Genomic DNA, 71,272 nt, shown 5'->3' with positions numbered 1-71,272 from the left:
CATATTTTAGTCATAAATTGCCCAGGGGTTACATTCAATTAACAATTCTTCTCTCATTCCATGCCTTATTAAAGCTCTAACATCCCTTCTCTTCATGTAGTGAACTAGAACACAATTTCTTCTCCTCACCAAAAAGATTTACACATCAGCTTCCTTATCAAGTCATTCAATTTGTCTGTCTAAAGTAGAAATCTATTGATGATGGCCTAATTTTTATTATGTAGAAAATTTTTTATATTATAGTTATATAAAGGCAGTGTGCTTACAGAGAAAAATCAAGCCTTCCCATAAAAGATGGGAATTAGCTAATTTAATACAAACATGGCTCAAAGACTATAATGGAGTTCACTGTGAATATCACCCATAGAATCTGACAATGATCTTGGGAAAAGGAAACTAGTGTTTATGGAGCATCACTGTGTATCATTTAATTCTCACAACTACCTTGGGAGTTAGAGATTATCGTCCCTATTTTATAAATGACAAAATAGAAGCACATAGAAGCTGTGAGCCCTGTCCGAGGCTGCCGATCTCATAGATGGGGCAAACAAGCCTGAAAGCTGCATTATTGTGAGCCACTCCGCATGGCTCGGCCCTGTGCTCCCTGCTCCTCAGCACCCTGGGACTCCTGGGACGGGACACGGACCCCAGCAATGGGAACCCAGAAGAAACCACGCCATTCCCACAGCAAAGCTTTTAATGAGAAAAACTGCCCTGGATTTGTCCTCTACTCCTCGATCCTCAGGCCCTAATAACAGCAAGGAATTGAACCCATGCGCCACAATAATCCCGTTTTTCCACTTCTTAGTTCAGGGAATCGAGGACTAGAAAGGAGAGAAGAAAATAAAGGGAGAATACAAGAGGCCCAGGGACATGTGCAGAATGAAGGGTAACATTGGCGGAAGCAGAGTCTGTCCCGCTCCCTCACCCTCCACGCCTCTTAATACTGATCAGAATTAACTGTAAGTCATTCACTTCTTTAGACTAGATGTCCAGGAAAGGAAAGAACCGGGCCTGCAATTGATTTCACAGCATAGTCCTTAAGAGATGGGTTCCACAGTTTGACTCCTAGTCCCATCCTTTCTAGATCCCTGACATTAATCTCCCTGTGCCTTTGACTCCACCTGTGAAATGGGTGGAATAATATTACCTCCCTCACTGTGTGGTGGTAAGGATCAAACCGATAATTCAGATGTAGCTCTGGCATTGAGGGATATTCAGTGGGTAACAACAGTGATCATGAGGGGCGGAGGGCTGTAATGTTATAATATGATATATATAATACATATTAGTATTATAAATGCATGGTTATAGATAATCTATATGACTATATAGCCATAATCTATAATATAATCTATAGCCATATAAATTATATATAACCATGTATTATAATATATATGGTTATAATGCTATGGAAAAATCACCTGGGGTAACTCCAAGAGGTCTTTAGAGTGGCATCGACAGACCACTATACAGCTTGGCATGAAGCAATGAGACATTTGCTGCCCGGAGGAGAGGGTGAAAGGCATCCGGGCATTCCAAGCAGCACATTTAAAAAATTATAGGGTGGTGAAAGAGCCTATTTAAAGGAGAACAAGTATTTCTGTGTGGCTAAATCCATTACATTCTTAATTGTTTTAGAAAATTGTTAAGGGGGCATGTTACCTTGAGAATCACCTTCATGGAAGAGACTGTTGAAAACACAAAGTTGTAACAGTACTGAGAGACTTCACGTGCAAGAAAGACAGGAGAGGTGCCATGGTGGTGTTCAAAGTATTGTCCTCTGAATTTGATTTTCTTGTGCTTTCAATGTTAGCAGGCTCAAAGGAGACTTGGTTCCCCTGCTCCAGACCAGTCCTCCTGGGAAAACAGACACTGAAACAGATCTAGGGGAGGCAGAGATCTCTCGGGGTTGTAATGCCTGTGAAAGTTAAAGGGGGAGGAGGCAGGATTGGCTAGGGAGAGCCTGGGGCCACGATCAGTTCCGGCAAAGTCTCCATCAGTCCAGTGGGGGGCTGAGGAGCAAAGAGCGCCCATTAAAAGAGTCCCCATTGGGCAAAAATGACCAGGTCCTAGAGTTCGCTCTAGTGAGGCTTTGGCTGGGCATTGCTGAGGAAGAGTGTGGCCTCAGCCTGAAAGTGAAGATAGATGCTGAAGGCACTTCCTGGTGGGTGGTTCTCAGCTAACTGAAATGTGTGTAGCTAAGCCACACATTTTTTCTTTAAGGAAGACCTGCAAAGTGCATCTCCAAGGATATCATGGTCCCTCTGATGAAATGTCTCAGAAGAGAGCAGCCTGGATGAGAGACGGAAGAAGAGACACAGGTAAGCTCGCAGGAGGCCTGGGCTCTGATCGCCCTCCCGCTCTATGCTAGCTTACTATGACTGTCCTATAGCCCATCTGGGACTCAGTTTCCTCAGCTACGAAGGTGGCAGAGTTCTATTGAAGTCTAAAAAATATTCAAGTCTGGATAACAAGAACTCTTTTTGTTTTTACTGTATTATTTTTTTGGTAGCCAGAATTCTTATTCAGAAATCCCATGGAACTCTAGTTCCATGGCATTAAGAATATGGGCATGGGGCCAGATTGCCTGCACTGGAAACCTGCCTTTGACATTGACTAACTGTGTAATTTTGGATGAATTATAAGGTCTCTTCGGACCTTGGTTTCCACATCTTTAAAATGGGACTAATAATACTGCCCACCTAATAGGGTTGAAAATCCAAAGAGAAGACTTAGGATAGTGCCTGGCACGTAATGAAGACTCAGCAAATGCTAGTCTTAACTCCCATCCCCTACCTGTACATGTTCCCACATTCAAATACCCTTGACAGGCCCCAGAGTTCAGGGTGAGAATTTAAGCGCGGAACAGGTCCAGGTTCGGCTGGTGGCAGCTATGTCTAAGGCCACCCTTTAGCCCTGCTTTTTGTATATCCTAGTTTCTGAGAAAGGATGGAACACATTTTTCTTCCAGAATAGTTTGTGTTGCTTCTGGATTGCCTAGTAACAAAAGCCTCTCTTCATCTTTTTCCGATCTGGTTGTTTTCATCTTGGCAACTTTTTTAATTGAAAATTTTAAAATGTTGTTCATTGAGTTCTGGTGCCCTGACCATTGAAGTCACCGAATCTCAGACAAAAGGCTTCAGACGCCCATGAGCAACAGCATCTACTATAACCTGGTCAGCGTTACTCACTTTCTAGTCTTTTGTTGTTTGGATGCTCGACGACCAGGCTTCCTGGCTAGAGACCTAGTGAGACATCACCCTTAAGTCAGCCTCACAGCCGGAGCGGTGCGAGCCTCTGGCCAATTTCTTCTCAAAGCAGAGTTCCCACATTTCCAGGCTTTTGATTCAGGAAAGATGTGCTTCGGAAATCGATTCCCCTGGTACGAAATGTCAAGAGCAAGACTATTGTCAATCATAATCATCAAGACGAGAGCTTACAATGGAAGGGAGAGGAGCGACGTGTGTGCATGATGACAGGGAAGTCTCTCTGGCCCCAGCAGAACAGCGAGCTGTTGCCCGTGTAAGGTGCTGTCCTCGCTGTTGGCAAAGGGATGCAGAGATGGCATTAGCGCAGGGGGCAGACGTGCAGAGGGAAGCGGAACACGAATACCAAGCCGGGCTCTGATCACCCCAGTAGCCCCTGTGCTCTGAAAAGCCATCAGAAACGGGGGCATGTTCACCGTTATTGAGTCACCTGAAGCCTAGAGGTGTTGTCAACAAAATGTGCATGATTTGCTTCGGATTTCCATGAAGATGTTTCATCTTGTTGAAAAAGCAAGCACAGTTGCAGTCCTGTCACCTCAGGGAACCAGTGGGTTTCTTCTCTCTAGTCTGTCTTGCACTTGATATTAAAGAAATGTGGCTGTAGACATGAGACAGGAACTGAGCGTCCTGTTTATTTCCCTAGAGGCAACCAAGTAAAATGCAGAAAAACAAAAAACCCAGAACACCGTCGCCGAGGAAGAAATAGAAACCGCAGCTGCTGGACTCTGTTTTCTTACCACTAGTTTTTCAGCTTCCTGATTGTTATTTACCCCTAGTTTCCACCTGCATGCCAGTATGCTGCTCCCCTTCTTTCCCAGTAGTTCATCTCGCTGTAGAGCTCTGCGATAAGGGTGTCGCTCTAGCACTGCCTTGTCCTCCGAGGGGCTGCTGTCCAGGGCTGAGCACCCAAGGGGCAGGCCGTACTTATTAGTCATGTAAATTCAGGCTTCTCCCGAGACCGCGTTTTCTCCTCTGTGAAAGAAATGTAAATAGTCCTTTATCATATGGTGGTTGCAAGGAATCCATCATCTCGAATCAAAGTTGGCTCTTCCCATTATTGACTCCTCTGGTCTCACCCCATTCCTATATCCTGTTCTACTCACTATCCAGCAATTTAAGGGACGAGGAAGAGAAAACTGGCTAAGAGAAGCAGGAAGCTGCATGCCAGTAGCAGCTTTCAGCAGAGGGTACATGAGCAGTCGCTGACGTATAAGAAGGCCCTCTCTAGAACTTTTTTTTTTTAAAGATTTATTTATTTATTTATACAAGAACTGGGGTACGGGCCAGAGGTGTGGGGGCTGAGAGGATTCACCAGAGACAGAGTGGGGAACAGAACAGGCAGACTGACTGAAATACACTGCTGAGGGGAGCAGCGGGCGAGACAGGAGAGGTCTGCTGTGGCATGGGGGTAGCTCCCTGTCGGGGGATCAAACTGGTGCTGCAGTGGCTGCCCATAGCTTCGTGGTGCTGCAACTTAACCCCTTGCACCACCAGGGAGGCCCCCCTCTCTAGAACTTTTGTGTAAGGGTCTAGAACAACCAATCGAGCATATGTACTTCATCTAGGGAAGCAGGAAGGAGGCAGAGCCAGTTCTGCTCCCTCCGACCGACGCCCATGCTGGCACACCGAGTATTAAAGCAGATTTAAAGTTGATCTTACTATTTTGGCTTCTGTGGGACACAAACAGAATTGAAAATACACTAATAGGTCCACGGGGAAGACCAAGAAAGGAAGAGAGAGAGATAATGAAAAAAATCAGTCCATTTTCCCACTGCATCTAGGAACCATCTTCCTAGACTGACAGCCCAACAGCCAGGCTGAAGCCCACTCCACCCCAAATCCTGAGCACCCCATGCAACTTCCTCTTTGGACCTCCAGATGGATGTTGAGCAGAGGAAATGCATATTTGAATGGCCAGAAGACCAGAATGATTTACCCTTCTTGAAAGCTCCAAAATGCACCTTCTAGCCAAAGTTTCATAGCTATGTGCACTGTTACTTGGTTGGCATTATTAATCATGTTAATAATACATTTTTGACACTGTAAAAGCTTTTCCTAGTGGAGGATTTAAAACATATAACGTAGACAGATGCACAGCCTGACCCCTGCCTACCCTCTCCTGTCTTCAACAATTACCCACTCACGGCCAATCCTGTTTCATTTTTACTCTGGTCCACTTCTCCACTTTCCAGATAATTTTGAAGCAAATTCTGGCTATTACATCATCTCACTCTTACGTATTTCAGTAAGTTTCTCTGAGACAGAGATTGGCAAACTCTAACCAGTGGATCAATCTCCTGTTGTACAAATACAGCTTATTGGCACAGAGTCATGCCCATTCGTTTACCTATTGTCTATTGGCTGCTTTCTCGGATGGAGACCCGATGGCCCACAAAGCCTAAACTGTTCACTATTTGGTTCTTGAGGAAGAAGTTGGCTGACCCCTACTTGAAAAGATAAAGATTTTTTTTAAAGTTAATTTATTGAGGTAACGTTGGCCTATGCTATTTGTGCTTTAGGTGTATAGGCTCACACCTCTTCAAATGCATGTGACCACCCCACGCCTGCCATCAGAGCCCCCATAATCTTCCACCATAATCCACTAGGGCCCCCCCTCCATTTGCGCCCCCCATACACCCTCTACCTCTGGTAGCCTCCATTCTGCAGTCAGATTTCTAGAGTTTGTTTTGGTTTAGTTTTTTCCTTTCCTTTCTTTCTTTTTATTCCACATATGAGTGACATCATCCAGTATTTGTCTTTCTCCTTTTGACTCGTTTCACTTAGCATACTCTATATGTTTTTGAGAATGAGTAATTTCAACTTTGTTATAGCTGAATAGTATTCCACTGTGTATATATTCCATATCTTATTTTTGTCTTTTGTTTTAATTGTATTGTTTTTTATTGAGATACTATTGGTTTACAACACCGTGTATGATCGAGAGGTATAGGATCACGCCACTTCAGATACATGTTACAATGCCAAACCCACCACGAAGCCACCCATAACCCTCCATCAGATCCATATTATACCACATCTTCTTTATAAAAGATAAGGACTTTTATGACTATAACTACAATACCATTAACACACCTCAAATATTAGCAATACTTTACTACTCAGTAAGTAACTTGACATTGTTTAGGACTTTGTAGCTTTTTAAATACCTTCATATTTGCTATCTTATTTGAATCTCCCAATGACTGTGAGACAGAGATGGAAAACCTTAATGCTATTTAAATTCCTTTTCTGTATCAAGAAAAATGTAAGCAGAGAGTTTAAAAGCAATTTTATTAGCGACAGGGAGTTAATAAGCAATTTTAATGAGATTCTACCTCTGATATATTGTGGCAGGGCAAGGGAAAGTTGAAATCCGTGGTATATGAATGATAAATTCCCTCTCTGTTTCTCAGCTGTTCCATCCATTTCAAGAATATTTGACTTGAAGAACCTGGTATGGAATATGTATTTCAGACATGAATTGGAGTTAATTTAAGGTGAGCCTCCTTCAACCAGTAAAAATAACAGAGTTTTCATATTGAGCAGAGTTCCCATGGAACCACTCTGAGTCTGAAGTGCCATAGTGGCGTCTGGAGAAAAATCTACGGGTAATCCTGTTTCTTAACATCTTCCTTAGAGAAGAACATGTTGTATTATTTTACAGGCCAAAGAAGAAGAGTGTAATGTGAGGTGTGGAGATTCACTTTAGTTCCATGAGCACCCAGAGCTTGGGGGGCATCCCAGCTGTTTCTGTCTCGTAAAGCTGGCTGCAAACAGAATAAAAGCCACACTTTCTCATAAGAAACGCAGTGGCATTTTTATTGGTTTGCCGATGAGGTAATACTCCACCTTTGAGAAGAAAATCCAAGAGAGAATATAAAAGTGGTAGAGTCACAGAAAGTCCGCTCATACTTCAGGAACTACGAGAAAATTAGTTTCCATTTTCACATGACCCTAAACTCTCTATACAACTAAAGGTCTTCACACAACGAAGGAAAGGTTTATTTATGAACTAGTTTTTATATCTTTTTTTATTGAAGTAATGGTGGGTTACAGATGTGTGTTACTATACCATGGTCACCACCAAAGCACCCGTAAACCCTCCACCCCATCTACCAATAGACCATTAGACCCCTGCCATAATTGCTCCCCACACCCACCCTCCCCCTCTGGTAGCCTCAGTTCTGCAGTCAGAAATCTAGGGTTTGCTTTGATTTAGCTTTGTCTGTTCCTTTGCTTTCTTCCTTTATATTCCACATGAGTGACCATCATCCAGTGTTTATCTTTCTCTATCTGATTTATTTGCACTCAGCATCATCCCCTCAAGGTTCATCCATGTTCTTGCAAATGGCAATATTTTATCTTCTTTATAACTGAGCATGTATATATATACTACATCTTCTTTAGCCACTCATGTGTCACGGGGCACTTAGGTTGCTTCCATAACTTGGCTATGGTAAATAGTATAAAGTAGCTTTCTTTAAAGAAGTTGAAAATGTTTTCTAGATAGGCAATTAGCTTCTTGAGGGTAGGGACCATTGCTTGTTGATTTTTGTACTTGCAGGGTCTAGAACTGGGTCTGGCAAGGAGTGGCATTTAATATAAATGGTGTTGAGTGCCTATATAATGTCCACATGGTTCCTTATTTAGATGTGAGCACAATCATGTTTCTGGTAAATAAGAAGAATCTCTCCCCTATGATAATAACTTTACAGAGGAGAATCTTGGCGGACTCCACCCAAACTAGGTGATCAAGGTTAATAGTGCCACTGATCAATCATTCTAGACTTTCTCTGGGCATCTATAGATTTACTTCAGCAGTTTCAGTGGCACAAAATGAAACTTGACTCTTTCAGAAGACTGGCCCCATCTCTCCTTTAAGTTTTCAAGTTCCATGAAAAGGCACAAAATGTTACAACAAGAAGAGGGAACTTGAGGGCCTCCCCGGTGGCGCAGTGGTTGAGCGCTGGGTTGTGAAGCTGCCCGCAGCCTCTGCTGCGCTGGTTCGATCCCCGGCTGCTCCCCGGCCACCAGAGGAGGGTCCCACATGGCGCGCAGACCTCTCCTGCCGCCCGCTGCTCCCCTCAGCAGTGTACCTCGGTCCTTCTGCCTGCTCTGCTCCCTGCTCTGGCTCTGGTGAATTCTCTCACCCTCCCGCGCTTCTGACTGTACCCAGTGCATGTATAAATAAATGAAAAAAAAAAAAAAAAGAAGAAGAAGAAGGAACTTGAAACGATCCCAACATTACAGGCTCTGGATCTAGTCATCTGTCTCATCTGTTCCTGATCTAGCTCTAAAATTTGGCATCTCTGGTTCTTCTCAAGCAAGGGTTTCTGCAATCTCTTCAGCAGCTTCCCCAAGGCGCTGTCACAATTAGAATATTGAAATCATGCTCAGTACCCGCTGACTTTTACCCCATGACCTTGTCCTCAAAGCCCAACTTCCCGTGATTCTCGTGAGCCTTCCTCTCCATGTTTCAACTATTTGGCATTCAGCATCTTCTGTCTCGGCCAGTCCTCTTACTATTTACCTCTCTGCTTGAGCCGTCATTCCCATTGACTTCCTTACTCTCCCTCGTTCGTAGAGTGAATTCAGTTCGCCTAGATCCAGAGTTAACACCCCCTCCAGGATGGCCTCCCTCTTGCCCTCTCGTTATTTTCTGATTCATGAGCCAAAAAAACCCACCTTCTGGGGCTTCTCCACTACCTACATGCCCTACATTAGCAATGGGACTCTGGCCCCTGTTGTAGGATCAGCTTACCTGCAATATAATCTGGGACAATTCCCAGTCATCAACGTGGATATCAAAAGTGCCAACTCAGTAGTTCATCGTTCAACTCCAAGTGGGTCCGGTTGCTGGTTTCATTCTCTGCTTGAGATTCCACGCTCCTATTTGTCCCCAGCTGTTGGCCAGTTTCTTAACCTCTTCTGCCACATCTTCCTAATGCCCACAGGAGCACATCTCAGGCTTTCATGGGCACATGTATGCCTGGGGATCTTGTTAAAATGCAGGTCATGACTCAGGAGGTCTGGGGTGGTCCTGGGAGTCTGCATTTCTGACAGTATCTCAAGTGATGCCTGTGTTGCTGCCTCAAGGACCACACTTTGGTCAGCAAGAGCCCATAGCAACAATGTCGTAAATGCTCACCCTCTCCTCCTTGACAAACAGAGTGGAAACGACATCCCAGCCCTGACCTGAGAAAGGATGCTGAGTCACACTCCGATTCTGTTCGGAAACCGGAGACCCCGAGGACAGGGACTTTGTATTGTATTTGTTCCATGTCATTTTTATTAGTCAGAGACCATTCATGTGCACCAATAAATAAAAAGCTAAGCAAGTGTCTGAATATGTTTGGTGAGCTGCTGGAAGGTGACATATGAAAGAGTCATTATAGCCAATCAATTGAATGACATCAAAATTCTCTAATTAGATTTTGAAGACCTCCTTATTCCCAGAAAATATTAAGTCTTGAACCTCAATGTATCTTCCCCCCTTCAAGACCATTAAAACAGATTATCTAGCGCTGTGCAGCACACAATGCTAACACCAGCCATGAGACTGGAGTACGTATCAGTATCAGCTTCACTTATATGGGAAGAAACTGTCACGGCCCAGTTGGATTTAAGAAGTGAAGTTAACTCAACCCACAGGAGCATTCAAAGAAATGGAGGAAATCAACAGCCAGGAGTCTTCTTTATACATGCCCTCTAGACTAAATTTCTGAACAAGAAAACAAGGTGCATCACAATCTTGCCCAAACGTGTCTCTGGCTGCATTGCACACAGTTCTTTTCCCACCACCCACCTTTGAATATGGATGACCTCTCTGGACTTGTGGCTGTCCCCTGCTCAGTACCGTGCTGCTCTTCCTTCCCTGCCTCCTTCCTACGTACATACTATTTTCTCTGTTCAAATGATCCTACCAAACACTTAGCCGTTAAGAACAAATGTCATCTTTTCTGGAGGAAAGATAATTGCTTCATGCTGGGGAGAGAATAGGATCTAAATTGCTGGGCCTTTTTTTTTTTTTTTTAAGACAGAGATTATTTCTATTTAAACAATACTCAAGGAACTTTCAGAAGGTTCAGAGGCCCAAAGATAACCGGGTTTATTATATGCCAGGTACTGGCTGATGATACCAGTATGCTCAGGATGACTCTAGACAGTTGGATGCCTTGCTAACTCTTCTAATCTTATAGTTGTGATTTCCTCTACAGCTTGGCATAATTCATGAAAGATTATCTTTCCACTGATGACAACAAAACCAATGCCAAAAGTAATCGTTGTTGAGAGGAAGCCAGGTAAATGATCAGCAAAGAAAGCCACAGCAACTTTGAGAAGCAAAATTATTAATCCAGTATAGAACAAACAGAAATATTTACAGGATCCAAGTGAAAACCCTTCTTGTAAGATGTGGTATATACACACAGTGGAATACTACTCAGCAATCAAAAAAGATGAACTCATGTCATTTGCAGCAATGGATGGAGCTGTATGCAAAATAAGCCAGATGAGGAGCTTAAAACTTAAGATACTTTATAACTTGCCAAGGTAATAAATGAGGGAGCCAAGATTCAAGCACAGAGCCCAAGCAGGGGATTACCAAGTGATACTGCTAGCCACTAATCAACACCACTGGGCTCAATGAGTTATTGGTTCATTATGGTGGTCCTGATCCCCCCTGCGAAGCTCACCCCTCTCCAAGCATGTGACATCAACTCTACTGCTGGTGGAGATGACCACAGTCCTTTGTATTTATGGAAGGAACATGGCAGCCATCTTAGTGTTGTAAGCTGCCTCTGGAAATTTCCATGACAACACATGTGGAGGCTTTCTTGGTAAGCCCTGGCATGGTGATAAGTGTGAGCTGCTATATTCCTTATGAATCCTGACCCACCCACCTTCACAGCAATGCCTATTCGTAACTAGCTTCCTGTGATGTCCCTGGAAGAGCTGGCTCCACGTGACAATCTAAGCTCAATTCTAAAAGTACTTCCTCAATAAAACCTTCCCCCACATCCTGTCACCTCTATTATTTCCTTCTACTCCCCAATTCCTCGGCATTCTATCTGTTCCTCTTACAGTTCATTTCCCATCCAGACTTAAGAGGAGATTTGCCATAAAATAAGGCAAGCAACCATTGTGAATTGCAAATAGCTACACCAAAACACCAGTTCGCGTGATTTTTAGACCCCATGAGAAAAGACCCATTTTCTGACAACTGATCTTTGAAAGTTAAGATAATGGCTGGCTCCTGCTTTACTTTCTCCTTGGTGAAGGGAGCAACATGGCCTGGCGAATCTACAGGAAAGACCATGTGTGTATTCTGCTCCTGGTTTTCCCAGCTGTCAGTTACAGAAGCCTTGAGGCACGTGTGCTGTGCCTGCTTCTCCCCAGTAGCAGTCCTCTCCAAAGGGGCGGCGGGAGGGCTGGGCAGGACAGCTCCCAGAGGGACTCCCTGTACAGCTGAGCATTTCACGCAGAGAGAGCATCCCTCCCATTCATTTGATCGCAGCCTCGACTTGTCATTCTGATGGATCAGACAGGACGAGGAGACGGGATGTCCCATCTGGGTCCATGGGCATAATATGGGAAGATGGGCCGTGCGTTTGCAGGGTGCGGGCATCACTTGTTAAATACCTCCTGGGTGCTAGATCTTGAAGCCAAAGTCTGCTAAACTTCACAGACCTTAGGAACCGCAGCCACTGGTCGCTCTCCCGGGAGAGCAGGCAACTGGGCAGTGATCGAAGCGTCCAGCAGGGGGCTGGCATTCTCTGTCTATAAGTAGCCCCGGTTCCTTGTCAGAGCCTCAGCTCAGCGGAGCTGCAGTTTGCTGGTGAAGCTGGTGACGTGCAAAGCATCCTGCCTATAGGATTTGAGGCTTACTCAGTGCCGTTTTTTTCTGCCCACTTTAAACCTTCAGGTTCTAAATATCAGGAAAGACAGGAAATGCCGTGTGAAAATAGCAGGTCAAAAGTTCTCAGTTCTTAGTGCAAAAGCAGCCAGGGGCACTCAGGCCAGCATGGAGGCAGAAAGAATGGACAGAGAGCAAGTTTAATTCTAAGCCTTTGGGGGCTGAGCTGTTAACTTCTGGATTTGGAGCGGTGCCGGCCGGTGCCTGCAGGCCAGAAGAGCACAGCGTCGAAGCCGTGACGGGCTCACACGCCGCCGCGTCCGTGGGCTCAGGGCATTTTTGTGAAAGAGGATGAAAGCAAGACTGTGAGGAAAGAAGAACCCAGCCTCAGTTTTACCACCTTCGCCCACTTGGAAAGTCCAAAGTTAAGCCACAGCATCTAAAGGCACTTTTCCGGGGGGCCGGATGGAGAGCATGGCTCGGAATGCTTCTTTCCCCAACTTGAAGGAGAGCCGCTGGGTGTCCTACAACGACTCCAGTGCCGGCGGGGAGCCCCCCACGAGTGATGACTGGCTCCACCCGGGGGTCCTCTATGTCATCCCTGTGGTTTATGGGCTCATCATTCTCATCGGCCTCGTGGGCAACATCACCCTGATCAAGATCTTCTGCACCGTGAAGTCCATGCGAAACGTGCCCAACCTGTTCATCTCCAGCCTGGCGCTGGGAGACCTGCTCCTCCTGGTGACGTGTGCCCCGGTGGATGCCAGCAGGTACCTGGCCGACAGATGGCTGTTTGGCAGGATCGGGTGCAAACTGATCCCCTTTATCCAGCTTACCTCGGTGGGGGTGTCTGTCTTCACGCTCACAGCTCTCTCGGCAGACAGGTAAGTCCTGCGTAAAAGTTGCCTTCTCTCCGAGGGGGGGAATGCCCAGGTGCCACGCTGGGATGGGCAGAGCGGTTGGCACGAAGGGAAGTCTTATTCAAACTCAGCTTCCCCTTCAGGCATGGTTTTGCTCTGGGGATTACTTTCTGAGATTGACAAGTTGTTTTAAGAGGGGGGGGCAGTGAGGGGATGTCCAGCACAGAAGGAGGTGGTGAGAGAAAAATCATCTCTGGAAACCTGAGGTTGAGGTGCATCTTCTGGAGGCGATCAAGTTAACATGGCCTTTCTCTAACTTCTCCCTCCCTGTAAAATTAATGGACCGGTGAGGTCAATGAAACAATCACACCTGAGGGTTTAAACCCTGGGCAAAAGCTTCTTAGAAGCAATTCAAAATCTTCAGAGAGCGAAGTCCGGTTGTATTTCTTCTGCAAAATATCCTTCCAGAAATCACAAAGAGGAGAAAATAGGCAGCTTCTCCTTGAAATTCATTTTCCTCGGACAGTTTAACTTTTTTCACAGCTGGTTTTGTATTTGGCTGTCTGTCGCTGAGCAGTTTGTGTGTTGGTTTGCTAAGTATCTCAAGTGAAATCTAGCATTATTTGCTTTTTTCCCCCTAAGAAAGCTCCATTCAAGGTCGATTTCTAATTTTCATGTTTTTCTGATGTATTTCCACATACATTGCCTTTGGGGGGGGTCTCCTTTGGGGGGAGGGGCAAAGGATGGAGCCCGATAGCGTGTTTTATTCCGGGAAATGCACACATTTGTGAAATGCATTTCCTGTGTGACAATATCGCGGAGAAATTCACATCTAGTCACTCTTATACACATTTGTCAAGCAGCTGTCAAGTAACAACCACTTGCTTGAATCAGCCAGCCAGGAAATAGCTGCAGGTTGCTCACACAAACGGCCGAGCGTATCTTCTGGTCCTCTGAGCTCTAGAAATTGAACACAGTAATGAATAGGGTCTCAGGCACATCAGAGACTATATGATCAAATTAAGAAAAATGGGTACAATAAACCAGAGATGATAAATTCCTATTTTAAACCCAACTGGCTGTTATGCTGTTCATGCTACGTAAGGATCTGAGCGTGGACCCAGCAAGGCACAGAAGCAGCTCTGGAAAGTTGATACTCTGCAGAAAATGGCCCACATTTTAATACACCTGGTGCTGGATTCTCATTGTAGAGGAACAAACAGTCCCTAGGTGATCTGGCTTTGCCGAGCAATGGACAAATAAAGATAGTGTTATCAGGGTTTGTAGACATGTGTTTATACTTAGCTGCCTGAAGTTCACTGCTCAGCACACAGGGCACTTTCAAAAAGTGAAACAGAATAGCCCAGAAATGAGGCTCGCGCCTCGCCCTCACTGCGGGGGTCTCTCCATTCCCCACACTCACCTCCAGCGCCCTCACCCTGCACACACGCCCGCCAGGGCTTCGCCTCCGCGGTCTCGTGTGTGGACTCGGGGCTGGCAAACTTGGGAGCTGGCAGAGGGCTGTGGCTCGTTACCAGTGGCCAAGGGAGCCCAGATTGAGGGTAATTTTCTTGATGGGAAGATGAGACTGTTTTCCGGGTTGGTGCGTGCGGTGGTGCAGATGGTGTTTACTGTCTCCCGGGGGTGGGACGTGGACCAGACAGGAGAGCGAGGGTGCAGAATGGAAGGCTGCAGCTGCGGGAGCCTTCTCTGGAGTGTCAGACCGGGCCCTGGGAAGCCGGTTGGACCCCTCTGGCAGCTCCGGGGTGTCCTGTGTAAGTTGGGAGTTACTGCGGCTCTTTCCTGGGTTCAAAAATGAGGGTGAGCGTCCATGTAACTAACTCGTGTTTTGCTAAGGCTTAAACAAAAGCTGATGGATCACCTGAAGCACAGGTAGGGCATCTAAACAATTTCAACAGGAATAAGTATCGAGCTAGTTAAATAAGGTAAGATTATTTATTGATCTCATTTTTTAAAAGCTGTTGGATTCTCAGAACAACTTCCTGAGGTGGGCGGGGCCACTATTTATAAGACACATACACAGTATTTGTACTTCTCCCGGCTCAACGAGCTCTATCTGTGCGAGAGGGAACAAGGGCACACACACAGCTCGATATGTTTTCGCCCATGTCAGTAGAAGAGACCCGCCACGCGGATGGGGACACAGGACAGTTCCAGCACCCAGAAGGGTTTTTATTGCCGGTTTCAGTTAATACCCTCCCCGGGGGCAGGCAAACCGGGGTTTAAACTAGTCTGGGTTCAATCGCCATAGATTGTTCTTGCCTGCTTTAATCTGCTGTGAATGGAGCCATACGTCTTCCACTTGGCGTCATGTCCAGGACAGCCATTCTCGCCGGCGCACGTCGCCACAGCCTGTGCTTTTTAGTTTGTTTTATTTGTGTTTTATAGAAGAATTTAATCTCCATGGAAGAATGTTATTCACTTTGTTTGATGTTACACACCAATTACTGGAGCTTTCAAAGTACAAGCCCAGTCTTATATCAGGGTGTGTTCTTTTTCATGTGTTGGGTAGCATTTCACTGTATGAACCTACCTCAGTTTATCCACCCTAGTAATACTGGTGGACAGTGGTCATTTCCAGTTTGGGGTGATCGTAACCTGCTCTGGAGAGGCTTATTCATGCTTTTCTGCAACGCAGTTTCTTTCTCTTGGTGTATACCTGAGAGCAGAAATGCCGGATCATACGGGGCATTTGCCTGGTAAACACTGTCGGAGTTTTCCTGAGTGGTCGTCTACATTGGGTAGGTTGGTAGAAGGGTGAACCAGAAGACCCTCAAACTGGGTGGTCATCGTGATCATTGGGGAACTTTACAAATACCCAGATTCTTAGCCTCCATCCTAAGTCTACTGGATTAGGGTTTCTGAGGGTGGGCAGCAAAGGTCATGCTTCCCCGGCCCCCTGAAGCTGACCAGCAGAGCCCATACTCGGTCCCTCTTGTCCAAGGGAGACTTCAAGGCAATCCTAGAAACCAGAATTCTGGGTTTCAACAGCTGACAAATTGCAGATTTGCATTCAAGCCCCTTCACAGTGGGTGCCGGGTCCCCTTCCGTGTTTCTTCCCCTTGCGCACACACTGACGTCCTCACGTACACTTCTGGCTCCGCTTCCTTGCTCTGCTGTGTCCTGCCCACTCTCCGGAATGCTTTCTCCCTTCTAGGTGGGAGACTCTCCTCTCCCTCCCAGGGGATGTGTAGGCCGGAAGACGGCCATCAACAGCCCTGCACTGTAGACTCTTCTGCCATTACTACCCAGATGAGGGAGCCGGACCAAGTCACTTAACTCTCTGACCTTAGTTAAATCACCTTTAAAATGAGCAGTTGAGCCAGATTATTTCTAAGTTCCCTTCAAGTTTTGAACTCTTGGGATTTTTATCTGTCATCTTGCTTCCCATTCAGAATCTGACTCAAATTCCCCTATGTTGGAACATTCTAGCCCAGATTCTCTGACCCTTTTCTAAACATGAGGCTTGTATTATGTGAGGCATGAATTACCTTGTGACATCTTTAATCTTGCTGTTTTCAATATATATATAATATATATATATTTTAGACTCATGTATTCATTGCTTTAACTTTTTAAGTAGATTATTAAGAATGGTAAAGGAGGAAATTTCTTACATATTCTTATATCTTTCACAGTGCCTCACATGATTTCCTATACCAAATGGATGAGCAATAAATATTGGTTAATTAAAATTATGGTTAATTAATGTATACTATTCTCATTCTTATTGCCCTTCCTCCTTTTTCTCACCTGAAAGCTTACTGTTAAATGTATTATTCAGTCAACTGCTTCTTATCTTTTCCTTTCTATTAGGCTCTCATTACTTGGGTAAATGAGAGAAAAGCTATTTTTTTGTGAATCAGTAAATAGATTCAGGGAATAAATAGATGGGTGGATGGATGGATTGATGGAAGGATGGGTGGATGATAGGGCAGAGGGATCGTCACAAAGAGGACATAGGATGATGGATACATGTGTGCATGATTGCATGGAGGAGGTATACATGGATGCATGGGTGTGATGATGGAGGGATGGATGCATGGCGGACAGATGAATGGATAGATGAATGAATGGATGGATGGATGGATGGATGGGTGGATGGATGGATAGATATATTTTTTGCACACTTGTCCTTCCTACTAGAGGCCCATTTCTGTGCTTGGTGCCTCAGTATTATGTTTATGGAATTTAAGACCTGAATTGGACCCTCGACAGGAAAAGGGTAAGGAGAGTTTGTGTTTTCCTTTCTAGTTTAAAGTTGGATTTAATGTTGACAGCAAGTGTTCCAATTACATTGTTTATGCTTCAGTATTATTATTCAGTGTTATTTCTGCTAAAATGGAGCTGGCAGAATGAATCCTAAGGACAGACATATACAACAATTCACTGTAACACAATCCTTCTTTGATTCCATGAACAAGACTGTTCATAACTTTCCCACTCCCTTGCCATTATGAATGTATGAAAAAACAGGAAAATGTCACATTTATGCATATTTCTTGGAGTACAGATTCTCTGGATTCATTGCAAGAAATTTACAAGATAATGTCATTTCCAGCCTTTCCTAACACTACAGCTGCTTGGTCCGACATGGTAGGCCACTACCTTGTATAGTTATTTACATTTGTTTAAAAATTAAACTAAAAATTCACTTCCCTCATCACATCAGTCACCTGTCAAGTGCTTTGTAACCACATATGACTCCACTTGGACAGCACAGCTATAGAACATGTCCATTACTGCAGAAAATTCTACTGCTCAGTGCAGGAGAGCGTTTGCTGTGTGCCTTGGGGTCCAAATCTCCTTCCCAACACCCATGTTAGCAGCTCGCTCTCCTTGCAGGTCTCAGGAATTCCTCTGACAGGCAAATATCAAATTCCTCCCAACTACATAAGCTCCTCCTGTCTATACAGTTTCATCTGCTGGAAGGTCCCCAAAAATATAGAGGCAAGAACCAGTGCAGTCACCACTCACAGGCTTGGGGAATCTAAGCACCCATTGAGGTTCTGAGACCTTCTGAAGAATGATGTGGGACTCACTTTCCAGGTATGCATTGTGAACTTCTGCCTGATCCTTCCATCGCCAATCTGTCTCTCTAGCTTCCTGTCCCAGCACTTGGCAGAACGTAGCAGAAAAAACTCTGCTCTCCCTAAACTCTTCTCATTGTCTCCCACATGTGCCACTGGCTTCTCCCCTGTCTGACTTATTCCTCTTCCCCCCCTGGCCGGGCTCTATCCCAAATAGAGCCATCTGCCAAATCCTACCACTTCTTCAAGGCACAATTTAAGTCCCTTTCTTCTCTTTAAAAAAAATATTTATTTTTTATTTATTTAGACACAGAAGAACTGGGGTGTAGGCCAAAGCTGTGGGGTGGGGGGTGAGAGGATTCACCAGAGACAGAGTGGGGCACAGAACAGGTGGATTGACTGAAATACACTGCTGAGGGGAGCAGCGGGCAAGACAGGAGAGGTCTGCTGTGCCATGTGGGTCAGCTCCTTGGCTGGGGGTCGAACTCATGCCACAGTGGCTGGTGATAGCTTGATAGTGCTGTGACTTAACCCCTGCACCACCAGGGAAGCCCCAAGTCCCTTATCTTCTATGAAGCAGTCCATGATCTTTTGTTTTCACTGATTTTTTTCCCTTTCCCAAAATGTTTTTGCCTGTATTGTTAATCACTAAATTTCAAACCCATTCTAACTTGTATGACAGGTTATGTGTGTGTGTGTTTGTGTTTTCTACTTTCTTTATTATATGGGAATCCCTTGGGGTCTGTGCCTCTAGGACACCTTGGTCCTCCTCACATCTAGTAGGAGGAAGATAACTACCGATTGATATTTCAGCAGCAACAAAATGATCGAGTCCTGCAGCAACAAGTAGAAGTCACCTTAATAGTCAAGCCCTCGTTTGACACAGCAATTGAAAAAGGTGATGGAATTTGGCTTTCTCATAAGTTCGGAGTCAAGTCAGACTAGGACCCTGCTTGCCTCATTCCAAGTCCAAATTCCTTAAGAGAACTGGGAATGGGCCTCCCTGGTGGCGCAGGGGTTAAGATGAAACCTATGAAGAAATCCGCAGCCACTGCAGCACAAGTTCGATTCCCGGCCGGCCAGGGTGAAACCCACATGGTGGGACAGATCTCTCCTGTCTCGCCCGCTGCTCCCCTCAGCAGTGAGCTTCGGTCCGTCTGCCTGTTCTATTCCCCACACTGTCTCTGGTGAATCCTCTCACCCCATCTGTGCATCTCTGACCTGTACCCCAATTCTTGTATAAAAATAAATAAATGTTTAAAAAAAAAAAAGAGAACTGGGAATGTTTCTTCAAAAACCATCAAAACAGAGTCTGATTCCATTTTCCTTTTCTGGACAGTGGGAGCTGCTGGCCCCAAACCCACTGTTGGGAGAGCGGATCCCCTGAGAGACTGCAAGGTGGTCTCCTAAGGCCATTACCTCAGTGATTCCAAAGACTTACACTGTTCTAGAAGCCCAGCTTCACTGATTCCAGGGAGACTGGCACTTTCTCCCAAGAGAGGACTTAGCTTCATTTCTTGTAAAGCATCTTTTCCAGAATGTCCCTCTGTTGGAACAGTTTACAAGGCCCACCAGCCCACCATACTTCTCTAGATTCTGATTTTTCCGAAGCCCTTGCTGCCTCTCTGCAAGGAGACTTGACTGGTGTCTCCCCACAGGGAGGCTGTGCTGCAGCTGCTGCAGAGCTGGGAGGCTGGGAGGACAGGTGCGGTGGGAGTGGGCTTTCCCAGCAAGACTCTTTCAACTGGAGTGCCTTGGAGAGAAGGCAGCAAAGGACTTTGACCTTGCCTCTTGCACGTTATCTTTGAAAATGTTAGACTTTTATGTGATTAATTAAGTATCATATCTGGCAACTTAATATGCATGGAGATACAAAAAAAAAACAACAAAACACCCCAAACCCAAACTTGATCATGAAACAGAGCAGAGCCTGAAAGGACTCCCTGGTGAGGTTTTTTGAACTGTGCTTGTCAATAACATCCTTTGAAAATAGATTCAATTTGCATTTCTTCACTTGTAGACCCTCCTGGTGTGTGAGGTTTGCATAAATTCTCTCTTAATTAAAACACATGTTTTGTAGACTAAAAGAAAAAAAAAATTCTCCATCCCTCTTTTTCTACCTCCCAGCTATAGAACAAGGGTTTTGTTTATTACAGTTGTCTTTGAAACTCTGGTGGTTAGTGCCTGATATTTGCTGATTCTTAAGGGATTGCTGTTCATTTGACACTTTAAGCATCACGTTCGATAGGAGGTCCTCACTGCCACTCATTCTAAAGGAAACAGCCCCATTATTGCATCATAGACTTGTTTTCAGTTTGACTGAAATGTAATTCTCACACAGTAAATTTCTAGGTGCACATTTCTATGAATTCTGGGAAACTGTACCACCACCAGTAGAGAAAGCAGAGAACATTTCCATCACCCCACACATTTTTCTCCTGTTCCTTGGCAGTCTCTCGACTTCTCCCACCCCCAGATCCTGGCAACCACTGATCTTTTCCAGAATTTCCTCAGTGACGTCATATGGTGTGTGGTTGTTTGAGTTTGGCTACATTCAACTCATGCCATTGCCTGTATCAGCAGTCTGTTCCTTTTTATTGCTGAGTATTATTCCCTGGCAGGGGTAAGCTACGGTGTTTTCATCCATTCTTCAGTTCATGGGCTTTAGTGTTGCTTTCAGTTTGGCGTGATTATGAATACAGCTCTTAAAAACAGTCACACACAGTTTTTGTATGGGGCACATATCTTCATTTCTCTTGGGTAAGTGTCATCCAGCATTATTTTCTTGAGAATTATTTTGTGCATTTGTCTACTGTCCATCTTCCATCACTGGAATATAAATTCCCCAACAGGGAGACGCTCTCTCATTCATAAGCATATTCCTCGAACACTGGAACAGTCCCTAATATGTAGTACATGCTTCATACGTGTTTGTTGATTGCATGAAGGGATAGAAGCCTGAGGAAGGAACAAAGGAATGATTGGATTCTTGCAGGTCCTACTGAGTGAATGAATTATGGATTCTGAATCAAACTGTTCATTTCACTTGATGATTAGCAGTGACGGCACTAGATCAGTAGTTCCGACCCTAGATAACAAGACCTTAGCAAGGTTTTGGGAGACTGTTTGGGGGGTGCTTTTTAGAAAAAAATAAAAGCAAGACTACGATGTTAGGAAGAGAAATGAGTGTTTTAAAATACTTAGAAATCATAGATTTAGAAATCACAGTAAGCTACAAATTGAAATAAATTGATAAAAGCCACAAACATGGCAAAATCCAGAAAAGTAACATTATATTGATATCTATTAACTGCCTGGTGTGTGTCTCTCCTCTGCTCATTTCACGGTGTTCCATCAACCTCCTACTTTCTTGCCTATATTTTCCATACATTTTCCCCATCGTGCTTCTGTCTGGTCATTTTCAGCTCATTAATCTGCGCCAGCTGTGTTTAGTCTCCTTCTGACGTTCCACTTAATTCTTAATTTCAGTTATTGTTTACTACAATTCTAGAATTTCCATTTGGCGCTATCTTGTCATCTAATTTCTTGAATTAGTCCCAATATATTTAAAAATCCCTCCGTGGTAACTCTAACACGTGGAGCCTTCATAAATCTCTTTCTATTATATATTTGCTTCTCGGTGTGTTGGCCATTTTGTTTTGTCTCTCAGCAACTTTTGTTTGAATACCGGATTTCCTATATGAAGATTTATAGCTATTTTGAGCCTTGGGATGATGTGATCTTCCAGACAAGACTAGCTTTGGCTTCTTGGAGGTAGTTAGGAGGTGGCAGTATCTGTTTCTACTGGGGAGTGTGCACATTGGAGGCTGGTCTTGGTTTTTGTGAGAACTGGTCTATTTCTGGTTCCCCCTACTACTAGGGTTTACCTCATTGGGCATTTCAAGAGAAGGTAGGGGGCTGTTTACCTTAGCACCTCTCCTTGGTTGACCTTGAACTTCATTTATTGTTCCCCTTCATCTGAAAATAGCTAGAAGTTCTGCACAGCTCTGTTTCTCTACTGCCACTTAAAATTTGGTAAATGCCTTAAGGGGAAAATGATGCTGCATAACAGCTTCCTCTCTGTGCACTTCCTTTTCCTGCAGGATTTTGGTCCCTCAAATCCTGATTGCCATGGCATTTCTCTGATGTTTTCAAAGAGATTTTCTAGGTTTTCATGTCAGGGGAACTGGTCAGCACAGGCTAGTTGGCCAGGATCAGAAGTGGGAGATCTGCCATCACCTTTCTTGGAAACCTGACCTGCTGCCCTCCAAGCTACCTACATCCATGTTCCTCTAAAGTGGAGCACAGGACTACTCAGTCCCACCTGTGGGAACAGCATTTAGAGACTCCAATTATCTCAGCAATTTTGAGTCAGAGATGTGAGCTCTGGCTAACATCAAAGAGAGTAAGTCAGAAACACAACTGCTGCCTGCAGTGGTGGGCACTGCCAAGCATGTAGCTACATCGAAGCCTCTGGGATCATTAAACGAGGCCAGGACTCTTAGCCCAGTACACAGGAGCTAGGGCTGACATTTAGTTATGCTGTGATTGAGCGCATCCGAACTCTCCTGGAAGGGAGAAGCCAAAATGTTCTTAAGGTACATTCTTTAAATTTTATTACTTTTTTTTTTTCAAATATACTCAGACCAGTTGGCATGGGGTAATGGCTGAAGGTTACATAGAAAATAAATAGGGGAATATATAAAATGTGGCATATATAGAAATGTATTTCCAATGTGACAAGAATTTTCCATGAAAATAATATGTTCACGTGACTCACTTATTTCTTTATGCCTTTACATATAAGCAGAATAGCTACAGGTCAGTATGAGATTTTTTTTCCCTGTGGCTGGTAGTTTTAAGTGTCTGTCACCCCAAAATATACGTCTGTAACATGGGGATTATTTTAGGCTAGTTTTAAGAAATAGCAGACGTAGGAGAAACTCTGAAAACTAAGTCAATTTCCCCTTTGGTAAGATACTCTTACATTTATGTGGGAAATCTCCATTTGTAAGGTGTCTCCCGTCTGTACCAGCAAAGAGAAGGACTAAAATCATCAATGGAGAAGGCACCGATACAACAGTCTTACTCTGGGTCACTGTGCTTGGCTGATTATCTCCCCTAAGTGCCGACCCTCACCCCGCAACATCTTTTGTCTTAAGCTGAGGTGGTATTTAAGTGGTAGCTGGGGCAATGTCGGGGAGTTACTCCGTGAGGAGTACGTGTTTTTACCCTTGTTTTTCTTCTGTTGATCTGTCTTCTGTCGCAGTGGATCTCAGCCAAGGACCTGGAAGAGAAGAGGGAAAATGATTTTTCCTCCCCTACAGGATCATTCCATCACTCTCTAAGGACTTTGCCTGGGTAGAGCTCATTTACCCAGCTAGATTTTAAATCTTTAGTGGCCAGGGACTTTTATATCCATAGTGCCAAGCAAAGCTTGAGATAGTAAATTAGTACTTAAATGTGCTGAGAAATTGACTAAGCGTTCTGAGCAATGAGTGCTTCATTCTGGAAGACCAATGGCAGAGGTCAGTGGCCTATTGTCTTCATTATCATAAATTTATTTAAAATTGCCTCGCAGGCAATGCCTTGTGAAATGGAAGCAGGGGCTGCTTCAAAGGGAACAACCGCTTTGGTGTGGACAGGCAGAGACCACCAGAATGTTGGTCACATTCACACCTTCAGCACACACAGGCTAGGGGTGATGCAGAGGGCCAGAGGGTATTTTCAGCTTATTGGGCTATAATACCTTTGTGGCGATCGCTCAACTCTGTGACTACAGCGGGAAAGCAACCTCCAGCAGGTAAGTAAATGGGCGTGTGTATGTTCCAATAAAACCTACTGATGGACACTGAAATTTGAATTTCAATTTGTATCATTTTCACATGATACAACATATTATATTGTTACCTGGTTTTGGATATTTCTTTCTATTTTTCCCCAACCATTTAAAATGTAAAAACCGTCCTCATGGGCCCTATGAAAACTAGCAGGTTTGGCCTTGGGCCCGAGTTTGCTGTCTCCGCTGTGGGAGCATGTGCGTGCTTGCCCGGCGGTCATTTGGCAGTAAGAGTTTCCTGTGTAAATGGAATGGCCCCTAGGGGACGCCATGACCCCGGTCCAGTCTCCCAGGACAGACTTCCTAGGGAGATAATGAAGAGTCTTTGTGCATGTGTGATGCTTTAGGGCACAAGGTCCCGTCACATCAACTCTTGGGATCATCAAAATTTGAGAGTCAAGTCAGTGTCTTTAAGCCTAGTGCCTTTTCCAGAATGACCCAGGTTCTCTGTGATGCTGACAGTAGGTTAAAGGAAGAAAGTGAGAGAGTTCTGAGGGTTTCCTGGATTCCAGCTTCCTGTCGCTCAGTGGGGAAGTAAAGATGGAGAGACACTGGGCTTCTGTTCCAGTGTGTCACCATCACGGTGCTGCTTCCTCTAAGGTTACCTTCAAATGCCCAAGGGGGGAATTTTGCTCAAGCTGGACCCCTTCCTCAGCACCCTCAGCCTGTCTTCTGGGCTACAAATGGCTAGAGAAATAGGAAGTGTTTGGGCGATCCCTTGGGAAAAGGCTAATATGATGGTGTCCAGAGATTTGGGCTACGTGGGCTTGATGGAAGTGTTTGGTGTGGAGCATGGCAGGGAAGAACGGGTTATCTTGAACATCTTGAACCCATTGTCTTAAAGTAAGTCTTTACATCCAGACACACTGAGAACACATTTCAAGTTATATAGGGTTGTCGGAAAAGTCATGATGCATTTTTGCTTGAAAAACAGACAAAATATGACATGAGTTTTCCGACAACCCAATATACCTGTTCACTAAATAAAGTAGGGGCCTTCCTCGTGGCGCAGGGGGTTAAGATGCAACCTATGAAGCTGTCCGCAGCCACTGCAGCACAAGTTCGATCCCCCGGCCAGGGAGCTACCCACATGGCACAGCAGACCTCTCCTAGCTTGCCCTCTGCTCCCCTCAGCAGTGTATTTCAGTCAGTCTGCCTGTTCTGCTCCCCACTCTGTCTCTGGTGAATCCTCTCACCCTCCCGCGCCTTTGGCCTGTACCCCAGTTCTTGTATGCATAAATAAATAAATCTTTAAAAAATAAATAAATAAATAAAGTAGGCATAAAATGAACAAGTCATAGACCTCACTCTTAAGAAACTCATTGTCCTGATGTTATCATGAGCCAAGCGTCGTGAGTGTCCGTGGCTGTGAGAAAGGGAACAAGAGACAGTGTGACTGAATGGCCGGGGCTCGTGCTCCTTTTAAGCTCCTCTGTTGCAAGTACAGGGTCATGTGGAAGTAAGGGCTTAAGAAAAGCTTTTTATTGCTAGAGTGCTCATTTTGGAAGCGTATTAGGTACTTTGCTTCATTCGGGCACCACATGTTACACTGGAGCTAATCCTAGGAAGACTCCGTGAAGGCTAAGACGTTACCCTTTGGACCACCGGGTTCCTTGGAGCTGAATGCACACAGTGCCCAGAGTGGCATCCACAGAGTGCCCCCTGCTGGCTAGCGGGGTCATGGCCATCTGTGGGACAAATACTACATCCATTAAGCAATAACTCTCCTTTCACTTCAATTTTCTCTTTTCTTGTGAATATTTTGGAGGTGACATTTAATAGAGTCGTAGCCACAGTGAGGATGCATTCAAAAGCATGGGCTTTGGAGAGATGTCTGAGGAGGTTCCCTGGTTCTCTCTCATTGTCAGTCAGTGGCATGACCTTGGGGAAATCACTTTACAGGTCTGTTTTCTGATCTCTCAAATGAGGATAAGATATTCTACTTTTAATATATCATAGGACGGTTGTGCTTTTTTAATGATGAAATAATATGTGTTGACTTCTTCATGAAATGTTATGATTCCTAGATAAAAGAACGAGCATACCATTGGCATGATTGTTACTTATTTTCAAAAGGGAACGGAAAGGTTATCGTCAAAATCTCAACCAGCTAACATTCTAGAGGACAGTCGCTCCTTCTCAGAAATGCAATAACCTTTTTTTTTTTTATTTTTTTATAGAGGCATGTTTTATTTATTTATTTATTTGTTTGTTTTGTTTATACATGCACTGGGTACAGTCAGAAGCGCGGGAGGGTGAGAGAACCCACCAGAGCCAGAGCGGGGAGCAGAGCAGGCAGAAGGACCGAAGGACACTGCTGAGGGGAGCAGCGGGCGGCAGGAGAGGTCTGCGCGCCCTGTGGGACCCTCCTCCGGTGGCCGGGGAGCAGCCGGGGATCGAACCGGCGCCGCTGAGGCCGCAGGCAGCTTCGCAACCCAGTGCTCAACCGCTGCGCCACCGGGGAGGCCCTGCAATAACCTTTTATTTTAATAGTGCTTGCTAGTTTTCAAAGTGCTTTTGAAACACCTCACTTCGCTCCTCCTCACAGCTAGTAAAGTTGATCTCATTGGTTCCATTTGCTGAGGGAAGAGGAGGCATTAAATCTCATGGTTGAAAGTCTGAACTCAGGAGCCAATGGCCTCTGTTCAGATCCTAGCTCTGTCACTTGCTAGCTGTGTGACCTTGGGCAAGTTATATAACTTCTCTGTGGCATAGTTTCTTCAACTGTAAGAGGCTGACAACAGCAGTACCTACATCCTAGCATTGCTATAGGGATTCAAAGGGTTCAGTCTTGAAAAGTGTTGACGGCTGCACCCGGCAGATATATAAGTTTTTGTTAAGTTAAATAAATAAACAGAAATAGCCTGCATATTTCTGCAAAAGTGCTGGAGGGTCCCCTTTCCACCCTGTCCCTCACTGCCCCCCCTCACCTTTGCCAGGGTCACCTTCCCACCGAGCTAGGGGACCCGACAAGCTACAAAGTTGGGTCTCCATTTCTCAAACCTCACAAAAGTTTTTTTAAATGTAGTGCAGTTACATTTTTATAATGACTCATAATGACTCATATGCCATGGTGCTATTTTTGAACTCTAATGATTCTTATTTTAGAGGAAAAAAACACAAAATGATAGTACATTTATCAATAAGATAAATCGTTTTATTGAGATAATTTAGAAATCCTATTGTTATCCCCAACAATTTGATATATATTGAAAAACGGAAGTTGGCTCTGACGTTTAGTTTCTATATATATGTTTGCTAAACTGAGGACCTGGAGAAGAGTTGACCACATCCCTCGACGGCCCCCCATCCCAGGTCACTTATACCCAGGGCCTCCTGGGCTTCTCTGACTGAAGCAATCTCTGACCAAGAAAAGGCGAGGGGCAGGCTGAGCACCCCGGCATTGACGCCGGGGGACAATTCTTAACCCAAGAGGGATGCGTCGTTGTAAACACCCCAGCCTGGCAGTTCTAGAATGTGCTCACCGCAGCCTCGCGGGGGCCTCTAGCGGGCCAGAGCGCCAGTGTCCCAGAGCAGCCGCCTTCCTGGCTTCCCACTGCCCTACTCCTTCCCCGCGCTTCCTGAAAATGCGCCCAAATAAACCCCTTGCTCAGAATTTCTTGTCTCAGGATCTATTTGGGGGTGAATGACGACTTATGAAGACAACTTTTGACCCAGGGTCTGTCTGCTTTCACCCGAGAGCACGCTCACCGGCTCTGTCCTCGTCGTCCGTCCCCGCTCCTGGTGAACCTTCCAGGCCCCACAGAGGAAGGGCAGGCCTCAGAGGAAGGGCAGGCCGTGTCTGGCTACACTTTGCAGACAGGCTCTGTACATGTCCTTCAAACTTTCTGGCTCATGAGTTGCTGAAAAAGCCTGACAAGTTATGTATGTATGTCCTCCCTCCACAGCAGTTTTGAGGGGTGGCCTGGGAACAGCGCCTGTCGGGGTGTCTGTCTACCCGCTGCTTTCCTTGGGCATTTTACACACACCCCCTGGCAGCCTTGCTACTTCATCCTGCTTGGACCCGTTTCAGGGGCTTCTGGACAGGATCTGTCCTTAGCTTTGAAATTTGATCATCCTGCTGAACCCCATTTTTGCACCAAGGGTCAATAGTTGCCCCACTCCTTTTGCTGAAGCACAGCTGCTGGCACCCCTTCCCGTGGCTTATGCCAATATCTCTGTCCTTCTGATCCTGCAAGTGGCGGCTGCCAGTCTTCTGCCAGCCTGTAGCTTTTATTTTTTCAAGCAACAAAAAATTATTTTTATTTTGCAAAACACTCTTTTTATGTTCAAATGCAGTGTTGGCAAGCCCGCGGTGAAAGGTGCTCTTTTATGTAACTGACAGCAGAGACATTTGTACCAACAATCTTTTTTCCAAAAAAATGTTTAGACAAAACCTCCTCCCAACCTTTGACCCACCAGTGTATGTTGCTCCAGATTCAGCGTGTCCACATATATGAATCTTACTGGAAAAAATAGAGAAGTACACAGATTGATGAATAAGAATTCCTGTTATATCAATATAATTGTAAAACAATGAAACAAACTAAATGTTCACTAACATGCCATTTAGATCTTAATTAAACTGGAACAGTATTCTATAAAATCATTTTTTTATTGAGGTGACATTGGTTTACTACATTGTATGTGATTCACAGGCATGGGGTCATACCTCCTCAGATGTGTGGCCACCCCCCAACCCCGCCACACACACACACACACACACACACACACACACACTACCTACAGCCTATGACTGAGAATCCTTTGTAGAAGTCCTGGCTTCTAGGTCCCACAAAGAGGACCTCTTTAGGTCCTGAGGCCTCAAGGTCCAGCAGCAGGCCCAGAGTCCCTCCAGCCCTCAGGTCACTTGGAAGCTTGGGGTACCTACATGGGGGAGAGAGGCAGGAGATTCGCACAAGCGATTTAAGGAAGAACAGGGATTTTGTGTCTGCCTAGAAACAGTGCTTTCCTTACAGCTGGAGCAGGTGGGGAACAGACATTCTGCTCATTTTTTTCGTTTTCTTCCTAATTCCAACACCAGGAAGCCCAGGTGGCCTGGTCAACCGTAGGAAGATCATGAAAGGAAGCAGGGGCCTGGGGGTAGGCTTAGGGGACAGCGCCTGGGCTCAAATCCTGCCAGGCCTTGGTTAAGTCGCTTCACCTCAGGATCCTCATAAGTAAAAAAAGCAAAGATACGGCCTCCCCGGTGGCACAGCGGGTTGAGCGCAGCCCTGTGAAGTTGTCCGCAGCCTCTGCAGCACGGGTTCGATTCCCGGTTGGCTAGGGAGAAACCCACATGGCATGGCAGACCTCTCCTGTCTCTCCTGCTCCCCTCAGCAGTGTATTTCGTCAGTTTGCCTGTTCTGTTCCCTGCTCTGTCTCTGGTGAATCCTCTCACCCTCCCATGCCTCTGGCCTGTACCCCAGCTCTTGTATAAATAAATAAAATCTTAAAAGAAAAAAAAAATGCAAAGATAGTAGCACCTGCCACATAGACTGGTGAGAATAAATAATGATGGTTTACCTCAGTGGTGGTGAGGTGACAGACATCTTTAGCGGTGTGACCCTGTACCTCTGGATCATATTGTGTCGTCAACCCCTGTGACCTCAATAAAAAATAGTTGATTTTTTTAAAAAAAGTAAACTAACAAAAATCATTTAAACAAAGCTCAGAGCATAATTACCTGATTCATAGTAAATCTCTAATAAGTTTTCACTGTTACTATTGCTGTTGTCAACAGAATCAACCTCATTTGAAACCCAGGAACAGAATGGTCTTATTCTTCTGCAATCTGTTATAAGGAAGAAATTCCCACAGGTTAGTTGCACAGTAAGCCTTTACAGAAAATAAATATGTACAGGTCTGGCTGCCTTCAGCCCTTGCCTTGCAAATGTCTCTTCCATATGCTGCAGAAATAAACAAAAAGTCCTTTCCTGGCAAATAGTCTTCCTTCTGTGACTACAGTTGAACTTGACATACGGGAACGTGATCGCCTTGACTTTGGTCCGTAGTAAACAGCAAGTGACTGCTACGCATTCCCCTTCCCAGAGCATGCGCGCTCTCAGGGACGCAGTGGGCACCTGCACGTGAGAACACAATGGAGAATTGTGATTTTCAAACAGGGGACTTCAGGACTTGACTTTGGGGGGGGTGGGGGTGGTCAGGCCTGTCTTGATCTCTCTGAAGAAATAAAGAACAAGAGAAAGAAAATTATGATTATCCTTCAAGACCTGGATCATGCGCCTCTGCCTTGGCCTGAGTCTAAAACTGACTCCCTCCTGGGGCAGGAAAGTCTCTGCACAGATCCTTAGAGAAAACCCCTGACCCCTTCGCTAAAATTTCTGGAAAGTGTCTTGTCGGAACACAAAGGAAATCATTCTGTATCCCTCTTGGGTTCTTGTAAGCTGGCAAATTATCAAACAAGCGTCAGATAAGAAAAACCAAAAAGAAGTTTAATAATAACTTATATAGCTCCTATGTAATGGGAGAGATCTGCCCTTTAGACACCACCTTAGAATAGCTCAGCTAGGACAGAACTTTGGGAAGGAAAAAGGGATGGTCAGTTAGGGAGGTGACTGCAGAAGGCACAGTAGACAAATGTATGCAGATTAAGTTCTGCCTTCTCCCTGAAGAGACCAGGAGATTAGGGCTTCCCGAGACATGCATGCCCTGAGAGAGAGCAGTTTACATATAAACATCAAACCCAGCCTTTAGAGCCCCTCTCGGAGACTAAGTTTTTGTCAAAAGACAGATTTTTGCTCCCTTACAGTCTTCTGCAAAGATGGACCGCAAGGTGGGCTTCACACCTTTCAGGAGAGGTGCAACCTGATCTAATGGCTAAGGAAGGAAAGTATCAAAATTTTTTACTTATATTGATGTTATTTCAAAGGACTGGATTAGAGATTAGTAATATGAAGCATCCAAATGGAGGCTCCCTCTCTCACTGAGTCCGCATCAGAATGTCACTTATATGTAGCTCGGGCAGCAGGCGTGGGGGGGCCACCGTGGAGAAGGTTCAGCCATGGCAACTTTCTCTTCCCCGCCCTTTCCATTTCTGGCAGGGAGGCACTGAGACGGAGGAGAGCCTGTGTGCGACCTCATTTTAGTTAAACTAACCTCCCCAGACAGGCAGGTGGCTTACAAATATTATTGCCAAAACAAAACAGAGCAAAACAAAGCCCACAGATTGTCATGATGATACTGAAATTGCAAGCCCAAATGAACACTATGACGATGACAGAGAAGACACCGTTCTGATAGGCGCTAATCAGATATGACACATTTGTTACATTATCACTATAATCAAAGGGTTGCCTATGAATAAAAATCAAATAAAATATGTAACACATTATTTTTTTTAAAGGTTTATTTATTTATTTATACAAGCACTGGGTACAGTCAGAAGCGCAGGAGGGTGAGAGAATTCACCAGAGCCAGAGCGGGGAGCAGAGCAGGCAGACTGACGAAGTACACTGCTGAGGGGAGCAGTGGGCAGCAGGAGAGGTCTGCATGCCATGTAGGACCCTCCTCCAATGGCCGGTGGCTGGGGAGCAGCCTGGGATCGAACCGGCGCTGCAGAGGCTGCAGGCAGCTTCACAACCCAGCACTCAACTGCTGCGCCACCGGGGAGGCCCTATATAACACATTATTAAAAATAATGTTATTTTACTGTGAGTTCACCTTTTTTTAGAATCTCTATTTTAGTGTCTGTTTTCTCCCAAAGCTATTAATGAACTTCTATATAATAACCGCCCACGTTCAACAATTAACAGTTCCTAGATTTCGTTCTCGCTGTCTTTGTAGTTGTTTGCTTTGTTTTGTTTTGCTGAACTCTGGAAAGTAAGGTGCAAACATCCTTAACTCTCACTTCTAAGTATTTCAATGTGTTTCCTAAGAACAAGAGCACAGTTCTGCATAACCCTTATGCCAGGATCACACCCAATGAGGTTAACAATAATTCCTTAACACCCGCCGTATAGTCCATAATCAAATTCTCCCTTGTTCCAATATGTCTTTTATAGATTTTGTACAAATCCAGGATCAAATCAAGGTGTATGCATTACATTTGGTTGTTATGTCTCTCTCTCCTTTTCCCGTTTTATTAAAACATAATTGACAGGTAACATTGCATATGTTTAAGGTATACAACATGGTTTGACAGATGAATATGTTGTTACTTGTTCTATCTCTTTCCTTTTAAGGTAGAACAGTAGCTCCCCTACGTTTTTCTAAAACAATGATGTGGACTGTATTGACGAGTCCAATCCAGTTGTCTTGTGAACATGCCGGAATGGCTATGTTATGTTCTTCCCATTGCATCGAATCAAGAGGCAAGTGATCTCAGATTGCCCCGCTATTGGTGACGCTGAGTTTGATCAGGGCCACCGATGAATTTCATGGGCCTTTGACACTTTACTTTCAGGAGATCCTTTCTTCATAAGAAATGTTAAGAATTATGTTTTATGAGTATATTGGTATAATGGCAAATATAATCCCAAGTGGATTATATTCACTTTTTTTCTTCTAACTAACTTTAAAAGAAATTAAACCATTTTCCCCTAAAAGTCTCATGGGCCCTGGACCTTGTGCCTACTCTGCCTGATGGAGAAGTTGGCCCTGGGTTTGGCCACTTGATTGAAGGGGTGACCTCTAGATCGCCCCCAAATAAAGGTATATTATCCCCTTTGCACGTAGACAGTAATCTGTAGGGAGATTGTGAGACTGTATGTATATCCTGTTCTCTTAAAACCTCTCTCTCAATCGTTTTATCATCTTTGCCTGAGTCACTTATTACATAGATCAATGGACTTATCTCCTGTTCAGGGATGAGAATACTGAGGGGCAAAGAGTCTGTGATTTGCCTGAGACCATCAAGCTAGATGATGTTTACCCTTAGGAATTAGATTTCTCTGCTCCCAAGTTCACGTTAGAGCCCCCAGAAAACTGGACTATATTAGGAAGCATGAAAAAGAGCATGGAGTGACTTAGCCTAGAAAGGAGACCAGCAAGGGATGACTGTAATCTCTTTCATGCTTAAAGATAATGTTGGGCAGGCACCAAGGACCGGCAAGTTCTCCATTTGCAGGGTAATAGCTCATAGGGAGATAAGATTCCATAGCTCTGGATTACAGCCATTTTACAAGCCGGCTAATAATTGCCTCACATTTCTTCAGAAAAGTTCTTGGTGTTATTCTCAGGAGAAAATAAAGCCAATGTTTAATAGTCTTGTCGAATCTTATTAGGTTTTAGGATTCTCATTTAAATGCAGACAATGTATCAATTACCCTAGAGACCATCTAGTTCATTTCATTCTCTCTTCGCCTCCGTCCGCGCCATGTAGTGTGCTTTAGGGTTGTAATGGAGGTTTAAAAATATTGTTCGCCAATTCCTATTGACTTCAGTAGGTGATTAAGGACAAATAAGGGTGGAAATTCTGGGTCTTTAAACATAAACAAACTGCCTATGGTTGAAATAAAGACACAACTTTCTGTGGGCAAAGTTTCCAACCCTGCGTGTGACAGCCAGCTACTTGTATTTGCCAAGAATCTCCTTGACATGTGAATCTTGTTATAGAGAATGTTTTTGACCTTTCCAGTGTTTGCATAAGAAAAATCAAGTGCAGGTGTTTTCAGAAGTGGCACACGATAATCTTGAGCCTGGGGTTTTCAGGACAGTGAATTTGGAAGAATGATTCTTACTAAGTGCATAAAAGCAAATCTGCCCTTTCTTGTTTGCGAGAAGTTGGAAATAAGGGGCATATTAACAAGTCACCTATTCTTAGCCATTTAGCAAGATATTTGCTGAGCCCCTATTTGGAAGTGAGTGGCGTGCAGAACAAGGCACCTGAAGCACCGTTAGTGATACGGAGAGACGAAGAGAGAAGAGGTAAGCTGCTAATCTCGGGGGCCTCATGGAAAGCTAGCAAACAGCTCATGAGAGGGCATGGGAAGCTTAGAAGAGAAGAGTTGAAAATTCAGTCATGACAACATCAGGGTCTGGACTGGTCAGCAGAACCTGCATCCGCATGACATGTATGAGCTGAAATTTGAAGGGTACGATTCAGATGCCTGGTGGCTGGCAGCGGGCATGAAGGAAGTTGGGAGTCATGAAAGAGAAGGAGACCTGAGGAACAGGACAGAGACTCATCTGTCTCTTGAGTACAGCTGACAGCTCTTCCTGGGGTTAGCAAATAAGGGATGTTCTAAATCCCAGAATTAGTCTGATGATAACTTGGAATCCCCACCATCTGTCTAATGGTTCTAGATAAGGATCTTTTGTTGGGAAAGAACACGAGCCGTTGAGCCCCATGGGACTGAAAAGGGGTGGGCGATCTGTGAGATTACGACAGGAGATTGCTCACGCATTCAAAAGTAGCTCGTGGGCCTGGAACCAAGGACCTCTGCAGGCCTTAGCACCAGCCATCTCAGCTTCTCTTATGTTGCCTCGTTCTTTCTCTCAATCTACCTTCGCTGCTTCTTCATCTTGCACAGCGTAAAAATATGGCCGTCCTGATCTGCTCCCCAATATCAGAATCTTTTATTTGTAGCATCTGTCAGTGACCAACATATCCTCTCTAGTTTTCAGTTTACATGCTTCAGAGAGAGACTCCTTAGTAAATGGGCAGGCGGTTCATTGGCTGGCTTAGAGGAGTATCACCCTGGTCCCACCAGCCATCACTCCTGAACAGGAACCACTCAGTGGTGTCTCCCTGCATCGGGAGCTCCAGAAGAGGAGATACACTGATATGTCCCATGCTTTGTAGCACCACCAGCTGTCCAGGGAACGCTTGCTATGGTCCACATACACATTTGGGAAATGCCTAGTCTGTTTCTCTGCCTCAAGGAAGGGTTTACCCTAAAGTTTTCTTCTGAAAGAGTTCTGTGGAATGAGGATAATAGCACTCACTGGTGGAATTGTCTAGAACATAAATAAGTTGCTATGTGCTGCGTGGCATAAGGCAAGCACTTAGTGTGTGGGATTTCTTCCATCCTTTGATATCTCATGAGTATTACACAACAGAAAATTGTTTGCAGTGCGTGTTCACTGATTTGTTTAATTGCACAAGTGATCTGTTAACATATCTGAGTAATTTAAAGCAAATCCTAGACCTTATTCTATTTCTTAGACATTAAATTAAGTATTTTAAGATATGTCTTTTTTTTAATATTTTTTTAAAAGATTTTTATTTATTTATTTATTTATTTATTTATTTATTTATTTATTTATGCAAGCACTGGGTACAGTCAGAAGCGCAGGAGGGTGAGAGAATCCACCAGAGCCAGAGCAGGGAACAGAGCAGGCAGAAGGACCGAAGTACACTGCTGAGGGGAGCAGCGGGCGGCAGGAGAGGTCTGTGCGCCATGCGGGACCCTCCTCCGGTGGCCGGGGAGCAGCCTGGGATCGAACCAGCGCTGCTGCTGCGCCACCGGGGAGGCCCAAGATATGTCTTTTTTTAATTTAAATTATTTTAATGCAATTCAGCAAAGTAAATGCAATAAATTAAAAATGTACCTTCAATTAAAGATACAAATTCCTTGCCTGCATTTAAACTAGGACTAAAAATATTTGGCATGACTAGTTTCTAGACAAAGTGCCAGAAGTAGGTAGAACTGCCTTTGAAATGTTTATGGTTTTTGTAATTGTTTAAAGTGAACTAAGACAAAGTGTGAATAGAAAAGCAAGTACACCGAAGCGGGACCGAGGTGTCCTGGCGCGCTAGATAAAGAAATCAGACCGCCAGCAATAAAAATAATTGCTTCTATGTCTGATAAAACTCTTTGGAGAATGTGACTTAGGCCCACAGCAGACCCACCGATCTCCTAGGTTCGATGTGCCATTCCTAGGTAAGTCAGGGACAGCTGGGGGACCGTGGGTGCTCTGAGCCCAGGGCACAGAATTCTTTTCCCTTGGTAACTCACTCTGCCTTCCCTGGAGAGGGGGAGAAAGTGAGCTGAGGGGTTAGGGTGCAGACATGAGTGGCAACTCAATGGCGGTTCCATCGACACGGAAGTTAGTGCTTCCTAGTCTCTGACGGCCCGGATAGGCTAGCGTGTCCGTGGGCAGATCGCTGCTTCAGCGCAGCGTGTGTCCAGCAGCAGACACTGTCACACTTCTTTGGTCCCATCTCCTGTCAACTTCACACACAGCTGCTCGTGTTCCACTGAACAAACCTTTACGGCGTGCGTGCGCATCCCGGTGCTGGCAGATGCCAAGATGGAGAAGGATGCGCTCCCGGCCCCCAGGCTCGTCACCCAGCGGGCTCTCAGACAAGTCCGCCCAGGTGGGTGTGCGGCCCAGTCTGCTAGGCGTTGTGGGGGTGTGTTGTGCGGACGTGGAGAGGCCCTACTCGGGCTTCCTTTGGAAGAGACTCAGTATCCAGTTGTGGGGACTGTGCTGAGCTGAGGCCTCAGCAGTCAGCTCCTTAAGGGTCCACCTCACCTTTCCTCATCTGGTCGTCCTCTCCTGGGGCCGTGCCTGCCCAGGGCCTGGGCCGGGTCATCACTGAGGTCATCGCTTTAGGTGGTTCCAGCCCACGACCAATCAAAGGGGTGATACAAAGGCCTGGCCTTTCAAGGCGGGACTCCCCCACGAGACGACCTTTGCTCCCAAACTTCCCACAGGGCTGTGTAGGGTGACCAGCTCTCCCAGTTTGTGGAGCCTGAGAGATGTCCCAGGACAGGGAATTTTCGGTGGTAGAACTGGAATTTCCGGGCAAAGCAAGCCAATGGGTATCTAGACCTCTCATGCTGTGCCAAGCCAAGCAAGCTCGTTGCTCACCTGCACTGGTGCCGGCCGTGTGGGGTCTGCAACTGGGCCTGGTGGCTCCTTCCACCAACACTGCTTCCTCTCCTTTTTCCTTTGCCAGGTATCACTTCCACTAAACCTTTGGTCCTCCTGACTTCTTCTGAGTGCCTGGTTCCCAGAGTTCTCCACCGAGACAGGGGCACATGTACCACAGAAACCAGAAGGGCGCTAAAAACCACAAGAGGGCATGAGCTGAAACAGATTACGAGGGCAGAGGACAATTAAGGAGATGCTCCAGTGTGTAATTTTTTCAGCAGGCATTCCTTCTGTAGCCTTCCACACAGAGACGAGGCATGTGTAAATATTCAATGAGTTAAGATCCCCTAACCTGCACTTGAATACTTAAAATGAAGGCTTTGCCCACCCAAAAGCCAATTTTCTTGTCCCCGTGTCCGTCTTTAATCATGCTTTGTTATGAATTTCTACGATTTTTAACAAATATTTTATTTATTTATGCATACAAGAGCTGGGGTGCGGGCCAGAGGTGGGGTGGGGGGGTGAGAGTATTCACCGGAGACAGAGTGGGGAACAGAACAGGCGGATCCACTGAAACACACTGCTGAGGCGAGCAGCGGGCGAGACAGGAGAGGTCTACTGCACCATATGGATGCAGATCTCTGGCCGGGGATCGAACTCAGGGCACAGTGGCTGGCAATAGCTTGATGGCCTTGAGACTTTAACCCCTGCACCACTAGGGAGGCCCTGGATTTCTATGATTTAAGAAGAAAAGTGAAAGGATCTTCAGCTATCCTGAGAAGTCTCCTTAAAATCGAGAGAGCATGTGGGTAGGATGTGACTGTTGGAGAAGGAAAGTCATGCTTCGGGCCAGGACTAGCACAAGCGAGGAGCTGGGGGCAGCCCTTCACGGCTCTCGCTGTCAGGGTTCGGTGAGTTCAGTCAGCACTTTGCACGAACCTGACAGTGAGCATTTCCTTCCCTACAGCACGCAGGTGCCTGGCTTGCCTCGGCCTGGCCCGTGGGGTGGACTGGAACCCATAATAATGGCAGGCACCTCACAAAGAATGCCCCTCTTCCTGTCCCAGGTACAAAGCCATCGTCCGGCCCATGGATATCCAGGCCTCCCATGCGCTGATGAAGATTTGCCTCAAAGCCGCCCTGATCTGGATCATCTCCATGCTGCTGGCTGTCCCGGAGGCTGTGTTTTCTGATCTACACCCTTTCCACGAGGAGAGCACCAACAAGACCTTCATTAGCTGTGCCCCGTACCCACACTCCAATGATCTGCACCCCAAAATCCACTCCATGGCTTCCTTCCTGGTCTTCTACATCATCCCACTGTCAATCATCTCGGTCTACTACTACTTCATTGCCAAAAATTTGATCCAGAGCGCTTACAATCTGCCCGTGGAAGGAAATATCCACGTCAAGAAGCAGGTGGGTGCTTGGGGTTGATTCATTTCCTCCTTGGGGAGCTGACCCCTCGCATTTCTTTTCAATGTAGTATGTGAGTGATCGCGCCACCCAATGCTGCAGTTACAGGACATGGGTGATCTGTAGCCAGATGGCAAATGGAAGCTGCCAGCCACAGCCACTCAGGAACTCAGGTGTTCTTTGTAATCTTGTTTTATTAAACACCTAAGCGAGGGCAGGCTTAGGAATCTGAAAGATCTGAAGTATGGATTTCTTTTGCAGAAATCACTGGAAAAGTATTGTTGGTGTTTAAAAACGAAAACATTGAGGCTCATAGGGGCATGACTTCTTTACCCCCCATCACAGCGCTGGGCATGGGAACAGGGTCACCACGCGAGGACAGCGCAGAGGTGGCAGGACCATGAGGCCGTGGAAGGAAAAAGAAGTCATTGGCTCATGATGGTTTCAGTTCCAACCCAGGCCTCGTGCCTTGCCCTCTCCGGCCCCCAGTTATCATGGGCAGGATGGGGCAGCAGCCCCCATGCTGGGAGGTTCTTGGAGAACTACAAGAGAGCGTATGTGTGGCCTGCAGTGCCAGAATGCAGGGTGCCCTCCACATGTCAGACTCCCCTCCCCATCACCGCCTGGGACCGCCATCACCTCATCCTCGAGCAGGAATGATAGGACCCGGGGGCTCTGGTTGTCTCCTTTTTGCCAGTTCTTGCCTTCCGGGCCAGAGGGCAAGCGCGTGGTGTTTATGACAGAGAAGCAGGAAGACTCCCCTTCCATGTGTAATAAATGTGTAGCTGACGCCACTGAAGGCTTCACCTTTAAAGGTCATTTTGGGGGGGCTTCTGACTCAGCTGTGGGGAGAGAATGGCCAGGCTCAATGAAGCCATGTCCCTACTCACAAGAGTGAACATCATTGCACCCCCAAGTTCCTTCACGAGAAAGCTGTCGTCCTGAGTGGTGGGGAGCACAAGTTGATGCTCAGTCTCAGGCCGAGACCCTTCCGGTAGAGTCGAGTGCGGAAACAACCTGACGGTAACCAAAAGCAATCAGAGGGAGCTAGCTTGGTTTGGCCAATGAGGAAGAACAAAGCGGGTGGCTTTTCTGAGCATCAGGGAGTCAGAAAGACATGAAGTCCTGCGGCTGGGACGCTGTGCCCATGCTCTCCTGAGCAGAAAGAGGCCGGTGCAGGAGTGTCGTCCGCCGTCCAGTCAGGAATGTAGTGAACGCTGAGGCGCTGCTCCCAGTGGCGTGTCCTAACTGTGGTCCGCCTTGTGGTCTCCTAGGCTTTTCCGTGTCTATGTTTCTGACTGGTTTTTCCTTTTTCTCCTCTTGCTGCTACATCTCTCTCACTTCTCTGCTCCTCTTGTCCTTCTCCTACTGAGCTCTTTTCCTGTAACCTTCTGAACTCACCTATTTCCCCAATTCTTCCCCCCTGTGTTTTCTGTTTGAATCTCTCTCTCTGCATTCCTCACACCTTTTCTATTGGTTCCTGTCTCTCTCTGGGTGACTCTCTCCTTAGATCGAATCCCGGAAGCGACTTGCCAAGACCGTGCTGGTGTTCGTAGGCCTCTTTGCCGTGTGCTGGCTCCCCAACCACGTCATCTACCTGTACCGCTCCTACCACTACTCTGAGGTGGACACCTCCATGCTCCACTTCATCACCAGCATCTGCGCCCGCCTCCTGGCCTTCACCAACTCCTGTGTGAACCCATTTGCCCTCTACCTACTGAGCAAGAGTTTCAGGAAACAGTTCAACACGCAGCTCCTCTGTTGCCGGCCTGGCCTGCTGAGCCGGTCTCACGGCACCGGCAGAAGCACTACCTGCATGACGTCCTTCAAGACGACCAACCCCTCTGTCGCCACCTTCAGCCTCATCAACGGCAACATCTGTCACGAGGGGTTTGTCTAGACCGACCCTTGAGCCTGCCCCACCAGGGACCCCTGGCTTCGCTTTATGGCTGGTAAGGAACCCTCACATATGTCATCTCTGTGCCCTCCCAAGACCCTTCAGCAGGCTCGTGAGTGGTGTGGGCAGGATGAAGAGGCCCACGTGGGTCGCTATTATGTCAAAAGTCCCAGCAAGTTTTGCTTTTTCCATTTCCACTTGTGAATAGAGCAACCATTCCCTTTATACAAAAAGGACCAAATAGAAAATCATGGCTTTAAGCAGCAAACCCTGATGTACAGGTGTGGCCAATTAAGTCATAGAAATGCTGTCTCACAGAGAAATTACACACTCAAGGTCCACTCGGTGAAAGACTTCACCTGGTCATTTCTTAAAGCAGAAGCTAGTGCTTTCAGAATGTAATTTGAGTGATTGTTCGGGAATATTTCTAGTCATAAACCAAGGAACAATTTTTATTTACACTTGTAACCTGAAAAGTCAACCCTCTGAAAGCACCCCAGGTGGGAGAGACAGCCCCAAACTGACAACACTGGAACCCAGTTTAAAACAAATTCCTAACAGTCGATTTTTTTTTAAAGATTTTCCTGAGGACCTCAGGAGAAACAGGCAATTCTAAGTCAAAAACACGACCAAATACATAAGCAAGCACATAAGAGCCAGGTGTGGCTGTGGGGTGAGGCCTTCTACTCTGAATTCTAACTCGATAAAAAATACTGGACTAAAATCTTTTTCTTTTGCTGAGTAAAAGAATTGGACTATCTTGCTTTAGCAGACCTGACTCAAGCACAGGCCAGTCCTGACAGATGGCGAATGTGTTACCCACTTTCAGATAAATGCAAATTCTGCAAATGTGCCTCATGTGTATCCCGTGCGCCCCAAGACAATGGCAGCTGTGGCTCTCTCCACCCAGAGGTGGCCGAAAGCTCAGCTCTCTTTTGCACACATCGTGTTATATGACTTTTACCTCTTGATGGGAGCATGTGCTCGTGGTCCGCAGAGCTCTAGAAGCCAGGAGCAGACGGGGGACAGATCTGTGTTTCCAGCCGAGCTGGCTGGAGGGCAACCTCGTCACTTCTGGCCGATGCACGCACTTCAGTCCATGCACAAGCTTGCCTGCTAGTCCCCAAGTTCCTTGGACAGTGTGAAGAGCAAGGTGGGTGGCGTGGCTGACAGAAGCAAGGTTTTTAGATTGACATCCCAACTCTGTCTCCAGCTATGTGACCTTGGCTCTCAATTTCACTTCCTTAGCCTCGTTTCCTCATCTCTAAATTGAGAGGACGAGGTGAAGGGTCTTTCTGTGGCTAACATCCTCTGAGTCTCTGCATGATCCTGTCTCTCCGGCATTTGCGCGCCCTGCCCTCATGATGCCTCTGGGGCGTTATGAACCCACCTGCCCACAGCTGCCCCACAGCTGCTACCTCTGCAATACTCTCTTCAGACACGCCGGCCCCCACGCTCATGTCACCTTAGTGGTCTGGAAGGAGATGGGCCATTCTGTCACTTCCAGGGGCTCCTCGGAATCATTTGTATGACTGACACCCCGTGGTTGTGCTTTGGAATCAAAGCTAGAACACACCTAAGAAAACATCCCCCGCCCCCACCTCATGATGCCCTTCCTCAACCTTCATGTGCCTGTGACCTTGAACGACTTACTGCTCTATCATGTCACCCTTGGATTTCTTCACAACTCCACACCTAGTTAGTAGCTACGGAGTATGGTGTTCTTGGTACCTAGCATGACCCATTCAAGTACCTCTGACTACCTGCTTCCAGAGACATTTGGGGGCAGGACTCATCTTAATGTCAGCTCTCCTTCCTAGCTTCTGGACAAACCGTGAGGAGACTGACGTCTAGGCCTAGCTGTGTGTCCTTAGGTAAATCTTATCACCTCTTTGACACTCTTGAGTGAACAGGCAGGAGGAGGTCTTTGCCAGCCAGTGACCTGGAACTGGTAAATCCACTGACGATCGACTAAACCTCATTGGGATGGGCTGAACTGAGCCCTTCTCTAGGGAAGTTAAATTTTTATTCCACCTCAAGAACTTAAAATCACTTGGGTGAGAGAGACCCAAGTCCCCGTGTGATGTCACCTCTCCGCTAGACCCAACTGTGGCAGGGGGCTGGAGCACAGACATTTCACGCCTGGCTTCCAAAGGTAATCATGTTTAGTGCTTATGTCTTTGGCGAGGAAAAAAAATCAATTTTTGCTGTGGAAAACCATCTGTGTTTATTCAATTGACAGACACTACCTTTCAATCTATCTTAAATTGAGCCTCCCCGAGGCAGGCAGCTCAACAGTGATAGATTAAGCAATAAACAAAGCACTCTTTCCACCAACGGCTGCCACTGGCAGGGAGCGATGCTCCACAGCAACATGATCCTCCCAGCTGGGTGCCAACAAGGCCACTTCCTGTGGTTGATTTCATGATTCCCTGTAAATATGGATGGCTCAACCCTGTTCTTCTGGCCGCCCTCACTCCCCACTGAACCCGACCTTTTGCCTCATTACCAAGCCCTGGGTTTCTCGCTTTACCCCAAAGCAATTTGGTTTCATCTTGAAAGATGGAGAACCTTGGGTAAATAAAGTTTAGAATCTGCTTCAGTCAGCTCAGCTTGTGCTGAAAATACACTGAACAGAAATGAATAAGCTTGTGCACAGGACATGCACACACTTGCGTGATGACGTCTTCACGTATGCCCAAAGCAGCAGTCGGTAATCTGTCTCGGAATCTATTCATGCACCAAGTGGCTTTCAGTAAGAGACATTATTGTTGTTTGGGGACTACGAGTTCAATGACATCTTCATTCTGCAGACTCAAAGATGGCTAAGTCACTTTTCCCAGAAGCCAGATTAGAAATGCGCGCCCTGGGAACCTGACTATGTGTTGAATGAAGAGAACCAAGATGAGCTGGGAGGGAGGCAGACTTCCTTGCCACTAGTGCACTTCACACTCACAGCAGGGAGCAGCCGTTGTCAGAGGACAACTACGACTCACTCTGGATTGCTGGGAGGAACCAGAACATTTTGCACCTTTGTCTAATTTTTCACTGAATTTTCATCAAATGGATTTACAGCTGAAATCAAAGGAATTCTTGACACTTCTGGGACCAGGCTTTGTGTTATCTCTTCAGTGAAGCCAAGTCTTAGCAAGCTCTACTCTATTCTCTATCTGGAGGGTCATTCCACTCAGCCCCCACCTCGGCCCCCCACCCCCCCACTCAACACAAACAGGACTTTAATGTCAAGCAATCTCTTACCATAACCTTGGCCTTGACAGATGTCCTTGTTTCTGTGGGGACTGAGCGTGAACTCCAGCTGGATATATCCAGAGCAGTCAACAAGTACCATGCTGAGGACACTTTCTCTCTTGAGATTTCACTTTAGAAATGCATTAAGTGGAATTTATCTTGTTTTTTTTTTTAAGGTTTCCATTGTTGCATATATAAATTTAAGAGCCCGTGGGTTAAAATATTACATGTTCGTGATTAATTTAAGAACATGCTTTGCACGAACTGAGTGTTCATGGTCTATAAAGCACTTTTAGATTCATCTGATCCAAGCCTTCCCTTCTGGCCTGAGAGCTGCTTTACTGTGGACGTTTGTAAATGCCAAATTCGCTTACTAGTGACCAGCTCCCATTCAATTCAAGGATCCAGGGAACTGTGAACCTGAAACATGAAATTGCCCACATTGGACCAGACTTGACCTATAAAGGGGATTCTGAGTGGTTCAACTTAATGTGACGTCATTGATACTCCTGGCCCATTCTGATACTGAAGGGTAGAGCTGATCGCTGGTTCCCAGTTTGCAGCTTAGTCCGTCACCCCCAATGTCAGTCTGTTTAACCTGGCATAAGGGCGTGAACGGCGTCCTTGTTGGTTGCCTTGGGAGAGGCCCGTCAGCGGGAACACAGTGTAAGGCAAGGCCAAGATGAGAAAGGCCGGCTCTTTGGGAGCAAACCCACCAGCCTCCAAGCACAGCGTACTTGTATGAAACATGGAAGGAGACAGTAGCTCTAGAAGTGTTGGCGAGGAAGTGGTTCGCTTCGCGAAGCACCAGTGATGGCCAAAGGCGGTACTAAGCACGTCTCTGGACATCTGTACAAGCATGTGGAAAACTCTTCAGAAGATGTAGCTGAGGCTCAGGAAGATTATTCCCCCGTCCCAAGGTCACAGGCACAGTCGAGTGGCAGAGTATGGGCCTGGACCTCTAAGTCCACGTTCATTCCAGCACTCAGCCTGGCTTCCCAAAGACAGCCCATGTGAGAAATTAAGTTCAAGGTACCAATAGACATTGTACTCCCTATGCGAGATTTTCTCCAAAGACCGGAACTAGTGATAGGGTCAAAGGGCATACACAGAGGGTGTGAGTTAAGGACCCCATGCAGGCAGAGGCCGAATCACAGCACAAAGTGGGCTGGCAGGGAAAACCTTAGTTCAGTTGCCCCCAGAGACACAAATCAGTTGCAGCTCAATGCCCTGGTCAGAATTCTGACAGAGGGTGGTTTCCCAGTGCCAGGAGAATGAAGACATGAATACACGTGTAGCCTCGAATAGAGAAGTGTCTCCCCAACTATGGGGCCAGGTAATGAGCTTGGAAATGGACTGACACCACCAGCTCGCTGCCCTTACGCTTCTAGAAGATAGGATTATTTTCCCTTCCCCCCACCCCAAATTTCAATTTTAAGATTCATTCCCAGAGTCATATAACGACACGGAAGGACTTGCCTAATTTTATGATCTTTTTAAAGGATCACTTAATGGACAGTAAAACCTCACACATTCAACACCTCATTAATTCCCGGACAAGCTTGAAATTTTTGGTATAACTCAGGACTTCAGTATTCAAGAAACATTATGTAATTTGGGCCTGTTGTGAATCTGACATTTTTCATCACTTTGCTTCAATTTTAGCTATTGAAATGGATTTAATGAGATTGAGAATGTACAACATTAAGAAAGTAAAACTGATTTTCTTAAAACATCTCTCTAATCTGGGCATAACTGATTCAAACAGGACCTTTGTTACATCCAAGTCGGCAGGGACTTGGGTAATAAAATTTGTTGAAAGAGTGAGTTCACTGAGATATAAAAATACATGGCACAAACTCCTTTAATGTCATTTTCTGTTTTGTTTTAAATAGTAGACTCATATTTTGTAAATTATAATTGTACTTGTTGCTATTAACTGTAAATATTTATTGCATTAAAAATGTGCTCTGTGTTAAATAACTCAGAACAAGTTCCAGGTGTGGTACTTAGTATAAATAATGTCATGACTTGGCTTTGCCTAGACTCCTTAGACTGATGAATTATTTATAAGAAATTCACAATATTAATGTGAGTGATTCAGATCCTTTCAAATGTGCAAACTTAACTGTGTGACCGTGTAAAATTCTATCTATGAGAGGTGTTCATTGATTGTATTCTTTTCAAGAAATGTCCCCAGGGCTTCAATCACAATGTGCATGGCCTATATGACTTTATGTCAAATCCAGTGTACAAAGCTGAATGTGAAGAATGTGTCTTATTTCTTAATATAATAAAGTATAATTTATGAAGTGGACAGATGCCTCTATTTTATGTTCAATAAAACTACAGCTGTTGGTTTCACTTTTATGTGGAATATAGCAAAAGGGTCAAAGACAAACCTTGAAAGCTGAGCATAGATAGGAGGCATGTGGGGGGAGCGGAGGGGGAAGTGTGAAAACTGGGGTTTGGGGGTAAGAGCACCGTGGACTATGGTGGAGGGTTATAGGTGCTTTGGTGGTGAGAGAACGATGGTGACCGCACCTGAGGGGAGAAATCCAATAGTGCCCAAAAATTAACAGCGATGTAGGAAAAAAGGACTCCATTTAAAAATTAAAAACAGTAGAAAATCAAAGAAACTATTGTTCGGAGATTCAGGAATGATGCAGATATTTTGTTTTTTGCGTTGTTTTTTGTTTTGTTTTGTTTTGTTTTTGCATGGCTCTTTTCAGTTTATTGCATGAAGGAGTTACACTAGTCCAAGTTAAAAGCAGACCCCGAATAGTTACATTATACAAGCTGTGAGGTTTTTAAACTTGTGACAAGGGACAGAAGGGAAATTCTACTCATTGCAAGGAAATCCTCACTCAAGCTTCAGTGAGCCAAAAGCACTTAAAACCCATGAACCTTCAGCTGGTCGTCCTTAGCCAGTCCAATCTCTACGAGGAACTGGCATATGTTCTTGCGCTGGTCATCCTGTAGCTGAATTACTTCTCCATATTCTGGATGCTCAATTACAGTACCATTGCAGGCAAATTTCTTCTTAAACGCCTTCACTAGTTTTTTTTTTATCGTAATCATCAGCGATCCCTTGGACAGTAGTAAGGGTCTTCCTGCCGTTTCTCTGTTGAATTCTTATATGGACATAATCCTCAGTGCCAGCAGGAAGCAGATCATTACCCTTACTTGCATCAGCAAAGGGGTCGAAAGAGTGGAGGTTCTGGATAGCGGACATACGATACGATTCCTTTTCCTCGGTGGAAACGGCCTGCGGAAGGCAGCGGCGGGAGAAGGTGGGCGGCGGGGGACGGAGCGTCGGGAAGCGAGGGGGCTCGAGGGGGAGGCTGCTGAGACCTCGGTGGCGGCTCAGTGACTGGGGCTGATGCAGATATTTTGAATGACGACAGCCTGCATGTTATAATTCTTTGAAACATCTAATATTCAGTTGGTGGTAGCCTCTAAATCACCATTGAATGGTTACAAAATACAAACTGAAGAAATTTTATAAAAAAACACAGCTGTTGGGGGAATACAGCGTGTGGCCATCTGCCCCAAGTTCCGTCGTTCCTGGGACCCTCTACACAAACATTGCCCAGGCTACTTGTTACAAAATGCAGATTCTGGGGCCTCCCTAGTGGCGTAAGGGGTTAAGCACAGCACTGTGAAATTATCCGCAGCCTCTGCAGCACGAGTTTGATCCCCAGCCGGCCAGGGAGTAACCCACATTGCGCGGCAGACCTCTCCTGACTCGCCCGCTGCTCCCCTCAGCAGTGTGTTTCAGGAGATCTGCCTGTTCTGCTCCCCACTCTGTCTCTGGTGAACCCGATCACCCCCTGCACCTCTAGCCTGTACCCTAGTTCTTGTATGCATAAATAAATCTTTAAAAAAAACAAAATGCAGATTCCTGTTGCCTGTTCGACTGGAATCTGGGGGTATGGCCTAAACATCTGCATTTTACAGCAAACATCCAGGTGAGTCCTCAAAACACTATAAAGCTTTGTTATATTAAACTTTTAAAATATGTATTCAACTTTTGAATAAGAAAGCCATTCTCCTGGTTCAAAACCAAAAACATAGAAATAGAAAGGTAGCCAGTGAAAAATCACCAGGCTAGCCCTGACCCCTGTCCTCAGAGTTCTCAACATCCATCACCACCCGCTCCAGTGAGTGACCATTGCTATAAGTTTCTTCTGCATGGAACTGCTGGACATTTTCATGCATGTGCAGATAAGTACGAATGTATGTTCTCCCTCACCTCACCACCCTTGGATAGAACTGGTAGCATGCCTTGTTCTGCTTTGCTTGCACACTGCACATCCTGTCTTGGAGATCTTCCCTATCATTACGTAAAGTCCTTCCTCATTCTTTCTTGCACCTCCAAATTTATCTATTCAGTGCCCCATTGATGCACATTTAGGTTGTTTGCAGTATTTTGTTATTATGAACCATGTTGCAATAAATAACACATATAATTTCAATCATGAGGAAGTGTTGCTCTTGAAAAAAATTCTTAAATATGGAATTGCAGAAATAAAGACCATATGCTTTTTTTTTTAATAGAGGCATGTTTTATTTATTTGTTTGTTTGTTTGTTTGTTTTTTGTTTATACAAGCACTGGGTACAGTCAGAAGCGCGGGAGGGTGAGAGAATTCACGAGAGCCAGATCGGGGAGCAGAGCAGGCAGAAGGACCGAAGTACACTGCTGAGGGGAGCAGCGGGCGGCAGGAGAGGTCTGCACGCCATGTGGGACCCTCCTCCGGTGGCCGGGGAGCACCTGGGGATCGAACCGGCGCCACAGAGGCCGCGGGCAGCATCGCAACCCAGCGCTCAACCGCTGCGCCACGGAGGAGGCCCAAGACCATATGCTTTTATAATTTTGACAGTTATTCCAAATTGTTCTCTTTAGGGCTTGAACACAAATTTTGAAAGGCTCTGCATTCTGGAATAATCTTAGCCATCATCAGGATAGCAGCAAAGAAATGACACAATTGGTTGCAAGCGGGGGCTGGCCACGCTCCCTGTATCTTAAGAGAGAGAGGTCACCAGGCATTCTTACAGACGCTGTCAGAAAACTCCTTGACGATTACTAGGTATTTACCCAAAGGACACAGAAACTAATTCGAAAGAGCACCTGCACCCCTATGTTTATAGCAGCACTATTTACAATAGCTAAATTTTGGAAACAGCCCAAATGCCCAAAAATAGATGACTGGATCAAGAAGAGGTGGTCCATATACACCATGGAATATTACTCAGCATTCAAAAAGATAAACTCATGCAGTTTGCAGCAACATGGATGGAGCTCGAAGGGATCATGCTCAGCAAAATAAGCCAGAAGGAAAAAGACAAATACCGGATGGTCTCACTCATAGCAGGAATTTAGAAAACCTAAATAAGGGACCAGGAAAAAGACTAATTATAACAAAGTAAAAATCAAAATCAACAAGCAACTATAAAGCAAAGACACACTACAGGGGGCCGGCGGGGAGAGAGGAGGAGGGATTAGGGTCAAAACAAGGGGGGGTGGGAATTGTATGGGGACTATAACCAAGATGAAATGCATATATGGTGCAAAAATGAAAAATGATGTAAAAAATATATAAAATAAAAATAAACTAAAAAATAGCACAAAAGAAAAAAAACTCCTTGAGTCACACACCGACAACCATGCCAACTGGGGGTCCTGTGTGTGGGGGTCATCTTGGGAGTCGGCTCTCTCCTTCCCAGATGTCTCCTACATCCCCTTCCACGCACCCCACCCCCTTAGCTACGGCGCGCCCACGGTTGAATTGTGAATGCTCGCTGCAAATACATGGCACAAAAATGTCGGTGCTTTAAAGAACTGAAAGGCACCCTTCCTAGTGCAGCCTGAAGCACAGCCTGTAGCTCTAGTTTTCCTGGATCAGGTCTGCGAAGACGGGCACACTGACCTCTGCAACACCGAGGCCATGAAAAGCCCAACGGCCTCTGTCTCGCGAGCACGACCCGGTAGAGCAGCGCCCGCCGCTCTTAAACTCCAAGGCGAGGACCCTGAATAAGGAAGGACAGAAGGAAGAGCTCATAAAGGTGGGACCCCAGCCCCCCTTCGCCCCTGCCCCTCTGGCACGGTCGGGCTGCATTTGGCCCACCCTGACGTCTAGGTCTGCAGCCCCGGGGGGTGCAGGTCTCCTGAGGGGTGCAGCCTCAGGTCCTCTGAGAGTGGAGTGAGGTGTCTAGGTGATGAGTTTGGGGGAGGAACGAGGGCGCTACCCACACTGAGCACAGGCGGCACCGCCGCGTCCCCCCTCCTGGCACCTGGGGGGCGGGGGGCGGGGTGGGGGGCAGAGTTGTCAGGCTGAGAAACCCTCTCGCTTCTGCCTTCAGGGTCTCCGGGAGAGGAGGACGTTGGTGGTGGGGGCGGCCTCCGATTCTTCAGAGGCAGAGACCCAGGAGCAACAGGAACGGAGGCGCGGCCCTAGTGACAGGACGGAGCCCACCAGCCCGGAGGGTCACACATCTGCACAGTCCTCAGTCCTCGTTTCTGCCCGGGGGGTGTCGGGGGAGGTTTGGGTGTAAAGGGAGCACCCGTTATTCAGAAGGGGGGAGTTTCAGCCCTAACTGGACTTCAGGTGAGGACCCCGAATTGTCTCCAGAGGAGGGGGTCACCCAGAGCCTGGGAGCATGAGGCGGGGGTAGGCAGATGTGCGCCCTAACTTTCCCTTTCCGGGCACACAGGGCAGGTGCGGGGCTGGCGAACGCACATCCATAAAAGGAGGCGGCCCCGGCTCGGATTGGCATCGCTGGGACGCCGTAGACCCACCCCTGCTGGCGCCCTCGGAAGCCCCGCGCAGCCGTGGCCGGTGGTGGCGCCCTCAGGCTTCCATCTAGAAGTTTCGGGAAGGTGAAGAACTTGGCCCGAGAGGCGCAACCTCAGGTCAGTGGAGGGTGGGCTCCTAGGACTGCTTAGGTTTGAAGGTGAGGACCCTGGAACCTCATCCCCAAGGAGCCCCCAAATTCCTATCTGGGTTTACCTCTGCGCGGAGTTTCGGGCTAAGCAGGCGGCCCCGCTGCTCTGGGGCCCGCTGCTCTGGGGCCTGCTGCTCTCGCACCCGCTGCTCTGGGGTGCCCTGGTCTGGGGCCCGTTGGTCTGGGGCCCCCTGGCCTGAGGCCTGCTGCTCTGGCGCCCACTGCTCTGGGCCCCCTGCTTTGGGGCCTGCTGCTCTGGTCCGGGCGGCCCGGCGGCTCTGGCGAGCAAACCTGCGCGGGGCGTAACGGCCGTCCTGGTGCGACGCGGGCGCGGCCAGCGGAACTTTGTTCCTGCCATGGGGCTGGGGCGCCCGGCAGGGAGGGCCGGTGCCCCCCCCCCCCCCCCCGCCTCTCTGGCAACTAAGGGAAGGGAGGGCGTGGGGGTGAGGTGGATGGAGCCCGATCATATCAAAAGCGGGTCCCGAACAGCCCCGGCCCCGCGGTGGCCCTCGGAGCCCCCTGACGCCCGTGGCCGGATGCGACTCGCCGTGACCCCCGGCCTGGGGAAGCCGGGGGTGAGGACCCGGGTCTGAGGGCTCCGCGCTAGTCGGGGGAGGGAGGCGCTCGGTGCTGGTCAGGTGTGACAGTGCGGGCCCCAGGGGCAGACCCTGAACCAAGAGTGCCTCCCAGTGACACCCCCCACCCCCAGTTCTGGGAGGTCCTGGCTGAGGCGTGGGGCTTGGAGGGTTCTAGAGAGGGAATGGCCTTCTGGTCTGAAGTGGCCCCAATTCTGTGGGGGTGGGTGAGGAGACATGGACCCCAGAGATGACTCTGAATGGAAATGAGGGTACCTCTCCCCCAAAGAGGGGCTGGCCAGAGCGCTACCCCTGCTTGCAGCTCTGGAAGACTTGGGCCCATGTAGCCAGACGTGGTGTACCCCAACTTCCCTTCTAGTGATTCGGGGAGGTGAGGACCTTGATCTCGGCCTTGTTGACTTGGCTCAACGGTGAGGAGTCGGAATCCGAGCCAGATCAAGGTCAGAACTTCGGGCGGGGGCAGTGCTGATGACCACATGGGGAACTGGGGGACCCCGTGGAGTGCCACCCCTGTTCTCGGTCCTCATAGGGCTGCAACCGGCCTGGGCAGGACGTGGCTGACCCTGAACTTTCAGCTCTGAGATCCCGTGAAGCAAGGGCTGGGCGTGGAGGGAGAGGTCTCCGCTCCACCGGGGACCGGTCAGGTGTCACGGGGAGGGTCCTGAGTGAGGAAGCGGGGACCGAGCCACCCCCAAAGGAGAGGGTCGCACCAGGCCTCGCCCCGGGGCAGCCCAGGTGCCCCGCTCATAGGGTGTCGGCGGGTGAGGGACTTGCTTTGAGGACTGGCTGCCGCATGGAGCAGAGAGGCGGCTCCGGCCCCACTGGGGGTGAGGGAGACAAGCACGCCAGACAGGGGGGGGCTGCGGGAAGTCTCCCCCCTGCTGCCAGCCCCGAAAGCCCTGGGAGGATGAGGTGACACCTCGCTTTCGGGGCGCGGGAGGGCATGGTCAGCAGAGAAGGGCCTCTTTCAGGGGAGAGAGCCCCAGGCCCGCCGCCGGGCTGCAGTCAGGCACCGTCCCCGCTCCTCGGCGGGCTGCTCGGGGCGGGCTGCGCGAGCCAGAGCCCGGCTGCTCCATGACCAGTGCCCCCGGGGACACCTGCGGGGGGTCCGCGGGCTCCATGGATGGCCTCTCCCTGCTGGACGGACTCACGTGTCCTCCTCCTCCTCCTCCGCCCCCCCTTCCCCCCCTTGTCCTGCAGGTGCCCCGTCCAGCTGCTGCTCCTGCCCACACCATGCCCCGCGGCCAGAAGAGTAAGCAGCGTGCCCGTGAGAAGCGCCGCCAGGCCAGGAGCGAACACCAACGTGGCCGGGAGGCCCAGGCCGTGGCCGCCGCAGAAGAGTCCCCCGTGGCTGGGGATCCGGGCCCCAGCCCCCTGCCGCGGGCGCTCCCCAGGGATCGCAGGGATCCGCCGCCGCCTCGAGTTCCTGCTCGAGTTCCGATGAGGACGACGGGAGCCTGGGGGCCTCGGCCTCGGCGCCCAGCGCCATCAGAGACCCCCTGACCTGGAAGGCGGGCGTGCTGGTGCAGTTCCTGCTGCAGAAGTACAAGGCGCAGGAGCCTGTCAGCCGCGCGCAGATGCTCAGGGTGGTGAAGAGGAAGCACAAGGCGCACCTGCCCGAGATCCTGCGCAGGGCCCGCGACCGCCTGGAGCTGGTCTTTGGCATCGACCTGAAGGAGGGCGACCCCGGCAGCCAGTCCTACGTGCTCGTCAGCAAGATGGCGCTTCCCAGCGGGGACGATCTGGACGACGCCAGCCTGGGCCTTCCCAAGAACGGGCTCCTGCTGCCTCTCCTGGGCATGATCTTCATAAGCGGCGACCGCATCACGGAGGAGGAGATGTGGAAGTTCCTCAACGTCCTGGGCATCTATGACGGGAGGAGTCACTTCATCTTCGGCGAGCCTCGGAAGCTCATCACCCAGGACTTGGTGCGGGAGCAGTACCTGGAGTACCGCCCGGTGCCCGACAGCCATCCCCCGCGCTACGAGTTCCTGTGGGGGCCGAGAGCCCATGCGGAGACCAGCAAAATGAAAGTCCTGGAGTTTTTGGCTAAAGTTAGTAATTCGGTTCCCACTTCCTTCCCGTCCCACTACGAGGCAGCTTTGAGAGATGAGGCAGCGCGAACCCAAGCCAGCGCGGCAGCCGGGGGAGCCTCCGGGGACGCCCCCGGGGCCCTGGGCAGCGCCAGCGACTCCTCACAGCCCAAGTGAAGCCCGAGGCGGAGGCTTTGAAGTGGAGAGGGACCCTCGACCTTCTGGGGGGGCAGGAGCGCACACAGTACAGAGCTCCTTTGCGGCGCGGTGGTGATGCGTAGTTAGAGAGTTCGTGTCCGCCCGTATTTTCAGCGTGTCCCTTTTCAAGAGGTTTGTTTAGATGCTTCGTTGTTTAAGTATCGCGTGGCTCGTGTTTGTTGCTGTGTGTTAAGTTTGAGCATAATTGTTTTGCATTTTGTCAAACAAATGGAACATTCTCGCATCTTTTAGTGTGTTCCAGTGCGAGAACATGGCATTGAGCTAGAGATACTGTTTTAAACGTGGAAAAACTCCACATGAAATAGTTGAGATGGGGGAGTGAAAGGGGTTAATGGTTGACCGACTTTATTCTTTTGTGTTTTCGCAATAAAAATAAAAGAGAGAGTACCTGCATTTGCTTGTCTTATTCAAGAATGTGAAAGAAATTAAATCATCATAAACAGAACTCTCCTTCGCTGTTTTGTCCTGCAAACATGAGTTGAGCATCTGCTCTTGGGAGGGCTTCGTGGGGATGTGGAGACAGAGATCCAGTCACGCCAGCACCATGTTGGCGTCCCAGGGAAGCTGTCGTGTGAGAAACCAGTGAGATACGCTCCAGTACCTCCAGGATGCTAAGAGGGAGGCATGGGGGGGCGAGGAGGTTCCAGAGCTCTGTGCACCCCACTGATCTGCAGTGGTGAGGCAGGTTGGCCGCTTGGGAAACTGCCAGTCCGTCTGCTGGAGGGAATTTTAAGTGGACTGCCCTGAGGCTGGAGGGGGCTGCCCGCGCCGTGGACGGGGACCAGCCCCTCAGAGGACGGGTCTCAGGGTGCAGAGACTGCCTGGGGCAGAACGCTCGGTTGTGACCCCTTCATTCTCACCTGGAGAGTCGCAGGGAGGGACACGGGCCTCGGGATAGGGGCGCTCTGGTTTGGTGTTACTACCCTAATTGGTGTCCACGTGAGGACCCTGAATCCTAATGAGGCCTTCCCAGAGCTCCACGCTCTCCTTTCAGGGTTGGGAGGCCTGAGGTGGGGTAGCGGATGGGACAGGTGGGTCATCCCAGGTATTCTGGGCACTGAGGACCTTGAGGGAAGCCAGAGGCTCTGACGCAGATCATTGGGGTCCCAAACAGTCCTGCCCTTGGGGCCAGCCCATACAGCCTTGGCTGGCTGTGGCACACCCCACCTTTAACCTTGGGGCACCTGGAAGGTGAGGACTTGGTCTGAGGGGCACAGACTGACCCTGGGGAGCAGAGGGTGGAGTTGCAGGGCTGGTCAGGTACCCAGGCGGTCAGGTACCCTGGATGTGGCCTTAGAGATCAGTCTACCGTTAGCCAAGGGAACGGCTCAGGCCGCGAGGGCGGGCAGAGCAGCGGTGACTTGAGCCCGGTCCTCTCAGGGAGGGGAGGACCGTGGGTGAAGGGGTGGAGACCCGGGTCCTAATTGGTGTTCAGGTGAGGAACCCAGGTGCTCACCAGGGACCTCTCTCCAAAAGATGGGGCGGTCATCCAGGCTCCCACTCCTGTTGTCAATACTGGAGCCCCAGACGGGGTACCCAGCTGGGGTGCACCCCAAACCCCCCTGATGGGAGGCAAGAAAGGGAGGAACTCCCAAGGAACACCCACACAGAGAAGGCCCCCCTGAGGTCCATAGCTGTGCCCTGGCACCCTCTTCTGGCACCCACTTCTGCTCCAGCACCCCATCACGGCGCTCCTGCCGCCCTCCTGACTGCTGTCCCTAATCACAGCCCTCAGCTCTCGCGGTCAGAAGAGGAAGCTCCACGCCTGTGAGAAGGCCACCACGCCAAGGTGAGGACAGGAGCTTGTGGGTGATCAGGCCACCCCAGGAAGAAGAGCCCCCCTCCTCCTCACCTTTTGGGCATATTCCCCAGAGCAGGGATGATGTCAAGCCACAGAGTGCGCCCTATATGTTTACGTGGCTTTATAGCAAGCCCTGCTATGGGTGGGTGGGGGGGTAGCTCCCTCTCTCTCTCTCCAAGAGTTTCTTTTCTCTTCTCACCTCTTTATATTCTTCCACATAAAATCTAGGATCGGCTTATCAATTTCCAAAGTTGGTGGAGTTTTGATGGCTACAAAATAAACTACAGATAACTTTGAGAAGACTTTATACTTTGAAAATACTGAGTCTTCCAATCTGTGAAATGTGGCATAAGTCTAACTAATTAAATCTAATCATTTTCACTGAAGTTTTATCATTTACTCCACATCGTTTGTTAGGTTTAACTTGAGGTGCATATATTTTTGAGGTTATTTTACATGAGCATCTCATTCCCTTCCATTTTTTAATTGATAAAAAGGAATTTGTATATAATATAGAGATAAATCAAGTAATCTTATTACACTCTCATATTGATTTTCATTAATATGCACATGGTTTAGGCTGTTCTATAAACATAATCACATCCCCTGTGACTGATACTGTTTCTTCCTTTCCAGTTCTTTCTATTTCGTTTCCTTGCCCTACCGCAGCACCAACCAGGACATCAGCACAATGTCCAACAGAAGTGATGAGTCAGCCCTAGCCTTGAACCTGAACTTAGAGGGAGGATGCCTCCATTGATTGTGTTTGCTGGAGCTTTTTGTATGAGGTTGAAAGAGAGAAAAGTTGATGACATATGGCCATTTTTACTTACAAAAACAGCAATTTCAAATTTATTTTAACTTAATGACTGCTCTTAACAAGTTAACTTAGTTCCCTCTTACTCTGTTTTTCAAAGGTTTGAGAGTACTTTTTTTTTTAAAAAAAAGAACCCTATTGAATTTTTTTTAAAGATTTATTTATTTATTTATACAAGCACTGGGTACAGTCAGAAGCGCAGGAGGGTGAGAGAATTCACCAGAGCCAGAGCGGGGAACAGAACAGGCAGAGTGATGAAATACACTGCTGAGGGGAGCAGCGGGCACGGCAGGAGAGGTCTGCGCGCCATGTGGGATCCTCCCCAGTGGCCAGGATCGAACCGGCGCTGCAGAAGCTGCGGGCAGCTTTGCAGCCCAGCGCTCCACCGCTGCACCACCAGGGAGGCCCTAATGACTGATTTCTAAACACCAAAACAGCCTGGTGTTGCTGGATTAAACTCAGCATTTCTCGTTTAATATTTTGTGTTTATGTTCTGGAGTGAACATGTCCCATGAACATGAATTACGAATTCATGTTGAATAAATATGAATTATATCCTGTCATAGAATGTTCTTATACTGTGTACTCAAATATTACCTCTGCCTGTTTGCTCTCTTTGCCATCTATAATTCTGACTAGGTGTATGTTAGTCTTCTATGCTGTTCTCATGTCTCTTAACCTCTTTCATATCTTCCTTGTTTTTCTTTCTGGTTATTTTCTTCAGGTAAATCTTCCAGTTTGTGAGTCTTTTCTCCAACTGGGTCTAATTTCTTTTGAATTCTTTTGAGTCATATTATATTCTGAAAGATCAATTCCAAATATGCTTGACAATTTTTCAATATCTTGTCTCTGCACATATTTTTAAAGTTATTTATTATTTCTGTAAATGTAGTAATCATTAGCTATTTTATTTTCTCTTACTAATATGTGGAATCTTCACAAATCTACCTTTTCTTGATCTCACATTTTCTGCTAATTCTCACTCATGGTGTTGGGTTGTTTTTTTTTTATTTCCCTTGCATTTGTTCATGATTTTTTTCCTATTGCTTGTATTCTTTACAATTTTATCTGCTGTAATTCTTGGAATTTTTTAATGAAGCTCCTAGTATAGAGAGCATTGGCATCTACCACACTCACTTATCTTATCTAAAACCACTAGATTATTGGTTTCAGATTTTGTTGAGCAGCCAGGAAATAGGAAATTGTGCCTGCCCAAGGTCTAAAAAGGCAGCTCTTGATTGCCTCTTCCTGAGGGCATCTCTTTCCTCTCTTCTCAGTGCAGAGTCATACAGCATCATTCATTGCCAGCCTCTGACCATAGCCTTTTGAGCTCCCAATATTATGTCTGGGGCCTTTAGTTAGACTCTTCCTCTTAGGCAGGCCCTTGATTTCTTCTGAATCCATGCCACATAACAGTGTGACACTAAAGTTCAAGTTCATCATCAAAGTTTGGCCAGCATTTTCAATGCCTAGGCCTGCCCTCCTTACCTCTCTGGGGTTCCATCTTTATTGACACTATTATCTACATCTTCCTTTCTTTCTTGTCAGGTATCAGCTCTTTTCATAATTTTGTAATCAAGTATTTTAAATTTTTTTCAGCAAAAAGATCAATCTTGTTTGCCCTAGTACTAGAAACCCAAGTTCAAAGGCATTATTTTTGAATAATTATTTTCTAACTGGTTATTTTCTATGGAGGCACCTACCAGCCGATGAAAATAATTAGCAACCCTTAGGCTCAAATTTACTTATTTTGCTGAGACAGAAAAACAAAAGTCATATGTATTCTAGAACCTAAGAAAAATGGCATCCCATTCCATCCTGGCCCATCTCATATGGCAGAATGAAGATTACAGCGTCGGAAAAAAAAAAAAAAAAGATTACAGCGTCAATTTGGTACAGGGACCCTGTGTAGCCCCTACTGCCTCTTTATTGTCCTTCCCAAACAATATTAAGTAGTATTCAGATTGTGCCACGGTAACTGTAGGCCTCCACTTGTGAGATTTCTTCTCCCCCCAACCCATATTCAAGTGTGTCTGAATCAAAATGTCAATGGTTCTCCACGTGGGGTGATTTTGCTCCCCAGGGCAAAACCGGCAGTGGCCTCCACAACAAAGAATTACCCAGGCCCAAATGTCTGTAGTGGCCAGGCTGAGACGCACTGGGGACAGGTAAACACAGAGTGTTTTGTCCTTAGAGGATGATTTCCTCTCAGAGTATAGATGGCAGAAAATATGGGCACATGATCAGCCAAATGCAATCCTATTACCTCATGAGAGGAAAACTTAATTGCCAAGTCCCTCTCTAATGTAAAAGCATCACCAGGGCCTCCCCGGTGGCGCAGCGGGTTGAGCACAGCACTGTGAAGCTGTCCACAGCCTCTGCAGCACAGGTTCGATTCCCAGCCTGCCAGGGAGAGTCCCACATGGCGCAGCAGACCTCTCCTGGCTCCCCCGCTGCTCCCCTCAGCAGTGTATTTCGGTCCGTCTGCCTGTTCTGTTCCCCGCTCTGTCTCTGGTGAATCCTCCCACCCTCCCGCGCCTCTGGCCTGTACCCCAGCTCTTGTATAAATAAAAAATAAATCTTTAGGGCCTCCCCGGTGGCGCAGCAGTTGAGCGCTGGGTTGCAAAGCTGCCCGCGGCCTCTGCAGTGCGGTTCAATCCCCGGCTGCTCCCCGGCCACAGGAGGAGGGTCCCACATGGCGCGCAGACCTCTCCTGCCGCCGGCTGCTCCCCTCAGCAGTGTCCTTCGGTCCTTCTGCCTGCTCTGCTCCCCGCTCTGGCTCTGGTGAATTCTCTCACCCTCCCGCGCTTCTGACTGTACCCAGTGCTGTATAAATAAATAAATAAATCTTTTTAAAAATATAAAAATATAAAAATAAAAATAACCACAGCCAGCTGGTGCCTTCTCTGGGCTCAGAGAAACCTTTTGCGAGGCCATCTGAGCGGCCCATGTGTCTTTCACTGCAGTGCATGGAAGCTGTCTTTGGGGACATGTACGCAGCGTGCAAGAGCAAGCCCAAGTACAAGTGAAACAACTTCCGATTCCAGTTCCATCTGTCTCCCACAAGAGTGGAAAAATCACTAATTGTATATTGAGTGTTAAGACAAATAGGGCCATTCAGGACAATTTAAACTCCCACAAGAGGGAATTTGACCAAGATTTTCCCAGGACAGCCATGTAGTAATTTAACTAAAATCTGATTATTAAAGCTGCTGAATCAATACCCCTCACCAACAATTTCAGGGGCTTCCATTCAGGAGACCACTTCCCATCAGCAAAAAATGATCCAGTAGCCCTGGAGAAACAGATTCTCCTCAAGGTGACTGGATCACATTTTCATATTGATGTTTAACTTATGGCACAAAGAATATGAAATTTCAGCTTCAGTGATTCTATACCAAAGAATATTGTACCCATGGATTTCCTGAAATCATTAATGAGAACAAGTGAACTCATTTCTAGGGGAAAATCTGAGTCAATCAGGGTTCAGCAGGGAAGCAGAGCACAATGAGTCATGGAGGGGGGTGGGTTTTTTTTCAGGGTTCGTGGCGGTGGCGCAGTTTTCTCTGCATGGAGTGCTGAGCCAGGGGTTACTGTCGGCCAGCCAGACCAGCCTTCGGGCGTGAGCGGTGCATAGAGAAAGCGAAGACAAGCTGGAATCTGCATCTGTCTCTTACCATCTCCAGCCTCCACGCCATGGGAACTTTCCGGAGAAGCTGACTTTGCTGGCACTGCACATGTTAAGCCAAGGACAGAACTGTTGGGAACTGGAGGATCTGCGTGTCCAGACAGTGCCCTGCGCTGTCGAGGTGAGCCAGCAGATGCGTGACAGCTTGCCCAGGACGCCACGGCAGGCAGACTGAACACAGAGCCGCTCTTAACTTGTGCTTTTTTATCTCGTGCAGTTTTTTCCTTGTGGCCACCCCCCACCTGGATCCACATGGGGAAAGGGATTATGGGAAAGGCCACCTACAGTTATGTTCCATGAGCTCACATTTCCTGATTTCAAAATGTACTACAAGCCCGTAGCAATCAAGACGGTGTGATATGGAGAAACATATAAATCGATGGAACAGAATTAAGAATCCAGAAATTAATGAATTAATGGTCAATTCATTTTCAACAGAGACACCAAGAATGTTTACGGGGGAAAGAACAGTCTCCAACTAACTGCCCTGGGTCAGGGATATCTGTGTGCAAAACACGGACTTGGTCCCCTGACTTAGCCACACGTGAAAATTAACTCCAAGAGGACCCTGGACATAAACATGAGACAACACTACGACCTGCATAAGAAAACATGCGAAGAAAACTTTAAGACCTTGAGTGAGACAACAGTTTCTTAGACATGATGCCAAAAACAGAAGCAGCGAGAGCAAAAATAGATAAGTTAGACTTGTCAAAATTAAAAGCGTTTATGTTACAAAGACAACATCAAGAAAATGAAAAGACAACTGACAGAATGAAAAAAAATATTTGCAATCATAGTTCCAACAAGGGACTTGTATCCAGAATGATAATGACTACAGGGTGGTGGTTATTTTTTTCGGGGTGGGGGAGGTGTGATGAAGATGTTCTAAAATTAGATCCTGGTAAAGATTGCGTAACTGTGAATATATAAAAACCACTTGCACACCTATAACTGTGACCTTGATGATACGTCCATTTTATCTCCCTAAAGCTGTTATTTAAAAAAATAGTAATTGAGTGTGCGTTCTTCCCTGTCTTTCCAGTGACCTAAGAGCTAGCTTATCCGCAGACCTGGGATCACCCCAGAGACTCCAAGGTGAAGGTACAGGTATCTTTATTTTAAAATTCCTGCTCAGGTGCCCTTTCATTTCCCCTTGGCTGGTTGTTGGAATCAGCAACCTGGATTGAGGAGATGGCCAGATAGCTCAAAGCTATGAAACTTTTGCATCAAAAACTATAGGGTTGGGCCTCCCTGGTGGCACAGGGGGTTAAGCCTCAGCACTACGAAGCTCTGAGCAGCCGCTGCAGCGTGAGTTCAATCCCCAGCCAGGGAGCTGCCCACATGGCACAGCAGACCTCTCCTGACTTGCCTGCTGCTCCCCTCAGCAGTGTATTTCAGTCAATCTGCCTGGTCTTCTCCCCACTCTGTCTCCTGTGAATCCTCTCACCCCCTGCACCTCTGGCCTGTACCCCAGCTCTTCTATGCATAAATAAATAAATCTTTAAAAAAAACAAACAACTATACGATTGCTATTGTTTGTTCTCCCCTTTCCTTCCAAGGCAATGCCCAGAGCAGGCATGGGCAGCAAGTGCTGGCTGTGCACCTGTGTCCCCGAGGTGGGAGGCAGATAAGGACTGCCCCATGACAGCTCCCTTTCAAGTTGTCTCACAGCATCTGATCTCTGGCTCCTAAGCAGCAGCCCAGGGAAAAAACAGGCTGTGTCAGGTCACTGGAACCCAAGGCAGAAGACGCCCTGATTTAAAAATAATAACTTGTAATTAGATTAATTGCAGATCTAGACGTCTTTGCAGTTGGCGACTTTGTAAATCATGACATCTCCTCTTTCCTGCCAGAGCAATCACTCAGAGAACTCTGGGCTTCCTGGTGCCTCAGCCTCACTGTGTTTATGGAGTGATTTAAGTATTGGTCCAAAAATGAATCACCATGCAAACAAAATAATATCCACACTCTGCAAGCCTGGAGGGCTAGATAGTAGGTCAGTCCACTTCGGTAAAGATTTGTTTTGATAAATACAAATGTCCAAAGGGCACGGACGTTAGCTTCAGTGGCTCGATGGTTAATAACTCAAACTTTTGGAAAGAAAGCTTTCTCAGTGACTGCGTTTTCAATCTTGCAAGACCTGCAACAGCGACTTCCTCAAGATTCTTACTCCCCACATTCTGTAGAAAAGAAATCACATGCTTAATATAACAGGGTTGACAAGTGTGAGGGGTTTGATTATGCAGACCTGGGTTTGAATCGTTGATCTTCCATTTACCAGTAACCAGAGGCTACTTCACGTGTCAGTGTCACCTTCTCTGCATCTGAGACATCATGGTAACAATCCCTAACTTACAAGGTAGTTGGAAGAATTGAAAATGACACAAAGAAATGCACGACTTAAGTGGTAATCTAAATATGCAGAGACAAGACCACAAGGAGATACATCCTCACAAACGCTTGACATCATTTGTTTTTAAAGATTTATTTATTTGTGCATACAAGAGCTGGGATACAGGCCAGAGATGCAGGGCATGAGAGGATTCACCAGAGACAGAGTGGGGAACAGAACAGGCAGACTGACCGAAATTACACTGCTGAGGGGAGCAGCGGGCGAGTCAAGAGAGGTCTGCCTTGCCATGTGGCTTGCTCCTTGACCAGCTGGGGATCGAACCTGTGCTGCAGAGGCTGTGGATTGCTTCACAGTGCGGAGTTTAACCCACCAGGGAAGCCCACACTTGACATCTTTTCACTTTTTGTTTTTTGGTAAGAAAATGAGAATAAGGTGTACTGCTCGCTGTTTTACTTTGCATTTTTCTGATTACCAGGGACGTTCTCTCTTCTTGTTAGCCCATTTAGAATTCTGTTTCTGTGACTTGCCTTTTCAGATAATTTCACTCTTTCTACTTTCCTTTTTTTCTTGTTCATCTGCGTCATTTTCTTGTTTATTGTGGATATTAATCCTCTGACACTAGTTTTTGATGTTGCAAAAATCTCCCATTAAGCCAGTCACCTGTATGGGTGATGCTTCAATCCAGAAGCATCTCAGTGTTGATGTAAACAAGTAATGTCTTTGTCAAGTGGTTGTTAATTTTTTCAATAACTGGAAAAATCTATTTAGTAGGAGAAAATCATATGAAAAGTATGTGATATTGGGTCTTCCAAAGTGAAGAAATTCAGTTCATTATTCCTTCAGGTTTTTGTAAAAAATCAAATGCCTCCCTAGACTCAGACAGCACCGTAAGCACAGTGAGCCACGGAACCACAGATCCAGGTCGTGAGCTCGACAAAGAGCAGTATTCTCTTTAAGAATGATGCTAAGCTTTGTTTTGAAAAATCTGTTCTAGCACTGCCCCTCGAAAGCAGACTGTAGACCTTAGACTCGCAGGAGGGGAGGGGGAAGAGGAGAGGCGAGAACAGGGTGAGGGCAGCCTGCTGGAGGGTGGGGGCGGACAGGGGGCACGTTGGTGGTGGGAAAACTGTGGTGACCACACCTGAGGGAGAAATCCTGTATTGTGAAAAAATAAACAAGGGTATTTTTTAAAAATCTGTTCTTGTATTTGTATATATGCTTAATCTGTATTATGTTTTATAGAAAATATTTAGAATTTATATTACACAATAATACAAATTAATAGGTGTGAATTTTTTTTTTTTTGCATGGAAGAGCTGGGGTACAGGCCAGAGTTGGGAGGGTGGGAGCATTCACCAGAGACAGAGTGGGGAGCAGAACAGGCAGACTGAGATACACTGCTGAGGGGAGCAGCAGGCGAGTCAGGAGAGGTCTGCTGCGCCATGTGGGTTTCTCCCTGGCAGGGGATCGAACTCGTGCTGCAGAGGCTGCAGAGAGCTTCATAGTGCTGAGACTTAACCCATTGCACCACCAGGGAGGCCCCACATCTTTATCTTACACCTTTATGTATGGTCTTGTTGCAGGAGTTTCTCTGATAAATTAAAGGTGGCAGATTCGGTATTTGTTTTTAATTCAGTCTGTTAGTCTTTTACTAGATGAATTAAATTCATTTAAATTAATGTTTATTATTTTATATTTGGACTTATGTTTTTCTATATCAGAGTTGGGTTACTCATCCACTTTCAAAAACATACTTAGATATAAAATTTTCTAAACCCAAGTTACTCAGTTTTATTTCTCTTCCTTCCTGAGGCAAAGATGCTAGCATGTTCCGATGAGGCATTGAACAGCACCATCATTTTATTGCTGCTTTGAGATTCAATTTCACTTTTGTTTATAAAAATGGTTGCTTTTGTCATTAATTAAACTTACTGACATATGGTATCAATTTATCTTTGCATTGCTCCTACACACATCTTAAGTATTCCTTTTGCTTTCACTTCTCTCCTCACCAAAGTATTTACTTCAATATTTTTTTTCAGCAACAGCATGTAAGTCATAAATTCAGCCTTTGTAAAATCTGAAAATATTTTTATTTTCCCTTCACTCCTGAATAGGAATTTATAGGCACATAAATTTCTAGCTTGAATATGTTGCTCCATTCTGTTCTTGCAACTATTTTTATTTTTATTTTTTTAAAGATTTATTTATTTATATATACAAGGACTGGGTACAGTCAGAAGCACGGGAGGGTGAGAGAATTCACCAGAGCCAGAGCGGGGAGCAGAGCAGGCAGACTGAAGGACACTGCTGAGGGGAGCAGCGGGCGGCAGGAGAGGTCTGCGCGCCATGCGGGACTCTCCTCCGGTGGCCGAGGAGCAGCCGGGGATCGAACCGGCGCTGCAGAGGCTGCGGGCAGCTTTGCAACCCGGTGCTCAACCGCTGAGCCACCAGGGAGGTCCCTTGCAACTATTTTTAATCAGAACTCTACTCTTTCTAATTGTTTCATTATATCTGTCCTTTGTGTTGGGTAGCTGTTAAGATATGTGCTGTGAATCCTTGCTGTTCTTCATTTCCACGACATGTAGCGGAAGGCGGGCCTAGTGTTATTTATCCTGCTCAGTCTCAAAAGGAACTTTGTTCCGAAGACCCAAAACTCCTCACTGATGGAAAAATTTCCTCCATGTTTCCTTAACTATTGCTTCTTCATCGTCTCCCTCCTTTTTTCATCACGGGACTTGCATTACACCTGTGTATTTCTTAAGCTTCCTCCATTCTACCTGTTCTTTCACATTTGCTATCAGTCTCTATGTGCTAAATTCTTGATGAATTATTTTTAATGAATTTATTTAATATTTTTAATTGAGGTGATATTAGGATCCCTTCATCAGGTATTGCCACCTTAGTGGGCCCCCCCCAACTCACCCGTGGCCCACCACCATAGTCCATTGTGCTTCCTTCCCTCTTCATTCGTTCAGACGCCCCCCCATGCTGAGATGAATTATTCCGAACTGTTTCCCCATTGACAATTCTCTATTCAAACGTGTCTAGATTTCAGTGTCTCTTGTCTCCTGAGTCTTTAATTCCAGTAAGTATACTTTTCATTCAAAGCTGGTTCCTTTCATGTCGACCTATTCTTGTTCTCTCGAGTCTGCTTTGTTTTATCATTTCTTGTTCTTTTCTTGAAATTTTCTTTTTTTAACCTCTTGGCTTAGGCATACTAATGGGCAAGTCTTTTTTAAAGCTGTTGTTTATTTTAATTTCATCTTGAATGAATTTGTGCTTTGATTGGTGATTTTGCCAACTGTCTTTCTTAGCATATCATTTATTCAGTTTCTTTGCAATTTCCATTTGCAAGACCATTTCCACTCTCCTCTGGCTGCTTCCCAGCAGATTTTGGGTGCCCTTGGGTTGATGATCCAGAACCAGGAGTTAAGTGAGGGTTCCAGGTCTCAGCTTTGAGATGTCATCAAGGCTGCCTCAGATCCAGGCAGGTTTGGCCTGTGGCTTCTCGGCTGCATTTCGGCGTGAGAAGTGCCCAGGCCCTCTGCCCTCCCGGCCCACCTCCCAACTGCTGCTGATAAGCCACAGACCCAGGGGGCAGTGAACAGCACATCTTGTCTTCCAGCTAACTTTTGCCCTTTGCCACTTTTCCTCCTGCCTCTCTCAGCAAATAGAAGTGACAACACTTGGCACCTATTTCTAGAAGGCAGCTGAACTTTGTGCTATCCACGGCCTGGGTAACGTTTAGCATACAGCGGGGCTTCCATGGAGACAGAGCAGCAAACAGTCTATCTGGATGGGAGACTTGAGTAGTCAGACTTTAAAGCCCAAGAGGGAATTTTACTTGAAAATGAATCTAACAGATTTTATGTTGGGTTATTGGCCACAAATGACATAGAAAGAATTTAACCAGAGCTGCTCTTCCTTGGGGGATATATCAAGGACTCAATCAGTGAACCATCTGAAACACTGTCAGAGTGAAGGGTACTGTGAGGACCAAAAATGAGAAGCAGAACAGAGAAAGAGAGAGTTGGAGGGGGAGAGAGAGCAAGCAGAACAATGAGGGAGGGAGAGCAGGGCCAGGAAGAGAGGGGAGAGAGGCAGCGAAGAAGACAGAAGCCAACACAGGCAGGGATGGAGACACGAGGCACAGCTGGAGGGAGAAATTGCTGAAGAGAGGCGGAAGACAGGAAGACAGCGCGAAGGGCCAAAGGCAACAACAAAAGGAAAATGAGGAGAAATTATTGCGACTACCTTGAAGGGATTCGATTTCCTTGCTCTGAAAAGGAAAACAGGGCCCCAACCAACGAGTAGCTGTATCCTATTTGCGGGGTGTGTGGACGGATCACCCAGAGGAGAGGAAGTGGTAAAAATGACTAATCTTCCTGTCAGTCCAAGGGCCCCTTCCAAGCCTGAGACAGAGGCCGCTCCCCACTAGCTGTTGCCTGGCACAGGCAGGGGCACTCCCACCGCCTCGGGTCACCTCTTACAGCGGGATGATTTGATAGTCCCCTCAATAACCCATTCATCCACGGCCTCATATTAGTTTTCATCCTGAGTAGCACTAATTGCCCTTCGGCTGAGAGCATGTGTGAGGCATTGATTGATGACGCTGCACTATTTTCCACTTCAGCAGCAGCTGCCGCCGTCTGGGCTGACGCACACGTCCCTCCCCAGGGCAGGACCAGTGACTGCAGGGCAAGGGAGTCCTCATCAGCAAACTCGGAGTTGGGTTAATAGAATGAGCCACCAGAGATTAACCCCCTCCTAATGACTGCTCTTCCTCCCTTTGAAGCAGCTTGGTCAGCTAGCATCATGAGGCCAAATATTTGCTTTTCTCCAAGAGTGCTTCCATATAGCCAGCCCTGCCTTTGGTTGGGTTTCCTCAGAAGCAGAATCTTAGAGGAGGCCACAAGAGCATTTGTGTGTTTGGGAGAAGCTGATAATACTGGGAGGAGAGTGAGGAAAAATGGAGAGAGAAGTTAAGCCAATAAAGGATGCCGTATCAAGCCAGCTGTGGGCAACTAGAGCTCAATCCTACAGGGCCACGGGTAATGGTGTAAAACACTGCCTCAGATTTAGTAACTGAAGGAACCAGGGAGTCTGGGCATTTACACACTAAATCTTGTCAGTTATTGGCCGCTCCTGGAAGATATGCTTTTCTGGAAATTCCCGCCTGTCCCATACGTGAGCAGAGTGGCCTTCCACTTCAGCCGACGTGCACACCACGGGCAGCTGGCAGTCAGCTGGAGTAAACTAAGTGTGAGGCCCGAGGGATGTTTGGGCGCCTCCAACTCCTACTGGAAAGCCTTGGTGGAGACGTTGAGGCTGGCTTCACCTGAGCAAAGCTGTCCAGTTCTAAAGTCTTATAACGCGGGCCCAAAATACTAAGATAGATGATACCGAGTGGCCGCAAGGCTGTGGAGCAGTTGGACTTTTCTATACTCTGTTGGTGGACATGTAACTTGGTAAAGCCACGTTGAAACGCTTCTTCAGCTACCCATCATCTCTTGCAAGACCCAGCAAGTCAACTCTTAGATATAGCCCCCAAATGAGTGCATCTGTGTTCTGTATGTGCTAACTTGTCCATAGTAGTTTTATTCATAACAGTCCGAACTCGAAACAATCCAAATGCCTACCAAGAGGAGAAAGATCCACGAATCTCGGTGTATTCTCCTAAGGGGTTACTCCCAACCGTGAACAGGGAATGACATGGATGCCTCACACAGCGTGACGAGTGACAGAAGCCGGACCCAAATGAGCACATGCAGTATCATTTCCTTGCTATGAATTTCACACACAAGCAAAGCTCATTACAACTGCTAGTTGTCAGAATAGTGGTTCACTGGGGAGGGACCCCAGGTGGTGGTGGAATCGCTAGATCTTGGCCTGGGTCATAAAAATTCATCAAGTTGTAAGGTTAGCATTGGTGCACTTTATTGAATGTATATTTCAGGATTTTAGAAAAACCAGCAAAGTGGGTTTGAGTACAAAAAAAAACAGCAAAGATTATAGTAGACATATTTGAGAACTAAAAAATGAGTTAGCGCCATCAAATACATTAAAACATTTTTAACCCCTCAGAAAGCTTGAGTGTTATCATTCCCAAAACAACAATCACTTGTTTGTCTCCTAAGCTGAAATGGAAAATCCACCCAGTGGAAGCTGCCTGGTTTGTACACCAGTGCCCAGAGACCTGCCTCCTGGGATCTTTTCAAGATGCTCTATTAGCTCTGATATGACCTCATTTGGAAGGATTAGAGGTTCTTAAATGCCATTAACATTCCGATATTGGATTATAGCCCCCAAATTAACTCATATTTTTCTGGTCACTTGGTTTCACCAATATAAATTTGGAGAAAATTATATTATAAACCACGCTTATGAGCTCTAACCACAATGTTGAGATGCCAAATCTGCGAGAAAATGGTGACCTACTCAAGCATCCCGGCCAGAAACTGTGCTTTGCAATAGCATGATTTGATGATCACCAGGGTTTATGTGTGTGTGTGCATATGTGTGCATGTGCATCGTATGTGTGTGTATGTGCATGTGTGTGTGTTTTAGTAGTCTGGCTTGGGGCAGTATGCTTTCCTTCTCTAGTCAGTGTGTCACAATTTAGAAAGTGGTTTCTGTTGTCTTAGGTCCAAATGAGAACAAAAGCAATCTTGAAAACTTCACTCAATTTCCTAGATATCATTGCCTCTACTTCCCCTCAATCACCTGAGTAATAATGCAAAAGAAACACATTGTTTGGGTTGGAGAACAACCCGAGGAAGAGGTAGGAACAAAATCGTAGTGGAGTAGCAAGAAGCCCTTTGGAAGGGACTAAAATGCTGACAAGGGGTTTATGGTTTATAAATTACAATAATGCTCAAATTTAGACTCTCAACTGTAGTATCAACTTGAGTAAGTTTCATTTTTCCATAGAGGAAAAGCTAAAGGCAAAAATAAATTCCATATGCTAATGAAATTTCAAAACAGCTATTTAAAAATGTAAATTTCCCTTCTCTTGCCACTGAGGTAACTAATCCGAATGGTATTAGAGTGATCCTTCAAGGTTACCTCGCAAGTCCTTCCTCTGGAGGAAAGATGACACTAAGCAAAGCCGTTGTCCATGCATAATCGATATGCTTAGGTATTTGTGGAAAATAGTGTCAGGTCTAGTGATGAATGGTTCATTAGCCAGGACAAATCCTCCTCCATTTGAGAACTACGTTCTCGTTTCCCTCCTAACATGACTTCTAGCTCTTTTTATCCTTGGGACACCTAACTGAACAACACAGCTTTGGTATGATGGGCTGCAGAGCAAACATCAAGAAGTGAATTATCTGCCATGGGAATCATCTTTACACCCTAGAATTTTCCAGTGGGGTAGTCAGCTGTGCACAGGAGTCAGTCCTGAGGACTCTCCTGTGGACATGCTCAGTCAGCCATCTTAGCCTGACGCGATGACAGAAGTAATACCATCGCTCAGCAAGAGAGAAAATGTACCTTGCCAACTGTGGATTTCACAGAGCTGGTTTACAAATTTGTTTGTAAAAAAATGTCTAAAGGTAGAGGATTTGGGAGGGTAGAAAGTCCGTAGCACAGGACCCCCTGGAACATCCCTCAAAGCTACAAAAGGGCCAGGTCAGCTAACTGAGGGAGGGCTCCGCCTGGGCTGGCCAGCACCACTTCCTGTGAAATTAGGAAGTGTGATTTTCTAACATGTTTTGTTTTCAGTCGATTTTCAAGTTCTTGTCATTCATTGCCTTGGTTGTTTTGGTGATTTCAAATGACGTTTGAAGGAAGGTTCATTTGAGGACTTTGTGGGATGCTGGAGAACAGTGACACTTTTCACAGAGTGTCAATGAGTGACATTTTTAAGCTTTTGATAAAATCTGTTTCTTCTACACACTGTTAAGCTTACAACAATGTTATATATTAACCATTTGGGCTGCCCAAATGAAACATTTTGTCTGGTGGGAATGTGACACGAAAATATTAAAGTGGAAAATGTCAGGCCGACCTGTTGATGAGCTGAAGTTGGGACACAGCCTGTAGACTGAAAGTTTTAGGGAACAACTGATAAGCACCCTCAAGGCCACATGCACCCTGATTCATGCTCTCCCAGCTAACTGTACCCCTTGCTTGAGTGAGTCAGTAAATACTCTGTAACCTAGTCACTCGGGGTTCAGACTTTAGAAAATATCTCCTCTGGGCCCACTGGTGTAAAAGCCCGCCCGCACAAAGAAAGATCTTCCCTCCTTCTCTCTGAGTGATGCCTGCTTCCCTGACGGAATCCTGCCATAACAGTGTGAGGTAGATTCATACTTTGGTCCATGGTCTCAAAAGTACACAAATTATTGATATTACTTCTTTTTTATTTTTTTGTACTTTAATGTAATTTTGGATTCCAAATCCCCATTCCAGCAGGCTAAGACTCTTTGCTAAAAACTGCTTGCTTCAAGAAGATGTGGTCCATATACACCATGGAATATTACTCAGCATTCAAAAAAGAAACACATGCAGTTTGCAGCAACATGGATGCGCTGGAAGGATCATGCTCAGCGAAATAAGCCAGAAAGAAAAAGAAAATACCGGATGGTCTCACTCATAGCAGGAATCTAGAAAACTTAAATAAGGGACCAGGAAAAAGAATAACTATAAGAAAGTGAAAATCAAAATCAACAAAAATTATGAACCAGAGACACTCTATGGGGGGGGGGGGCGGGAGGGGAGGGATTGGGGTCAAAATAAGGGGGTTGCAATTGTATGGGGAATATAAAAATAAAATTTATTATTAAAATAAATAAATTAAAATTAAAATTAAAAATTAAAAAAATTTAAAAAAACTGCTTGCTTCCCCCCCGTCCCACCCCAAACTGTATAAGGGTCCTTATGGGACAAAATATTGAGTGGAGGCAGGGTGAGGAGGATTTATAATGAAGTCGTGAAGGCTCCTGCTGAGTCCTCTACAATCTCCACAGCTGACTGAGGGCCAGGGCTATAGTCTCCTAACTTTTACCTGAAAGGTACACCATTGAGCCAGTCAGCTTTGGGGTCTTGCGCACAGAACAGCCAGGAAGTGGTCTGTAGATCCAAGCTGTTCCAAGATCTCTGGTTTCTCTCTCTCCTCCAATTCCCCAACTCCCAGGAGATTAATTTGCAGTCCAGAAGGGAGAGCCTCTCTGGTATGTGACTATCTTGGATTTCCTCAGGATATCCCAGAGACCCTCAAAACTTAGGCTGTTGGAGAATTAAAGTCAGAAAACTGTGTGGATTACTTCTGATTTCTAACCTGTTCCATATCTATCCATCAAAGAAAGAAAATCAGACATACAACCGCCCACTGGACTGAGTGGGCAGGAGGAAATGGGAATTAAAGAAGAAAGTGTTTATCAGTTAATCAGTGGAAATATTATTCATCCAAAATTTCATGATTTTTTTTTTTCTGGTGCAGTTGCAAGCAGGTTGGACTCAAGAGGTGGGAATTAGAGGTCAAGTCTTCCTAGTCTTTATCCAGTTAGATCGGTACCTCCACATGAGGGGGCAATGAGTGAGAGGATGACAAAATGAATAAAAATGAATGAACCAAGAAATAGAGAAAGTT

General features: G+C 46.6%; 3 protein-coding genes across 3 annotated transcripts; 2 read left to right on the top strand and 1 right to left on the bottom strand.

Annotated features, from left to right (window-relative positions):
• Positions 1-12,221: 12,221 nt before the first annotated feature.
• Positions 12,222-43,318, top strand: GRPR (gastrin releasing peptide receptor). The gene is made up of 3 exons (XM_037512667.1): positions 12,222-13,007; positions 37,724-38,075; positions 39,583-43,318. Exons 1-3 carry the CDS (start codon positions 12,589-12,591, stop codon positions 39,970-39,972), a joined length of 1,161 nt encoding a protein of 386 aa, XP_037368564.1. The 5' UTR covers positions 12,222-12,588; the 3' UTR covers positions 39,973-43,318.
• A 2,621-nt stretch (positions 43,319-45,939) lies between these two features.
• Positions 45,940-46,571, bottom strand: LOC119246785 (eukaryotic translation initiation factor 1-like). Its single transcript, XM_037513123.2, is given in 2 exon segments — positions 45,940-46,287; positions 46,289-46,571. Coding segments are annotated over 2 exon segments (342 nt in total). The 5' UTR covers positions 46,454-46,571; the 3' UTR covers positions 45,940-46,110.
• A 3,469-nt stretch (positions 46,572-50,040) lies between these two features.
• Positions 50,041-53,447, top strand: MAGEB17 (MAGE family member B17). The gene is given in 3 exon segments (XM_037513122.2): positions 50,041-50,132; positions 51,961-52,129; positions 52,132-53,447. Coding segments are annotated over 2 exon segments (975 nt in total). The 5' UTR covers positions 50,041-50,132; positions 51,961-51,993; the 3' UTR covers positions 52,971-53,447.
• Positions 53,448-71,272: the final 17,825 nt, after the last annotated feature.

Source organism: Talpa occidentalis, unplaced genomic scaffold (genome assembly GCF_014898055.3).
Source record: "Talpa occidentalis isolate TD23 unplaced genomic scaffold, MPIMG_talOcc4v2.1 talOcc4.15, whole genome shotgun sequence".
Classification (NCBI taxonomy): Eukaryota; Metazoa; Chordata; class Mammalia; order Eulipotyphla; family Talpidae; genus Talpa; species Talpa occidentalis.
Note: the sequence above shows the minus strand (reverse complement) of the source record. Positions and strands in the feature narration are given on the sequence as shown.

Excerpts from the sequence above, each read along its gene's own strand:
- GRPR (XM_037512667.1), top strand. The coding sequence starts at position 12,589 with ATGGAGAGCATGGCTCGGAATGCTTCTTTCCCCAACTTGAAGGAGAGC. Across the intron at positions 13,008-37,723 it reads ACAGCTCTCTCGGCAGACAG|GTACAAAGCCATCGTCCGGC; the intron begins GTAAGTCCTGCG and ends TTCCTGTCCCAG. Across the intron at positions 38,076-39,582 it reads ATATCCACGTCAAGAAGCAG|ATCGAATCCCGGAAGCGACT; the intron begins GTGGGTGCTTGG and ends CTCTCTCCTTAG.